We start from the raw sequence: 72,089 nt of genomic DNA, 5'->3' as shown, positions 1-72,089 counted from the left end.
ATTCCCACCAACAGTGCCTGAGGGCTCCCTTCCCTGAACAACCTCGCCAACACGGGTGAAAACAACACATATTTATTACCTTGTAGTTCTGTAGTTCCGAAGTCTGACATGGGTCTCATGGGCTACAATCAAGATGTCCAGTAGGGTTGTATTCCTTTCTGGGGGATCTACAAGACAATCCATTTCCTTGCTTTTTCCACCTGCTAGAGGCCACCCCCTTTCCATGGCTCCTATCTCCCTGTCTCCGTCTTCAAGGCCAGTGATGTGGCATCTGGGTGCCTTTCTTCCATAGCCACATCTCCTCGCACTCTCTTCTACTTTTAAAACCCCCTGTGATTACGTTCAATCCAGGAAAATCTCCCTATTTATTTAGTTATTTTAATTTTTTAAAATGTTTATTTATTTATTTTGAGACAGAGAGAGAGAAAGCGGGGGAGGGGCAGAGAGAGAGAAGGAGAGGGAGAGAATTCCAAGCAGGCTCTGCATCGCCAGAGCAGAGCCGGATGTGGGGCTCGATCTCACGGGCTGTGAGATCATGACCCGAGCCGAAATCAAGAGTCAGATGCTTAACTGACTGAACCACCGAGGCGCCCCCTCCCTAGTTTTTTAAATTGAAGTATGGTTAACACACAATGTTGCATCAGTCTCAGGTGCACACCACAGCGACTCAACAACTCTGTATGTTACACTGTGCTCACCGCGATAAGTGTAACTACCATCCGTCACCATGCGATGCTTCTTGACTGTTCCCCATGCTGTACCTTTCATTCCCATGATGTATTAATCTTCCTACTTCAAGGTCAGCTGATTAGCAATCTTAATTCCATCTGTGACCCTTTGCCACATAATCTGACACATTCACAGGCTCTGGGAATTAGAGTGTGGGCTTCTTTGGAGGACCTATCATGCTGCCTACTGCAAATCCTAAATTAGGATAAATGCAGTTCAGGATTAATATTTGATATTTTTGTTTTTTCTTCAAAAGCATCATCTTTCCTACCGGTTAGTATATGCATGAGGGGTGGGTGGAGGCACACAATCCAAATTACTCCTCTCTTCTCTCCAGTTTCTGATGACTCTTTTAGCCACTGCTTGGGAAAGGGGTGACCCAATCATAGATGAATTTTGATGACTGTGCATACCCATGTCATGCCCACCACGAGCAAGATATAGAACTTTTCCTTCACTCCATAACATTTTCCCCTGTGCTTCCTTTGTCATATCTCTCCACTCCCACGACATTCCCGATCTCCTTTACGTGACTGTATATTAGTTTTGACTTTCTAAGAATTTCCTACAAATCGAATTGCCCAGAGTTACTCCTGCTCCTGGCTTCTGTTGCTCTGCATGATGTTTTTGAGGTTGATTCATCTCATGGTGTGTGTCATATCTACCTCAAATGACTTTGGAAAGAATAATGGGATAGTGCTCTTAGTGAACATCCAGTCGTGCCTGACACGTGAAGGCTCGCATTTATTGAGTGCCTACTATGTTCCGGACTTTAAGACTCTAAGCCTTTCACGTGCATTATTTTTTAAAGCTTTTATTTATTTATTTTTGACGGGGAGGGGGGCGAGGGCAGAGGCGGATGGAGAAGGAGAATCCCAAGCAGGCTGCGTCATGGGGTTTGATCTCACAAACCATGAGATCGTGACCCGAGCCGAAATTGGGAGTCGGATACTTCACCGACTGAACCACCCAGGTGCCCCACATTTCTATTATTTTATCCACAGTACTGACCTATAGTAGTATAGGTGCTAATATTTGAGTTTTCACAGATGGCGAACCAAAGCACAGAGATACTCTGTCATTTTCACAAGGTCTGCCCCTGAGAAGGGGCAGAGAGGGAAGGGTAACTCACAAAACGGCCCCAGATCCCCACATGATGGTCTCTCTATGTCACATTGCATACCATGTATTGTATGTGAATGACATTAGCTACTGTTGGTGCTTTGTTGTTACCCACGAAGTAGATATCTTGATATTTTATGGTGCTTCATTATGGGGGGTGAGCGTAAGGCATGGGGAAATATTTTTTTTTAATGTTTATTTATTTTGAGAGAGAGACAGAGAGTGAGCAGGGGAGGGGCAGAGAGAGAGGGAGACACAGAATCGGAAGCAGGCTCCAGGCTCTGAGCCGTCAGCACAGAACCCGATGTGGGGCTCGAACTCATGAACCGTGAGATCATGACGTGAGCCAAAGTCAGACGCTTAACCGACTGAGCCACCCAGGCGCCCCGAAGGGGAAAATATTTTTTTTTGTCAAAATTCCGTAAGTTCTGCTTCAGGTCCTGAAAACATCAGAACAATATTATTTAAAACATCTTAATGCTACTTTGCTTTTTTTTTTTCTTTTAGAGGACAGCAGGCTGCAAAAGAGAGTACATAAACTGTTCTATTTATAAAGCTTGATTAACTCAGGAATTTGTGAGGTAGTTTTGAGGAAACAACATCCATTCAGCTGTCCACAAAATTTGCAGACTCTCTGCTCATGCAGTTGTGTTTTTAAAGTATATTTTTGATTTTTTTGTAATAGTCCTTTATTCAGAGAGAGCTGATGAGCATTTCTGAGTATCAGCATTAAGAGAATATAGTCCTTGAAGTGAATTCTAAAGATGTTTCATTGCTTAAGCAGAGATATATTTTCCAACTAACCTGAAACAATTCTCACTACTTAACTTATTTTATATTACATTATATAATGTTATGTGCTCTCACATCTTCCGAACAGTCATGGGCCTTCCCAACTGTGCACACAAATGATGAGATTTTCCTAGATATTTGAACCGAAAAGCCCTCTTGGGAAGGACTTTTGAAGCAACTTCTCATTTTATCCAAGCTTTACAGTCCGAAGGACACACGGACACCACTTTCTTTTGCGGACAATTCTGCATTTCCATCTGTCTTTGTGTTTCTGTCAACTTCTAGTCATTTTCTATCTTTCTTTGAAAGTTATTAAAGTGTGTGTGTGTGTGTGTGTGTGTGTGTGTGTGCAGTAGACAGACGCTCCTTTGTTTCGAAGTCCTTTTGCTGCTAAATTATTTTTGCTGTATCATCATCCAATTGACCTGAATTACGTACTGCTAAATTAAATTTCTTTCGAGGGAGTGATCTTTAAGATAGTATTATTTTCAACTAATCTTTGTACCTTTTTAAGCTTGTTGTTTAAAGGACTATGTTTCTCAGGCTGAAAGGGTTTGGTTTAGTGATTTTTACTTTCCCTGCTAATATAGGGATCATTTTGGCATGGAAGAATGAAGAGGAAAAATAATCAGCTAGTGGAATCCCAGCCGTGAATTAATTCACATTTTAAGATCAAGTTTACGAAGAAATTCCTTCTTCCGTGACTAATGACAATAGACCCTTCCGCACGGTAATAACGAGGTAAGGGTGAAGCTCAGTGGCACAAAGCAAGCCGTGTGCTAAAAGTCAAGTTTGCCTCTTGCCTGTCACTGACCAGCTAGGGGATATTGACAAAGCTCTGAGCTTCTCTGAGCCTCAGTTTCTCAGTCTGTGACTGGAAGGCATTTGACTAGCTGGTCTGTATGGTCGACTTCGGCTCTGAAACGCTCTCGATCTCTGATTACAGTAGACCTTTTGGACAAGTGAGCTTCGGTTCATCAGAATCTTAAATCAACTCTAGGTCACGGAAAAGACACTGAATTCTTTGTTCAGAAAAATGTGTGAAAACAGTATGAGTGAATACGAGGGTGGGCTCAACGTCTCATAACGATTTTCGTTGTTGTGGGGCCCTTCCATTGAGCCCTAAATTAATGTGATGCAGTATTTCCCAGTATGCAGCGTTGTGTTTTAACTCTCTAGCCTTTTTGTAAGGCGACTTCAAGCATTTCGAATACAGGTAAAGACTTCTACTCCGGTAGAAATAGAAATCGGTGAGTCACATTCCGGTGAAGAACGTGGAGATCCAGGAGAAGACTGAACTCTCGGTGTCTTTCAGTGTTCCTCTTTCGTCGTTTCAGGAGCTCGACTGTACAGCATGGACATTGGGAAAATGACACCGGGAAGGGAAAGGTTTTGTGTCTGCACCTCCTGGGAAGGCCGTGCGGCTTCTTAATCGACAACCCTTTTGTCCTTTGAGTCATGACAATTCAGAGGACACACGTTTTACGTGACACAGAAGGACGAGTGAGCAGAGCATTAAAGAGGGCCAGGGCTCGGCCTGTCCTTGGAGGGTCCGGACAGGAGGAGACAGTGAGCATCTCCCCAGACGGCGGCTGCGGCCAGGGTGGGCCTGGGGTGGCTGGGTGGGCCAGGCGCGGCCGGCCGGGCCCTCGCGCGTCCTCAGGGCACCTCGAGGCAGGAAGCACAGGCGACACCCCCACGGGAACAGGGTGACGGGAGGACGGGGCCTCATGAAACCGCCGTTTTTAAGTTGCCGGTAACGACGGGAGGGAATCAGGGGTCCTTTCCTCACGACACACGTGTTTAGGGTGTCGGTCATTGTTGGATTTTTAGGCTTGCGTCCCTGTGACGCGCCCGCACGCCGGTGGCCTCTGTGAGCCCCAGGCAGCGGTGGGTCCTGGGGTAGGGGCGGGGGGGGGGGGATGGGGACAGGGAGAGGCCGGGACGCGAGGCCCCTGGTGCCCCACAGCCTGTTCACACGGGACCCGCTGTGGTGGCTCACCGGCCGGAAGGCTGATGGAACGTGACCGTTGGTGATGCGCTAAAAGGCCAAGGTTGCGCTTTGAGAACCAGGCGATAGTTTATGAGCAGCATCATTTCCCTGTCCTCTCGGGCTGCCGCAGTCCTTTGTGTATGTGTGGGGGGGGGGGGGGTGGGAGGGAGAGAGAGAGAGGGAGAGACAGAATGAGAGAGAGAGAGAGACAGAGAGAGGGAGAGAGAAAGGGACAGAATGAGACAGAGAGAGAGGGACAGAGAGTGAGGGAGAAAGAGAGAGAGAATGAGGGAGAGAGAGAGAAGGAGAGAGAGAGGGAGAGAGGGAGAGAGAGAGTGAGACAGGGAGAGAGAGAGACAGAAAGAGAGAAAGAGGGAGAGAGAGAGAGTAAGGGAGACAGAGAGACAGAATGAGGGAGAGAGAGAGGGAGAGAGAGTGAGGGAGACAGAGAGCGAGAATGAGGGAGAGAGAGAGAGAGAGGGAGAGAGAAAGAACAAGCAGCGGAGGGGTACAGAGAGAGGGAGACACAGAATCCGAAGCTGAGCTGTCAGCACAGAGCCTGACGTGGGGCTCGAACCCACGAACCGTGAGATCACGACCTGAGCCAAAGTCGGACACTTAACCGACTGAGCCGCCCAGGCGTCCCAAGACTCATTTACTATTTGGGTCTGGGTCTCTGTGGATGGACCACAGTATAAGGTCTTTATTCCTGATGAGTTTTCTGTTGTCCTCTTATCTGCACGTGTCACTCTGTCTGCCTGTTGTCTTTCCAAATCAGAAAATGATCATGATCTCCGAGCCGACCCTTGGGAGTCTAACTTCACTCTAAGACTCACCGGTATTGTTGGTTTATTTTATTTTGTTTTGTTTTATTTTATTTTATTTTATTTTATTTTATTTTATTTTATATTTTATTTTTTCATTTTTTTATAATTTCCCGGCTTCTGGGATACCTAAGCTGACATTTATATTTGACTTCCCCCAGCTTCCGTCCTACTCAGGGTTTTTCATTCATTCATCAATTATTTATTAAAAACTCACTATGTCAGGTATTTGTTTTTTGTTTCTGTTTTTGTAGTGCCCCGCACTTAGCTCTTTGACTGCATCATGTTATATCTTTCCCACTGTATTAGGTTCTTGAAGGCAAGAACAGTGCTGGGTTTCGCACTCTTGTGGTACCTTGCAAACTCATGGGAGTACTAGGTATGATTTTCTTCATCTGAATTCAGTAGTAATGCTAAACAGTTTTAAAGCTTAAGTACATTATTTCGTAGAAGCATTTTAAGTCATGCAGAAAAGCACAGTAAATAGTCATGTATTTGGCAAATAATACCACATAATAGCGAGTAATAATCAAACACAATATCTTGATGGTAACTTCCAGCATGCTCTGTGAGGTCTAGAGCGTTTCACGACTTTTCCTACGGATTTTTACTATATTTTCCTATACGTTCTACCATTTTATTTAAAGGAAATATAGATTATAATATAGTTGAAGGCTCTGAATCTATTGTTGAGTATTCCCACATAGGAGTTTTAGGCTTCTGTTCCCTCGGAATGTGTTTTTGAGACCGTACCTAGTTTTGCGTTGCGTATTTGTGAACGTATAAAATGGTGCGATATTCTCTGTATACCTCTGCAGCTTGATTTTCTCCCTCAGTGTTACAGTTTTGAAATAGTTCCCGTTGATAGATGTTGCTCTAGCTAGCTCATCCATTTTAATTGCAGAATAACATTCCATTGTGTGAGCAAATCTACATTATATTCATCAATGCCTCTGGTGATGGGCATTTAGATCTTCTCCAACGTATTTCCTGTTGCAAACAATGTGGCAATTAACATTCTTGTACATGTCCCTGTTTGCAGCGTGTAAGTGCAATTGCTGGGTCAAAAGGGTACGTGCATCTTCGATTCCATTAGTTGTGGCAAAAGTGCTGTTTTATGAAAACCAAATCTCATACTTTTAGTCTTTTAACTGTTAAGCCTGTTTTGTTTTGTTTTGTTTTAAATATTCTTCAAGTATTTGATTACACCTCTGCCGTCGAATCCTGGTTTTTCTCCCCCGGCTCCCTTTTCCTGCTTCTGTCATTTAGCATTCCCCCTGCCTTCTCTCTATTAGTTGGAAGTTACAATATGCATTATATTTCTGTTCTTCTAGGGGCCACCCTTAAAACTTGAACAGGTATGCTTAAAATAAGGAAGTCTAATTTCTATCAATAGCTGTTAACCTTATTGTTTGGGAAAATCCTGAACAGTCAAGGATCCTACAATACATTACCTTCGATGCATCATTTCTGTCTTTCATGCTCTTTTTCTCCCAGTATTTGACCTTTCAGTTTGGTTTTTTTTTTTTTTTTTTTTTTTGGTTTTTTTTTTTTTTAGTTCACACCAAATAGTGATGCATTGCATTTAACTGTAAAGTTGAGAATCTCATTTCTTCTTGAATGCCAGCTTTTCCTTCTGGTTTCAGGGTTTTTCCTTTTTCCATGAATATGTTCTTAAGCAGGTCTTTCAATGAAGGTATGTTAGTAGTGAAATGGTTTAGGCTTTTGTTTATCTAAGATGGTCTTATTCAGTCTGCATTCTGGAAAAGTTGCTTGGCTGGGTATAGAATTCTAGGCTCTGGTTATGTCCGTCAGCACTTCGAAGACGTTTTTCTCCTGTTTTCTGTCTTACCTCCTGCTGTTGTAACGTTGGCCGTCACGATTTCCATTTTTTGAAGCTAGTCCATTTTTTCTTCGAATACTTTTAAGAACACTTTTTTGTCTTTGATGTCCTTCCGTGATTATGTCTAGTGGTAAATTTATGTATCCTGATTTGAATCTTCCATGATTTCTCAAATTGAGGATTTATGATTTTTCAGTTCTGTAAAAGTTTAGCCCTATCAGCTTTGAATATGTTTTCTTTGCAGTTCTCTTTCTTTTTTTTTTTTTTATATGAAATGTATTGTCAGATTGGTTTCCATACAACACCCAGGGCTCATCCCAACAGGTGCCCTCCTCAATGCCGATTCTCTATCTAATCTCTCCTTTGAGAAAGCTTATGAGGAAACACTGGACTTTGTAGCCTCAGAATCACCTTACCTCTCTTACGTGATGCTTTTATTAAATGTCAATAGATACAAAAATGTAGCTATTAGAAGTTGTGAAGAATAGATATGATACACATCCATGTACCTAGTACCCGGTTTAAGATACAAAGGTGACCGTTGTCTTTGAAAGTCCTCGTGAGCCTGTTCCTAACCCCTTCCCCACGCCAGGTGACTTGTGACTTTACCCTGCAAAGTGCGTATAGCATCCTCCTGCTTTTCCTTATGATATTATTACCACAAATATTTGCATCCTTGAACAGAATATTTGTTAGTTTTTCAAGGTTTTATTTTATTTTTTTAAATTTTTTTTTAACGTTTATTTATTTTTGAGAGAGAGAGAGAGAGAGCATGAACAGGGGAGGGTCAGAGAGAGAGGGAGACACAGAATCTGAAACGGGCTCCAGGCTCTGAGCCCGACACGGGGCTCGAACCCACAGACCGTGAGATCATGACCCGAGCCGAAGTCGGACACTCAACCGACTGAGCCACCCAGGTGCCCCAGTTTTTCAAGGTTTTAAACTTTGTATGCATGGCACCATTTGCCACTTATTCTTTGAGTTGATTTCTATGCTTAATATTGTTTCATTCATAATTTTCATATTTTTATTTCTGCCAAGCCTCTCTGGAGGTGGGGATCTAATTGACATACAATATTATATTGGTTTCAGTTGCATAACATAATGTTTTTGTATTTGTACACATTGTGAGATGAACAAAGCAGTAAGTCGAGTCGACTATACATTTTTGCATTTTTTCTTGCGACAAGGACTGTTAGGATCTACTCTGTCAGCAGCTTTCAAACATGCGATGAAGTCTGATGTACTATAATCCCCATGCTGTCCATTACACGTCGTGGTTTATTCACTTTACAGCTGAAGCTTGTACCTTTTGACCCCTTCCACCCGTTTTGCTCACCGTCGCCCCTTTTCTCTGGCAACCACCAATCAGTTCTCTGGATCTACGAGTTCACTCTTTATTATCTTTTAGATACCACACATACGTGATGTCATATGGTATTTGTATTTCTTACTTATTCCACTTAGCGTCTGGATCCATCAGTGTTACTGGAAACAGCAAGACTTCATTCTTTTTTATGACCGAATAACATTCCACTGTGTATACATATATACTATGTTTTCTTGACTCATTCATCCCCTGATGGACACCTAGTCGCTTCCCTGTCTTGGCCGCTGTAAATAATCTTGCAGTGAACACGGAGGTGTGGCCGTCTCTTCAAGTTAGTGTTTTTGTCTCCGGATAAATGCTCATAAATACTCAAAACGGAACTGCCAGATCACACAGTAGTTCCGTTTTTAATGTTTTGAGGAAACTCTGTATTATTTTCCGTAGTGGCTGCACCAATTTCTGCCGTTTACATGCCCACCGACAGTGCACAAGGGTTCCTTTTTCTGCACCTCCTTGCCAACATCTGTTATTTCTTACTCTTTGAAAACAGCCGTTACAACAAGTGTGAGGTGTGGTATTGTGGTTTTGATCTGCATTTCCCTGATGATTGCTGGTGTTGAGCACCTTTTCATGTACCTGTCGGTCTTCTGTATGCCTTTGGAAAATCTCTATTCAGAGCCTCTGCCCATATGAAAAAAAATTTTTTTTAACGTTTACTTATTACTGAGAGACAGAGTGTGAACAGGGGAGGGGCAGAGAGAGAGGGAGACACAGAATCCGAAGCAGGCTCCAGGCTCTGAGCATCAGCACAGAGTCCAGCATGGGGCTCGAACCCACAAACCATGAGATCATGACCCAAGCCGAAGTCAGTCGGTCACTTAACTGGCTGAGCCACCCAGGAGCCCCTCCTCTGCCCATATTTTAAGATTTTTTCTTTTTTTTTGCTCTTGAGTTGTAAAAGTTCTTTATATATTTTGGATATACTCCCTTATCATATGTGATTTGCAACAATCTTCTCCCATTCAGTACGTTGACTTTTTATTTTGCTTATTTGAAATGTGTGTTTTTTTATTTTATGCACTTTCGATGATTCTTCAGGAAAACAGGCTTGGGATATTAGGCTATAGTGCATAGGAATAATTCTGAATTTCATCTCAAGCCGTTAAATATTTTCTAGTTTGAAACCATATATTTCAGGTTCAGTCAAAACATATTCTCTGCTAGCTATTGTTCAGAGTGAGTTTGCCTATCGCAGAGATAAGACAGTTCTTGGGGAATAGGTTTTTCCGCCCCTATCACTATGGTATCCTTACCATCATGTCATTTGTTTTAGTACTTGGAAAAGTATAAAACAATGACTATGAACGTTTTTTGGGGGGGGGGGATGGGACTTGTGTAATGAATTTTGTCCAATCTCACTGACTCTTCAGGAGATTTCCTCAAAGTCCTGTTTTCTGACATTTAGGGTGAAGTTCTTGGTATTTTCAACGGCAGTGGGACCTTGATAAAGGCAATATGAGGAAGTGTCCGCGTTCGCTCGCGAGACTTTTAGAGATAACATGCTCTTTGGGCACAGAAGTGGTGAGAAGAAAGAGACAGAGAAAGAAAGAAGTGACTCCAGGTTTCTGGAAAGATGAGAAAGCATAGAATCAACGGTGTAGTGTGCTTTGAAATAGGTGTGTGTGTATTACATATGCCAGTGGCTTTGTTTCAAGGACTAGACTTATGTCATTATTGAATGATTGACTGCCAGATGAATAAAAGAATATCAGGATGTTTGTCCCACCCAAGGTAGGAGTCTGAGTAAAATGATTTAAATAGAGACTTTTCAGAGAAGCTGGACAGCAGTATGACATCTATAGACGATCAGGGTATGGACAGTGGGGTTGATGATGGAGGCCCTTGAACATCAGACAGAAGAATTTGAACTTTATCAGGGAGCCAAAGAGGATACTCTGAAACTGCCAAATGGAGGCAGTCGGGCTGAAATCAGGGGTCTATGTCCGTAAAGGAAAGATATAATAATTTTGAGAAAGCAGGATGATAGGGTAAGAAGCTGGGGGCAGTGATTCAAAATGATCTCAGTAAAAAAGGAGAAGAAATTGATATTTACATTTTGAAGCAGGAATTTAAAATATTGAATATATCACTTAGCATAACATTCTCCAGTTCCATCCACGTTGCTGCAAAAGGCCAGATTTCATTCTTTCTCATCGCCAAGTAGTATTCCATTGTGTATCTAAACCACAATTTCTTTATCCATTCATCAGTTGATGGACATTTAGGCTGTTTCCATAATTTGGCTATTGTTGAAAGTGCTTATATAAACATTGGGGTACAAGTGCCCCTATGCATCAGCACTGCTAAGTGAAATAAGTCATACAGAAAAAGACAGATACCATATGTTTTCACTCTTATGTGGATCCTGAGGAAGTTAACAGAAGACCTTGGGGGAGGGGAAGGAAAAAAATTTAGAGAGGGAGAGAGCCAAACCATAAGAGTCTCTTAAAAACTGAGAATAAACTGAGGGTTGATGGGGGGTGGGAGGGAGGGGAAAGTGGGTGATGGGCATTGAGGAGGGCACCTGTTGGGATGAGCACTGGGTGTTGTATGGAAACCAATTCGACAATACATTTCATATTAAAAAATATTGAATATAAGGGTCACCTGGGTAGCTCAGTCGGTTAAGTGTCTAACTCTGAATTTTGGCTCAGGTCGTGATCTTGTGGTTCATGAGATCGAGCCCCACCTTGAGCTCTGCACTGACAATGTGGAGCCTGCTTGGGATTCTCTCTCCCTCACCTCTGCCCCTCCTCACTCACGTGCGTGTACACATGAGCGTGCTCTCTCTCTCTCTCTCTCAAAATACATAAATAAACATAAAAAAAGTTTCTTATGGTTTAAAGAAAAAAGAAAGAATGAGCAAAAATTACTCATGATTTAAGTTTGAATGTTTGGAGATTAATCTTTAAAAAAATTTTTTTCTGACGTTTATTTATTTTTGAGAGACAGAGAGGCTGTGAGCAGGGGAGGGGCAGAGACAGGGGGAGACGCAGAATCGGAGAGTAATGTTAAAGTAAAAAGCAAGGCAGACTTTCAAACTGCAAGAGCTAATATTTTCTCCTGTTGGAGGCATGAGGGTGCTCGGAAAGTGCCGTTGGAAAGAAGAAAACTGGTCCCTGTGTTGTGGAGCTTGGTCGAAAGCTAGGCAAGTGTCCTCTTGATTATTTTTTACAAAATTAGTTGGTTCAGGTTTGGCCTGGCGGTTTAAGAGGCAACCCTCCCATCAGTTTTTGTATGGCTTTCTCTACGTTTAAGCACAACATTTAGAAACATCTTATGGGAAGCTCTAAGTCCTGGCTGTGCAGTGGGGTGTTAGGGAGATGTGGTCCATAATGAGGGAAGGGCAGGCCCTCCCTGAGTGTCAGTAAGGCTTGTAGGAGGTAGTGATGGATGCAGTGATGGCTCCTTCAGGGATATTGGTAGCTGGGCGAGTCAATGGCCTTAGACTCAAGCAACAGAAACAAATTTTGCCTGGTTTAAGAAAATTATTTGAAATATATTGAATTCCTTTCTGGGCTTCCTATTCTGTTCCATTGGTCTATATGTCTGTCTTTATGCTGGCATTATACCATTTTAATTACTGAAGTTTTGCTTGCTATCTATATATATGCTATATATAGGCATATATATAGGACATATATATATATATATAAAAAACTAAGTATACATATATATGATATATATATCATATATATGTATACTTAGATATATGTATACTTAGTTTTTTGAGAGAGAGAGAGCACGTGCAGGGGAGGGGCAGAGAGACAGGGAGAGAGAAAATCAGTCTCACCAACAGTGAGACCATGATCTGCACTGAAACCAAGAGCCACATGCTTAACTGACTCAGCCACCCAGGCACCCCTTAAATGTATTTTTAAATCAGCAAGTATGATGTTTTGTTCTTCTTTCTCAAGAATGATTTGGTTTTACCAAAAGAAAGAAAGAAAGAAAGAAAGAAAGAAAGAAAGAAAGCAAGCAGAGGAAAGAAGGAAGGAAAGAAAGAAAGAAAGAAGGAAAGAAAGAGAGAAAGAAAGAAAGCAGATGAAAGAAAGAAGGAAAGAAAGAAAGAAAGAAAGAAAGAAAGACAAAAGGTAATTATGTGACTTGATGGATGTGTTAAATAACCTTACTGTGATTATAATTATGCAGTATATATGTATGTATATCCAATCATCACATCACATTGTACACTTTATCTTTTTAAAGGTTTATTTATTTATTTTGAGAGAGAGAGGGTGCAAGCAGGGGGAGAGGCAGAGAGAGAGAGAGGAAAGAGAGAATCCTCAGCAGACTCTGTGCTGTCAGCAGGGAGTTCAGTCCCATGAACTGTGACATCGTGACCTGAGCTGAAATCAAGAGCCAGACGCTTAACCGACTGAGCCACACAGACACCCCTATATTGTACACTTTAAACATCCATAGTGTTAGGGGCACCTGGGTGGCTCAGTCGGTTAAGCGTCCGACTCAGGTCATGATCTCATGGTTCGTGGCTTCGACCCCCACGTTGGGCTCTGTGCTGACAGCTCGGAGCCTGGAGCCTGCTTCGGATTCCCTGTCTCCCTCTCTCTCTGCCACTCCCCCTCCCCACCCTCCCTCTCTGTCTCTCAAAAATAAATCAACTTTGAAAAAACACTTTAAACATCCACCGCATTATAAGTCAATGATATCTCAATACCGTGGGAAGGAAAAGGATTGACTTGGCTCTCAGGCAAACAAAAGGCGGTAAACGTTGGCGAGCATGTGGGGAAATTGGAACCCTTGCGTGCTGTTGGAGGGAGGTAAATTAGTGCAGTCGCTCTAGGAGACAGATTGGAGGCTCCCCCCAAACTTAAAAGTAGAACCTGCCTGTGACCCGGCAATCCTGCTTCTGGGTACCTCCAAAGGCAATGAGGGGAGTATCTTGAAGAGTGACCTGAACTCAGGTTCACTGCAGTGTCACTCACAACGGCCACGTGTGGAAACAGCCCTGCCTGTGCTCTGGTGGAGGAACGGAGAGAGAAAAGCTGGCGTATCCATGCCGTGGAATATCACTCGGCCTTAAAAAGCAAAGAAACCCTGCGGGACAAAAGGTGGCCGTTAGCTGAGTGAGTTAAGCCGGTCCCAGGGGGGTGGCTCCTGGGAGATTCGACTTGGGAGAGACGTCCAAACTTGTCAAATTCATAGAGTCAGACGGTTGGATGGTGGTGAGCGGGGGCCCAAGCGAAGGGAAGATGGGGGACTGTTCATCACCGCGCGTAAAGCTTCCGTTTTGCACGACGGGACAGTTCTGGAGACCCTGGAACAGTGTCGTGCCTGGAGTGAGCAGTACTGTATGGCAGCTTCCAGGCCGGTCGAGAAGGTAGATGTCCTGTTGTGTTCTTTCCGCACGCACCCTGCGCAGGCCTCCGGCCGGCCATTCGGACACCTGCGGCCTTGGACCTGGAGGCCCGCGGGACCACGGCCCAGGGGCCTCGCTCGGCTGCCGCTCGGTTCCCTGGTTCCAGCTGGAGGCAGGGGAGGGGAGGGCTCTGCTCGTGGGTCTCGGGAAGCTGCCCGTGGGATCAGTAAGCCCGGGAAGCATTTTGACTTCTGCCCTGGGGGGCAGGGGCTGCCGGAGGTGGAGGACTCCCTGAGACAGAGGGAGGGGGTGCGGAGAAGATGAACGATGGGGGCCCAGTGCTGCCCGGAGGCCGAGCCGTGCCGGGGAGGCCGGGACTTGAGGGGGAAGAGCCTGGCAGGGTCTGGGACACCCGGTGACAACGGGGGAGGGGCAGGGGCTGGGGGTGAGGAGCTGGCAAAGGTTCGTGTCATAATAGTTGTGCCACAGAAAAGGACCGTGGCCCGGTCGTGCAACCAGCTTGGGAGCAAAGACCTGGGTTTCATGTCGGTGTGAGTCTTTTACGGCTTATGGAAACAGAAAGACAAAAGAGCCTGTGCCTTCCTCTCTCCCCGACGTTCCCTGTTGCTGGGTCTCCCAAACGCTCCTCCCTCGCAGCCTCCCCGACCCCCTAACCGCCCGTTGGCACCCCCAGACGCCCCCCCCCCCAGCCTTTCCTGGGTCCTGCGCCTTCTCAGTCTCAAGTGCGCGCCTCTGTGTGCCCCTCCCACCCTCGGTACCTTCTCTGAGCAAATTCTCTGTGTCACCTTCCTCCTCTGACCCCAGAAGTGGGGGGGGGGGGTGCTGCCAAAGGTCTGCCTTAACCGGTCCCCGGACTTTCTTCTTCAGGGTTTCGGTTGTCCCCACGGCTGCAAGCGTGGTGCCCGTGAGGGTGAATCTCAACTCTGGGTCTGGCGTGCGCGTATTCGTGACCTCCCCGCAAAGTTCCAGCGCCAACTCAATACATGTAGCAATCGCTCCGATATTGCAGCCTCAAGCTGTTTCAAATCCATACTCTTCATACTTGTTCCCCAATGAACGCTGTGTATTAGTCAAGGTTCAGAATTCTCCAGAGAAGCAGAACTAAGAGAATCTATATCTCTATCATCTATTTATCAATCATCTATCTATCTATCAATCTATCATCTATCAATCTATCATCTATCTAATCTATCATCTATCTAATCTGTCACCTATCTATCATCTATCTATCTATCTATCATCTATCTCCTATCTATCTATCTATCTATCTATCAATCTATCATCTATCATCTATCTATCAATCATCTATCTATCCTATCTATCTATCTATCTATCTATCATCTATCTCACCTATCATCTATCTTCTATCTATCACCAATCTATCATCTATCTAATCTATCATCTATCTAATGTATCTATCATCTATCTAATCTATCTATTATCGATCTATTATCTATCATCTATCTATCTAATCTATGTATCAATCATCTATCTACCTATCATCTATCTATCATCATCATCATCATCTATCATCTCTCTATCATTGAGAGAGAGAGAGAGAGAGAGAGAGAGAGAGAGAGAAAGGTTGAGTTTTGAGGAATTGGCTCACATAATTAGGGGGGCTGGCATCCTGAAATCCTCAGGGCAGGCCAGCAGGCTGGAAGCTCAGGCAAGGTTTCTCTTTTCCAGTCTTTATGCAGCATTCCCTCCTCAGGAAACCTTAGTCAATGCTCTTTGAGGCCTTCAAGTGATTGGATGAGGCCCACCAACTTTATGGAGAGTAATCTGCTTTACTCAAAGTCTACTGGTTGTAAACGTTAATTAGGTTTAAAAAATACCTTTCCAACAATATATGGAAGGGGTTTGACCAAATAACTAGGCACTATAGCCAGGTCAAGTTGGCACAGAAAATCAACCACCATTACGAGCATAATAGTATCACTAATCGCAAAACCTGGAGATTCTTTTGAGTTCTTATAATTCCTGTTTTGGGAGGCAGACAAGCCTGGGATCGAGTCTCAGTTCTGCCGTCATTATGTGTGTGATCTTGGGGGCTGCATTCAATGTTTCAGGATTTATCTGTGAGTTTTCTCACAGCTAAAGTGGGGAGAGTCATGGTATCTGTGCATCTCGTAGTATTGAAACGGGAGAAGACATACAGATCCCTGACGTGCGACGTGTTCCCCCTCGGGCGGTGGTGGCAGGGCCACCTCGCTGAGTCACTGCGGCTATGACCCAGTATGTTTGGAAGGTCAGGAACTGAGAGGCGAGGTACTTCCCCCGAGTCATGGAGGCAGCAAATGTCAGGGTCAAAATCCAAGATAAGATCTTTCTGACACTTTTCACCACACCAAATAGTAGGTGTTCCAAGGTGTCGAAGAGGATGAGTGGGGAGCCTCTGAGGGACAGATGAACCCATGTGTGGTGTCCACGCCCCATCCCTGCAGGAGTCTGGAGCACACATGGTACATGTCACCGGGCAGGGGACCCGCTTACAACCAGGCTTTGCCGAACCTCTCAGTTCACTGAATTGTCCCTTTCCCCTCATGCTTAGGGACACCAAAACCCACAAAAATGTATTGGATAAAATAAGTCTCTCTTATTAACATCCGGGGAGGAGAGTCTTCTCAAGAATCTGCCTTTCTATTGCTACAAAATATGATTTTATTGACGTTATATGCATATTGGTCATCTCATGAAGACATGTTTGCATTATATTCGTTGTACTTTCGGGAGAGATAACTCAGGAGAGCAATTCAGTGCATATTTAAATTTTTAAATTTTTTTTAAAGTTTATTTATTTCCTTTGAGAGAGAGAGAGAGAGATTGAGAGAGGCAGGGAGTGGCAGAGAGAAAGAGGGAGAGAGAGAGAATCCTAAGAGGGCTCTGCCCCATCAGCATAGAGCCTGAAACAGGGCTCGAACTCACAAAGTGTGAGATCATGACCCGAACTGAAACCAAGGGTTGGACACTCAACTGACTGAACAGCCCAGGGGCCCCCATATTTAAAAAAATTTTAATCCGAAAAAGATGGGAGCAAAAACGTCTTTCTCTTAAGAGACTTCTTTACCTATGAGAGTATCTCCAGACCCAAAGAGTAGTGCTTCTGAATTGTCTCTGTGTCATTTTATTCCTGCACACTTACGTGGCTTTGTGATCTCTTTAAGTGTCTATTTTCTGACATGTGACCTTCTTACAGGTATGGCCAGGGCCTCAATCACCTTCGTTACTGCCTTACTTAGGCATGTGTTATACACTCAAAAAATAGTAAAAGAATATAAGAAGGAAAAGGCAAGAAGAGAAAAAGAAGGTACAATGAAAGAAGGAAGGAAAGAACAGAAAGCAGAAAAAGAAAATGAACCAAACTATTTACCCAGTTCCGGGCATTCATGCTACCTGAGCTTTACTACATTTTCTTAAGCCTGCTGTGCCCATCAGCGACACTCAGTCAGTAAGTCAAATGCTTTCTGAAGGGCCACTTCTGTTTCCGGTAAGATACGAACAGAACATGTTAAGTAGAGAGAGTATTCTGCCTTTGTTATTAATTATAGCTTCCCTCCCGCTCATGAAGCTGCTTGGTAGCCTATAGAACAGGAGGAAATGGAGGTTGAAAGTTTGCCAGCAGACAACTTAGCTCTGTAAATAAGAGCTGAGGCCCCAAGGGCACGGAAGCCCCGTGAGTCTCTCTGTTCGTAGTGTGGAAAAGGGACGCTCTGCAGTGTTGCCATATGTACAGCATGACAACAAGCGAGGAAGTGTCACCAGCTGCCGCTTAGCAGTGAAAATACTTGGGGGCTTCGAAGAGCCAACTGCTGCTTTGTCTAAGCCACGCCTTGTTTTATCCAAGCACACCCTCCAGCGTGCTTACCTTGTTACGGCTTGTTACGATCACCTATGGATCCAATTTGGGAGCAGTGGCTGTAACGGTACGTATCATCAGTGGGATGGGTGACTGCTTTCTTTCATTCGATGCTCAGCACAGTCGTATGAGCAAAGTGACGATTTTAGCGGGGAGGAACCAGAGACCCAGAGCACTCTAATAGCTTGTCCGAGGGACATCAAGGAAAGATCTAGAACTGGGATCCTTGGTAGCCTTGTCCCAAGGAGCGTGCTTTTAACCACCTAGCTGCCTCCTTCTCTTTCGGAAGGAGGAAGTATGTGAGACAAGATCACTTGGATTTTCCTAGACGCGGGGAAAAAAATGACCACAAGTGTCTTCTTTATGTGTTTAGAGTGCTAGGGGTTAAATTTGAGATTTTTTTTTTTCTTATCACTCCTGTCTATGTCTCTTTCTCTCTCCTTTTTTTTTTTTTTATTGGTTTTTATTAGCTTATAGAAGCTGAGCCTGCCTCTGGTCAACTCCCTGAGGTGCATGTAAATCAGGGCCTACTTAGGACAAGGATATGGATCCAAGATGGTGATGTCTGAACTGTGGCTACTACTGATGCTTCCGGTAAGAGCCCCTTCTGGACTCTCTGGGATAGGTTCTTCTCATAGGCCATCACTTGGGATAACTATTCCCAGAGGTTGCCAGGATTCTATCACTTGCTGAACCGGGCTTAAACACCTGCGTCCACCTCTGCTACAAGCTTCTACTGCACACCTTGGAATCACGCGAACTAAGAGAGTGTATATCCAGTCCTTTGTCCCCCCCTTCACCCTGACATTCAAGAAAGAAATAAAAAATTCGAGTAATTTTACCCTTGGAAATCCTCAAACATTTTGCAGTCCGTATGTCTAATTCGGTTCAGCCTGCATCTGCGGCCGTGTTTATTCTAACAATAATCACGGTGCTTCCATTTCTGTTCAGGTGTGCTGATTTTAATTAATTACTACATTCATTCATTTTCTCTTTTTAGTTTAGAGAGAAAGAGCACGCGAGTGGGGGGAGAGGGCAAGAAGCGGGGGGAGAGAATCTTCAGCAGGCTCTGCACTCAGTACGGAGCCCAAAGTGGGATTCGATCCCACCACCCTGGGATCATGACTTGATCTGAAATCCAGACTCGGAGACGCTCAACCAACTGAGCCACCCGGGCGCCCCCCAAGTTGTGCTGATTCTAAAACACTTTCACAAACAGTAGAGGCAAAGCCGTGTTGGGAGCGTGTGGGGCTCTGCTGGGTACTGGGAAATCAATGATGCGGAGGACTCAGCCCCTAGTTCACGTAAGGGCTGTCCCAAGAAAGGGACGGCTGCCTCCCTAGGCTTGGAGGGAGGAACCCTTCAGCAGGGATGTCCTGATAGCCTTTGGCTGTCGCACTCGCTGGCCCTGTAAACCCGGGGAAAATAACAGTCCCTCTTTCATCTGGCTGCTGTGACGGTTATTGGTTACTGGGTTCATGTAAAGGGCTAGAACAGTCTCTGGTGCTTAATAAGTCTACTCAGGCAAGACTCCCTCCAGGAGGCGGGAGAAGTTAGACCCACGGGTTTCTGTCAAATGATGGCGTATAACAAGCAACTCAGAATCTCACGGCTTGCAACAACAAATATTTGTTATTCGTGGTTGGGCCCGGGGGCCGGTTAGGACTCAGCTGGCCCAGGTGGCCCCGCAGACTCCACCTGCTGGTCCGGGAACGCTCTGCGTGTGTCTCTTCTCACCACCTAGTCTGAGGCATCGGCCTCTGGAGGGGGCGAGCTCTTCTCACAGTGCTCAGCAGTGCCATACGGTTAGCAGTGATAGGTGACGGTTCTTAAGGCCTGTCACTCGAATGGTAAGTGATGGTTCTTGGTGTGGAGCTGGGTTTGGTTGGGTGCCCCTGCCTCCCCTTTTCCACTGGCCAAAGGAGGCCATATGGCCAAGCCCACCCGCTCGATCGTGTCTGCCCACGGTGAACCTGCAAGGGCAGGAAAGAAGGAAAAGTTGTGAGGAAACAGCGCAGTCTACCACAGATGGCTTTCAAACATGAACATTGACCATTCGGGGTTTGATGAGATTGTAGACGCCTTGAAGGAAGGAATCACTTTGTCCTGAAGGAAGGAATCGCTTACTCTGCACCTGATAGACGTGCCATAGACGTAGATGATTTTCACGTGATGCCCTCAGTCACAATCAGAATCACAGCGAATTCGTTAGCTACGGCAAAATGCCCAACTGTTTAAACACCTGTTTTTTTAGCAACAGGTCACCTGCTTTACCTGGAGATGGGATAAGGTGCTGGAGAGAACAGTCCCTCCTCATCAAGGTATGGGCGCTCTTGTGAGGGAGACGCATGGCAAGGGCTGTAATTGGGTCAGAACCGAGGTCTCTACCTTGTATCATTTGGTTGTTGGAAGGAGACTGTTATCAGATGTGGCCCTAAAGGCCTGTGGTAAACTGAGCAATCAGGCGCACTCTGTGATTTCCAAAGGCCAGACTGATCGCTGTGGTTGACTTCATGATAAGACCCCTAGGAGAGGTGAGGGGTTTCAAAGAAGGCATTGCAGAAAATAGATATTCTCAACTGGACTTGCTTCCAGAACTCTGGTCCCTGGAGAACATTCTTCTCATACCCATACCTCTGAAAGGAAGGATGCTGGGAATTCACATTCTGGTCTTCCAATTTATGGTAGACGATATCTCTCCAGGCAACAGGCCGCCCCGGAACTTGAGCCGTGCTCAGGAGAATCATCTCACTGGCTCTGCCTCCAATCTGGGGAGAAGGAGGACGGGGTCCTTTGGGGAGGTGGAGTGAAGCGTATGATCAAAATCTCAGCCAGTGTTTAATTATTAGCCACACACTCTGTTTGTGTCTCTGTATTTTCATGGTGTTGTGCACGCATCCAGTCCTTCACTCTTACAAATGCCCTATGGGTTGGGTGTTATTTTTCTTCCCTTTTAAGAGTTTTGGAGAAGCCAAATGTCTTGGTCAGTGTACCCGCAGAGGGTGAACTCCTAACTACCACTTTCACTTTCCTTTATTTAAATCAATGGTTCTTAATTTCAGAGTGATCCTGGACTTTTTTTGAAAATCTGACATGACCTCACACCCTTGCTCCTCAACAATATGGAAACACACAAGCAGGCTTAATTTTCAGAAAATGTCACTGATCCTTTAAAAACCATTCATGGAAGGTAGGTTAAATATCTGTAATAAAAATGGTCCAGGGGCGCCTGGGTGGCTCAGGGGGTTAAGTGTCCGACTGTTGATTTCAGCTCAGGTCATGATCTCACGGTTTGTGGGTTCGAGCCCTGAGTCAGGCTCTGGGCTGACAGTGTGGAGCCGGCTTGGGATTCTCCCACCCACCCCTCCCTCTCTGCTCCTCCCACACTAGTGCACTCTTTCTTTTTCTCTCTCAAAATAAGTAAATAAACTTAAAAAAAAAAAAACCGTGCAGACTTACCTAGATAGAGAAAAACTATGTTCAGATTAAGAGCTGATGGGTAGATTTAATTTAGAAACTTCTCTGCCCCTCCCCCTTTCATGCTCTGTCTCTCTCTGTCCCAAAAATAAATAAAAAACATTGAAAAAAAAAATTTAAAAAAAAAAAAAAAAAAAAAAGGGGCGCCTGGGTGGCGCAGTCGGTTAAGCCTCCGACTTCAGCCAGGTCACGATCTCGCGGTCCGTGAGTTCGAGCCCCGCGTCAGGCTCTGGGCTGATGGCTCAGAGCCTGGAGCCTGTTTCCGATTCTGTGTCTCCCTCTCTCTCTGCCCCTCCCCCTTTCATGCTCTGTCTCTCTCTGTCCCAAAAATAAATAAAAAACATTGAAAAAAAAAATTAAAAAAAAAAAAAAGAAACTATAGCTTTTTGGAAGGAAAGGTGAGGTCCTGGGGCAGCAAAACTGCCGTGTCCTTTAAAACTGAATGTGTGAACAGTGTCATTCACACATGCACACACACTTGCACTGCACACACTCCCAAAGCCACATTTCTTGAACTGGCTGCTGTTTCGAGTGAGTTTAGAGGGCTCCCACTCACCTTTGGATGTGGTGATACTCAACCTGACACAATATTCTCATTTTACTTGAGATGGCGGACCAAAAAGTAAGGGTGGTAGAAATCGTGCTGAGGACATCTTATTTGAGAAGATGTCAGTTCTTCCCCATTGCAGCTGAGTCATATGTGTCAAGAAAATCCCCTCTGGAGGCATTTTGGCCAAATTCAAATAGGTCAGAGTCCCAGAAAGATTAATTAACTTCAGGAACTGCTTTTTGGCTGATGGGAGCACAGAACCTATTATTCCCTTAATAAGGCAGCTTCCTCAGTGAATCATGGGAGCTTGGACAGGCTCAGGGAAAGACAAAAGGACATTTTTAATTAAAGTGTCATATGATCTTCTTTCCTAATATCTGTATTGCCCTAGAAATTATATCTCCATCGCGAGAGGGACTGGCTTAAAGCCTTCTGCACCCCTTACGTAGAATAAACATTGTTTGACTTCAATCTTGACGAACTAGCTGTACAAGAGGTATTTTGTTTCCTCTTATTGGGTCATGTGTAGTGTGGTTACCTATTATTAGAATTTTTCATGACAATGAACAAATGGTGATGATAAAGATGGGCAATCCTCCCACCCGGTAAAAATTCAATAAATGACAAGTGAAACGAATCAGACATTCTCGTGGAATCCCCTGGGTTCTGGGAAGAGACTTTTCACATTTGTGTCTTTGGTTGTTCGTGTCAAAGAAGGAAACTGAAGCATAATGAAAGAGATGACCCAGGATATCCGTCAACAGTTTTGCCTTGTACTTAGAAGTAAGATATGGGAATCAATGGATGAAAGGATCAATTCATCAAAGAGTATTCTCATATTTACAGACCACCTGTTATGTGCCAGTCACTGTCCTGGGTCCTAGGGATGCGGAGGTAGATATTTCATAGTAAATGCACAGGGATGAATCTTGTCTTGCTTTACTGAAATTGGTCCGCAGGGTGCTATTGAACATAACCCAAGTTTGGGTGAATGCATATTGCTTCCTCAAGAAATGCCTCCCTGAGGATGAAATTTATATTCTAATATCTGGAGGAGGAGTTGAAATTGTTCAGGCAAAAGCAGGGAGGAAGAAAAAAAGAGAGAAAGAGAGAAAGAATTTCCAGGCACAATCCCCAGCATTTACAAAGGTCTTGAGACTGAAAGAAAAAGGCAGAAGTGCAGAAAAGTCCAATGAGGTTGGATTACTGTGAATTAAGGGGGTGAGTGGGTGGTGATGGGACTGGAGATGGAGATCCATAGTCCTGATAAGGCTTTTGAACCTGTGTCTGACACAGAAGGGTTTTAAGCAGGGGAATGATCTGAGAAGATGATTGCATTGCAAAGATCACGTAGGTGTCCGTGTAGACGGGATGAGAGTGTTTGACAGAAGACAATCTACAGCCCACAATGCCCATGTTTCGGTGAGAGATGACATTGCCTTAGGTGACCATGGTGACATTGGCCACGGAAGTGGACACAATCAAGGAACATTTAAGATGCAGAATTGGCAAAATTTGGTAATTGAATGTAAGGATGAGAGCTGGTTGGATCACAGAATTATGTGTGTTTAAGGGGAAAAAGAGGAGATGAAAAGCCAACCTGGTACCACAGGCACAGAGGGATCTTAGGATTTCTCATGTTCTCAGTATGGCGTTTAGTGGTTTATGTGCCATAATATGTTTAATTCTTGCAACTATCCTATGGTCAAGGTCTTCTTAGAAAACTCTTTCTTAATCTAAATAAGTGTCACCATGTCCATTCTCCTCCTCTGGAGGAAGAGGAAGAAAACAGGTGCCATGCTTTGTTCAAGTCTGACTATTAAGTGCATATGGCAACCTGAGCTGCTCTCACAAAAGCCAACTCAGGAACGAGCATCACCATTGCTTTTAAGAATTGCATCTGTTAGTAGGAAAGATAGAACCCATAGGTATGAAAACAGTGGAGGGCACTTCAAATACAGCCCAATGCAAGTGAGAAGAGGCTACGCAGGCTGAATGCTGCCTCGGAAGCTAAGAGAGGGCAGGGGATTGACTGGAGACGTGTAACTCTCTGAGCGGGAGCTTTCCGGAGGAGATGAGATGTAAGCCAGGTTTCTTTTTAAAATAAACTTTTAATTTTAGGACAGTTGTACAGAAAATTTGCACAGATAGTGCAGAGAGCTCCCGTCGGACCCAGGGACTCCCTTATTGCTCACGTCTTACGTTACTAGGGCACATTTGTCACAACTAACAAACCCAGACATTACTGTTACTGAAGTCCATACCTTGTATGGACTTTATTAGTTTTTCCCCAGTGGCCTTTTTCTATTCCATGATCCTGCATTACATCTGGTTGTCATTTCTCCTGAGGCCCCTCCTGGCTGGGACTTCTCAGTTTTGGGACTGGGTTTTGATGACCTTGGTGGTTTTGACAAGCATCTGTCTGACTGACCTCTTTCCATTTTTGTTTTGCTCGAACGTCACCACTGTGGGAAGACTTGTTTGCCGAGGGACGACCCTTCATACAGATTCCTACGGCTCTCCGTGCTCCCTTTGGGGTCCATTCTCCCAATTTTTTTCCATTAATGTGTGCATTACTTTTGTCTTTTTTTTCTTGTCAGTAATTCGATGACATTTATTCATCACTTAATTATGTACTAGGTGCGTGTTCGAGGTGCTGGAGAGAGAGCAGTGAACACGTTAAGTGTATCTAGGGCTCATAAATACCATAAAAAATACGCATGAAAAAATAAAGCAGAGGCCAACGGGGTGTGCCCGGAGTAGGGGGAGTTTTAAGTTGAAATGGAATGATCAGAGGAAGCCTTATTGAAAAGGTGACACGTAGGCAAAGATATGAAAGGGGTGAAGGAAAAGCCCACGCTACCTGGGGGAAGAGGGCCCAGAAGTGAACAGACTTACCCAGTCACAAAGCACACGAGCACCGGAGGTGGGATTTGAACCCAGACCATCTGGCCGCAGACTTTTTGACCTTTATCACAACGTCATGCTCCCCCAAATGCTGCATGTGTGTGAGCCCAGGACCAAGAATGACCCAGTGGGTTAAGCGATGTGAATTTGCTTGGGGATCTTGCAAGAGCAGCTTCGAGTGAGCTGGGGAGGAGATAGAATGATGGAGGGGATCGATGGGAACAGAAGAGAGACAGCAGAGACGGAACAAACGATGCTTGGGAATACCTTGGCCCTCAAGGGGGGTGAGAAACATTAGGATGGCCATAGGGAGGTGTGGGGTCAAAGAGGAATTTATTTCTCTTAGCAGGAGAAATTAGGGTGCACAGTAGGCTGGAGGGATGAACGGGGAGACAAGGGAAAAAAAAGGATGTTGTCAGAGAGAGGGGAGGATTTTAATTCTACGTTTGTGACCGGATGATTGTTTATGTAGTTGCTTAATTTCTGTGTTCCCGGCTGAAGCATGAAGTGCCAGGTGAGGGAGTCTTATTTTTCTGGAGCCCACTGCCCGCGCCTCATTGCCCGGTGATGAACGAATGATGCCGTTCACAAGGTGTAAGTGGAGCCCCCGGTGCCCCCACGCTGCCCATCTTCCCGGAGCCGCTGTGACTGGACCCCAGGAAGGTCTCAGCTCCGTGGCCTCCCGCCTGCAGACCCGACCCTCTGCCCGCTGCTTCCACTCGAGGTCCAACTCCAAAACCCCCAGACATCACTGAAGGGTTAATGGAGAGAGAAGCAAGGTGGCATTTGACCCCGGCACGCTTCGCCCAAAGCCTTTGAAAATCTCTCCCTAGGGCACCTGCTTTCCACCCCTTTCCTCTGCCTCCCGAACCTCTGTCTTTCCAACTGCAGGGCTCTGACCCCCTGCTCCACTGTCCACTCAGACCCTCAGTCTCTTCTCCCGGCCCTGTGCTTCCAGACCTCCGGGAGAGCGAGAATGGGCCTCGTCCATCCCCCTGCGCTGTAGGAAGCCTGGAAAGTGCCCGGGGCGCTGAAAAATCTCACAGGCAGAAGGCAGGGATGGGGCTTCAGTTGCGATGCTTTTCCCAGCGAGGGCCTTGTTTCCTGGGACTGAATCCCAGGCTCTGGGAAATGCAGCACCGTTTCCCACAAGCCCAGGGTGGGGGTGGGGGGTTCCCGGAACTCCAAGGTGAGGCCGGAGAGATGAATCACGCGCCTGCAAGGCTGGGGCTCCTTTGCTAGGCAACCGCAATTGTTGTCAAGGCCTCTGTTGAAACGTGGGATAATGCTCTTCCTCCCCCCCCATTAGGTTTGGAGGGCAAAAAGAAAAAGCTTCACATATTTTTCGAGGTACCACACATCCACCCACTCATAAAAATCCACCCACCCACGGGGACACGCTTTTCTCTCTTCTTCCTCTTAGACATGCACACATACGCGCACACACACACACACACACACGCACACACTTTCACCACACTCCCCCCCCCGCCCCCAAACCAGTCTGCGCCCCCAGATGCACAGGGTGCTACGGGCCCATCTGGGCCTGACCTGCCTACACTGTTTGCCCAAAATACTTGTGAGTATATATACAGCGTGGTACGGAACCAATTTGTGAAGCAAGTGTGGGGGCTCCAGGGCACTCCGCCATTTCCTCTTGTCCCCAAGGCTGTTAAACTAAATTATAGGGGCCGGGAGAAGGGACGGGCCAGCTGTGCTTCAGCTGCAGGCCCCAGTTGTTGTGACAAAGTACAAAGTGTGGGCACCAACAGATCCTTAACTGTGGAGCCAGAAATAGGCTGATGATTGGACCGCATGCGCTGAGCGGAGGAGAGAGGGGGACCCCCCATGGCCTGTGAGCGCTGGGCTCAGCCCAGGAGGGGACCAGCGCTTTCCAGTGGCAGGTGCGCCCCACCCACGGCCTCATGGTCTCTGCGTTTTATTACGTTGGGGCAGGTTTTATTTTTTCTAAATCTTTCTTAAAATTGACAAGGGTTTTGGTCTCTGTTTTGGTTTTGTTTTTAAAACTTCCCCACGGTTTCCTGTTGTGCTGCCTCTTTGGCTGAGTTCAGCGTTACTGTTGCCTATAATTACTGTGAGGCTTGTGACAAGGGCTGAGAAATCTAAGTTGACATTCAAGGTGCATTACACTTGAATAAACCCAGAGACAGAGTAACGCACATGGGTTTGGAGTTGCCCCTGTGTTTTGTCTAGATTAACAAATTTAGACGGCTTTTGGTTTGCATAACATTAATAACCACTGGGGCAATCTCTGGAACTTGTAAACACTGCTCGTAAATAGTCACTAAAGTGTGAGGTTGAATAAACATTACCTCAATGGTTCGAGAAGAATCGGCCAGCGTGGAACCAAACTGTGCTTTGAAATAAGACCTTCCTCATTTGTGAGAAGTGGAGAGAGGACAGGATGGGGACACTAACCAGTGGTTACTTTAATTCCTGGACTGTCCAGCAACCGCAAGTGACCACAAACAGTTGACATCGTCTCATGGTGCCTCAGTTTCTCTCTCATTCCCTCTAGAATAGCCACAATGGTCTACTGTCATTTCATGTACTCACTTTATTCATTCTCTGTTGGAAGAAGAACTCAGAATCTTTTTCTTAAGTTCTGTAGTCACATCATGTGGATGTAGGTATTTTGACTTTGAAAGACCCATCGACACCTTCCAAGTCAGCATCGTTTACAAATGGTGAACTTCGGGCCCAGGGAGCTGTGTGTGTTTGATTAGGGCCTTCACGAGAGACACAGCCGAGGCGTAATGTCTTGAGCCTTCTGTAACCTGAGTCTGTCAGCCTTGCTGTCATGATCCCCTTTGGCCTGTTGAGACCAGGCACATTTTCGTGGCAGATACAGACTGACCCAGAAATGGCAGAGCCTCATTGAGGAGACGTTTGCCCGTGAAGATATATGAGAATTTGAAGTCTTGACGGTGACTTAAAAATCATAAAGGAACAAATGTTCTCATCATAGAACCTTATTTTTTCCTCAGAATATTCTTCTCACCACACACTCTAACATGTCTAAATTAAGGAAAGCCGAGAGTCTCAGAATATGTAGGAAAGTAGCTTCCAGTGATTGGGTGCAGGAACCTCACTAACCATTTGTGGTATTAATGTTATTTGCTCTGTGCTTACAGTGGGCCAGGATTTTACGTGGCATCTCCTTAGCCCTCATGACACGTCTTTGAGGTAGGTACTGTTATTAGCCGTGTTTCATATTTGAGAAAACTAAGGTGTAAGCATGTTAACTCATTTGCCCAAGGTCATACAGTTGGTGACGTCACCAGCATTTCATTAATTAATTAATTAATTAATTTATGAGAGAGAAGGAGAGAGAGAGGGAGAGAGGGAGAGAATCTCAAGCAGGTGCCATGCTCAGAATGGAGCCCAACGTTGGGCTCAATCCCATGACCTTGGGATTATGCCCCGAGCTGATATCAAGAGCTGGGCACTCAACCGACCGAGCCACCCGAGCGCCTCACCAGCGTTTTAATTTTAACCCGGAGATTCTGACAACCCACGTTGTTTGCCCTCGTCTTTGATTCAGTCATTAAGAGGCCTTAACTTCCAAGGTTTCGTGGCAATGCTCAGACTGCAGCGTACCAAAAGATCAGCTGGAAACTTTTGTGTACTTCTTGCTTCAGTGAAGTAAGCATTTACCGAAGACGCAGGAAGGGGCTGTGGGATTTGTTGGAGGGCATTTGTTCGTCGTGTGTCATTCCAGGTGTCATTTGGCCAGTCAACAGGCCTCGAGGTAGGAGTGCCGTGCCTTGATGCAGCGCTGTGCCTCGGAATGGTCTGTTTGCTAAAGCCGGAAGGCCCGGGGTGGAAACAAATGCTTTGATGAAATAGCTTATTCCACGTGTGATCTTTTAATTAATGACCAACATCTGGGCTTACTTTTTCTTAAAAAAATGTTTTTAATGTTTCCTTATTTTTCAAAGAGGAAGAGAGAAAGGGAGCGTGAGTGGAGGAGGGGCAGAGAGAGAGGGAGACCCAGAATCTGAAGCAGGCTCCAGGCTCTGAGCTGTCGGCGCAGAACCCTGCGTGGGGCTCGAACCCACGAACCGCGAGATCATGACCTGAGCCGAAGTCGGTCGCTCAACCGACTGAGCCACCCGGCGCCCCTGGGTTAGTTTTGGCGGAATTCTAACTTTCAGATGTAATCATGGCAGATTGTCAACGATACGACTGAAGTCCAACACAAATACCACCTGCTTCTCTGAGGACGCCTCACCAGTTCTCTCGTGGTGGAAGGTTGTGCCTCCATAGAGCTAGCACAGTGGCTCCTGCTTGTCGTGCTCTCACAGACCTCGTCGTGCCCTGTTGGTGTCATAGCCATTGCCCTGCGGCGACTTGCTCAGAAGGAACGCAGGCTTCACATGCAGGCCGACTGGCTTCAACACTCGCGAGCTGTGTGGCCTTGAGGGGCTGATTTAGCTCATGTAACTAACTTGCTCTCATTACTTCCCTTTCACAGATAATGGAAGTAAAATACTGCTTGGAGAGTTGGAATGAAGAATGGATATGAAACCTGTTACGTACTGCCATGATGTCTGACAGAAGAGACGGTCCATAATTACTAGTGGGTATATTTAAACATATTAAGTAAATGTACCTATGGGTTACATGTGTCTAGAGAACAGAGGCCATTTATCTTACATTGTGATACTTTCATACACATTAAAGATATTTGATAACTGTTCCTAAAATTAGAAATACTAATATATATGTGTGTATGCACACATTGTACACACACACATACACACACATATATACATACATATACACACACATACACGCACACATATATCCACGCACATATATCCACATAAATATATACACACACACATATATTCACACACATACACACACATACACACACACACACATATACACACATATATACACACACACATATATACGTACATATACACACGCATATACACATACACACACATATATACACGCACATATATCCACGTAAATATATACACACACATATATTCACACACATACACACACATATACACACATACACAGACATATACACACATATATACACACACACATATATACATACATATACACACGCATATACACATACACACACATATACACGCACATATATCCACATAAATATATACACACACATATATTCACACACATACACACATATACACACACATATACATACATATACACACGCATATACACACACATATATACACGCACATATATCCACATAAATATACACATACACATATATTCACACACATACACACACATGCACACACATATACACATACACACACATATACACACATACACACATATACACACATATACACACATATATACACACACATATATACATACATATACACACGCATATACACATACACACACGTATATACACGCACATATATCCACATAAATATATATTCACACACATGCACACATATATACACACATCACACACACATATATATACAAACACACATACATATACACATATCACACACGTATACACACACACGTATATAATATGTACTAGCATTAAAACCAGGTACATATATTACGTGTATATTTCATATATTGCTCAACCATGGAATTCAGATATGTGGAACCCCAAAGTAGAATATCTACCACGTGGAATTCCCATTTCGCCTGTATTTTTTATCAGGCGCTTGTCCCCAGCCACTTGATAATTCGAGGACCAACGTTGCCATGGTTTTGTGGTTCCGTGGCGGGAAAGGGGGACTCAGATCTTCACGTAAATTGAGAGAGAAAACCAGGGCTCCCAGTGCCGGGTCGGGGCTCCTTCCTGTGGGCCCCTGGCACCGCGAGCTGAGTGCAGGCATGTCTGCAGTCACACCAATGTACCCCGACAGAGATTATTTATTGCTCACTCTCCGACCGCTCATTTGTTCCCGTGTCACAAAATCTGCCTGTCAAAGGAGGCTCAGAACCTGATCTCCCACGCTGGCTGTGAGCAGAAGGAACAATCCTCATTTGTTCGTTGAGAAACGAGGCGGGTGATTGCCCCGACCACGGGCCCCTGTGGGAAATGAGCGGTGTGAGCCGGGGTGGGGCGGTGGGGGCTGAAGGCCTGAACCAGGAAATGTCTCACACCTTTCCACTTCAGAACACTTTGGCACGCACCTAATTTTTCCGTCGTGCCTTTTGTTCTGGCGAGGCTTTAGCTGCAAGGAAGATTACATACACAGCTCTAGCACCACACATGTATTTAAAGGGAAACAGTACCAGCTGCCGTTTCCATGTCAGTGAGATGGATTCTTCGGGGACCTTTCCCCTCCCGAGTCTGACAAGGCAGACAAAGATAACAGCCTTCCAGGACTGCGTTCGCTGTGGAGGCGTCACTACTAAGTCCCAGGAATGTGCTCCTAACTCCTCCTCTCTCTGCTGCTTGCCGTTGGTTTTTCAGACGAGCAGGATCTTGGGTGGGCGGGGGATGTTACTGGGGGATCTCTTAGCATTCCCTTCCCCAAAGCCCTGGGATATTTTACGCCTTATCCTTGGTGCCCAGCACTTAAGGCACATGAGAAATAAAGCTTTCAGACTGCAGTTGAAAAAGAATGCCAGAAATGGCATTGGGAAGCAATGAAATATGGCACTTGACAGATGAGACAGGCAACACGGCGGTGCTCGCCGTAGATCTCACGAGCAAATTTCAGGGTTGCACGGGCCATTAAGAGCAAAACAAAAACCATAATTGCCCTTAATCTCCATTCATTCTGCATGTGCAAATCTTGTTCAAAGGGAGATTTTGAGGGGGAAGATCAAGAGAAAAATAGGCATGCATCTTTGGACAGTGCCAGATTTGATCTTCTTTCTTTGAAGATCTGTGAAGAATAGAGATGGAACCCGAGGTGCGAGCTCTCCTTCAGGAGCTGATGCTGGGTGACAGGGCTTTAAAAGACTTGACTTCGGTGCATTGTCTCTGCCAGTCCCATCTGCGTCCACAATCCCCTTTTGTGTAGGTGAAATATTTCTGCCGGGTTTTTGGCTCAGAAGCTGAGCGAGATGGTCATGCCTACACGTGCGCTTCCACTTAACTTTCCATAAAAACAAAAACAAAACAACAACCAGCTCTGCTGAAATCACGGCAAAATTACGGCTTGTGCGCCTGAGGGGTGACAGGTTGGGAGTGGAAGCTGGAGGGAAGAGAAGGACCAATTTAATCTGGTTGTAGACCCAGGAAAAGTGTTCCCCTCGTGATTTAGGGCTCGCTTCCTCAGTGCCCCTAAGAACAGAGATTCTCACCAATCCTCAGTGGCCTTACTCAGGGTCATATTCTAGAACTGTGAGACGATTTTATGCAACGCTCCAGATTTTTAGTGAAACGAATGTATTATTTCTGAGACAATACAAAGCGAATGATACGAGTCTACATAGACTAGACGGTGAAGCATTCATTCTCCGATATACCTAGATTTCATGATCCTACTTAGGAATGTTTTGGATAGTTGGACTTTTCTTTAGCATAATAGACGCCTTGCATGGGGTCTGATATATTTTAATTTGCTCCGGCATCCTCTTAGGCAAACGTTTTGCAATAGAGTGACCCATAACGCATCAAAGTTTTGTTCTTTCCACATTTCCAGAAAATTGGATTGAGTTTGTTCATTTGTTTGTTTGTTCTTGGGGAGAGAGGGGGAGAGAGAGAGACAAAGAGAGAGAGGGAGAATCTTAGACAGGCTTCACACTCAGAACGGAGCCTGACATGGGGCTCAGTCCCACGACCCTGGGATCATGACCAGAGCCAAACTCACGAGTCGGCCACCCAACTGACTGAGCCACCCAGGCGTCCCTGGCATGAGATTCTTGTGCCGATGGGGAGAGCAAGGCGCTCTAGGAATTTTCCTGCCTCTCCGCTTCTTTCTCATCTGCCTCCTTGTGCCCTACACTTTTTCCCAAGTGAAGCTCATTTATTCTCATAATCACATTTCTCTTAACCATCACTCCACCTTTAGATTTTAAGCTCTTCTGATTCTAATTATTATAGCCATATTCCCTTTCTCTGATCAACAGGTTGTCTGGTTTTTTTTTTCTCCATTTTTCTAAAAACCAGATTGGACCCTAAGGTTGGCTCTCAATTGTAAGTGAAAAGCTTGAATGGATATTATTTTCATGAGTCTTTTTCTCCTTGGAATCAGAAATTATGAACAAGGAGGAGGAAGACTACTTTGTAACCATTTCTGATGTGATTGGTGTTGGAGGGATAATAGTTTTCTGATAATTTGATTTCGATTACTTAGGCACGGGCTCATTTCCATGGGCTCTTGCATTCAGTTTGAAGCCTCGGCTGGCATCCCTCTCTTTCTGATGGGCCAGCACTGGGCACACAGCCTCACTTTTGGGTTCTCCACTGACTTGCAGGTCTGAAATCTTTGCCTCTTGCTCCTCAGTAATGGATAGGCCGGTGAGGAATTCTGACTTCTGTGCATTATGCCACTTTGATCAGTTAAACTTTAAAGGATGGGTTCTTCAAAAGATGTTGAAAGCTGCTTTAAGTTGAGTGACCTCATAGCAAATACTAAGCTGCTACTTTTCATCAAATTTCCTCTTCAAGGAGCATATGTAACTCTTCAAAACTTTCCTTTATTCAAATTGTCACACCAAACCAGATGATCATCCCATTAGAAAAACAGAGCCCATCGCAATTACCATCTCCCTTATAAAGTTAAAAATTGTACTCAGATTATTGTGCCGTGAGAAATTACAATTGAGGCAGACTGTGACTTGAGCCATTACATTGTTTTTGGTTGGTTTGTTTGTTTGTTTTTAATGAACTCAGGGTAGAAAGGAATTAGGAACTCCTTAAAACCCCATTGAGGGTAGCTTGACGTGTCCACAATGATTTCTTAGCTGGGAAATGACCTAGGTTTTTCCTGGTAGGTTTTTGAGAAATAATGGGAATATTTGCAAAGTATGCTGTGACGAAGAAAAAAGCTTAGCTTTGTTCCAAATAACTATTTAATTTAAAGAAGTATGAGCTTAGATAGAGCTAATGTAAAATAAAATAAACAATAAGAAAACAGGCAGATATTTATCTAATTTCTCTATGGAAAAAACCCTCTAAAATAATAAGCCATGAAAGGAATTATAGACGGAAAGACTGGTAGATTTCTTGAATAAGACCTTTGTGCATTGAAAACTCCATCGATAACATTTTTTAAAAAATGTTTTAATGTTTACTGTTGAGCGGGGGGAGGGGCAGAGAGAGAAAGAGGGAACCGAATAGGAAGCAGGTTCCAGGCTCTGAGCTGTCAGCACAGAGCCTGATGTGGGGCTTGAAAACACAGACGGTGAGATCCTGACCTGAGTCACCCAGGTGTTGCCACTGATAACATTTTTACCAATCAAAAAAAAAAAAAAAAAGATATTTGCCACAAATCTGATGCTGAAGGGCTATTCTTCTTAATATATAAAGAGCTCATATAAATCAATAGTTGGCATAGTCAATAAAACTATACAAACAAAGAAGAGGAAATTGAAATGCCTGATAAAGCAGAAATAATATTCAATCATGTCAGTTATCAAAAGAAATGCAAAAATTTTTAAAACTAAACTTGTGTCCAAAAAGTAAAAGAAACACGAAATACTGGCAATTAGGCATTTTCCAGGAAAATATATCACTGGTAGAATTGTAAACTGATATGGCCTATTTGGAAGACATTTCAGCACCATGCATTTGGAACATTCCAAATAGTTTTATTCATTTAATTTCATTGTGATATTTGTATGCTAGCAGAAAATCAGAAATAATTACATGATCAAGTAAATGTGTGTGAGTTATGGAATATATAACCAGCCAGTCATTGGCAGTTTTAGTCATAAAGGAAAACACGTGTGTTAATTGTAAAAAAAAGGAAGAATACAAAGTTATATGTTCAGTATGCCCACATTATAAAATTGTGGTCATATTACAAAATTGCATCAAGGAGCTCCAAAATATGAAGGGGATTATTTCTGGATTTTATTCTCTGTACTTTCCTGTATTTCCACTATTTAAAGCGATTTTTAATTTTTTTTAATGTTTATTCATTTTTGACAGACAGAGAGACAGACTGTGAGCAGGGGAGGGGCAGAGAGAGAGGGAGACACAGAATCCAAAGCAGGCTCCAGGCTCTGAGCCGTCAGCACAGAGCCTGACGTGGGGCTTAAACTCACGAACTGTGAGATCATGACCTGAGCTGAAGTCGGATGCTTAACCGACTGAGCCACCCAGGTGCCCTGTAAATTTTTAATGTTTTTTTATTTTTGAGAGAGAGCACGAGCAGGGGAGGGGCAGAGAGAGAGGGAGACACAGAATCTGAAGCAGGCTCCAGGCTCCGAGCCATCAGTACAGAGCCCAATGCGGGGCTTGAGCTCACGAGCCGCGAAATCATGACCTGAGCCGAAGTCGGACGCTTAACCAACTGAGCCACCCTGGCGCCCCGTAAAATTTTTTAAGTGGTATTTCTAGTGGTCAGTTAGAGTTCCCAAGCTACTTTTACATGTCCCTGCAAAGCTGGGGAGCTGTCCCATTTTCACCTTGGAAATTGTTAGTGTATATGTGAATAAAATTACTGTATGTATCATCAGCATCTGCAGCATTTATGCTATGTAGTAATAAATGCATACTATAAAATATAAACATGTTAGTATATTAGTGTTAATCTAGTACTTGTTAATTTGCATATTATTATATTAATACAGCAATAGGTTGATGTTGTTATGTTATATAACATACACATGTATAACTATGTATGTATTTTAGTTCACATAAAATGACAGCCGATCCCACATTCTCCTTCCCTGTATATATAGACAGGGGCCACATTACAGCTTCCTTACCCTCATGTCAACTCCAAGGATTTCTGAGACCCTTTGAGGGCTCCTTATACCCTAAGCAGCTTCTCTGCCACAACAAATGCCCAGCGCAACGGGGTTTTTTGGACGGTGCCCTGGCATCCTTCGTAATAGAGTATGACTTCTGTAAGGTGTTAAGGGTTGCCATGAGAATGGACATTGTCACCCATAGCTTTAGTACTCAGATTAGCTAAATATGTTGCTTTTGAAAAAAGATTTAAGCTGATCTCCAAGAAAGGACAGACACAGGGGAGAATCAAAGGACTCTTTCAGATTTGTAAGCCTAATATCAAAGAATTTAGAAGTCTAACCCAGGCTTACAGGTGTCCTTTGCTTTGATCATTAATTAAAATGTGACTTCTATCCTCAGTGTCACCGTGGGACGACTTGACAAAACAAAGTACGTCAGGTACCTGACAATTTCTTATAATGCCCTGCAAGACAGGTGTTCATTCCTGCAAAGGCTTTGAAGCTAAAAATAAAATAAAACAAAATTTAAATTAAAGGATATTCCCAAGCACATAGTAATCATCTTAAGACATACACTTCAGGGCCTTTTTCCTCCCAGATGATGGTGGTGTGGTGGGTAGGAGGGGGGGTGGTTGGTGTTAAAGACGGGCAAACCCTGGCTGGAAAGGAATGCAGAAAATAGGGTAAAGTAAAGCCTCGTAAGTCATTTGAGATCAATCGTCAGAGAATGTGTCTCAACGGTGTCATTATCAGATTAATATTTGAGTTCCAATTTAAGCTGGAATTATTTGGATAACAAAAATCAAAAGAAAAGTTTTTACAAACAATTTTGCCTTGCAGCAAAAGAAACATATCAGGGATGGGATTTTGTATGTGTGTGATTTTTTTTTTTTTTTTTACCACACCTCTCAAATTCCTATAAGCTTGGGTTACTCCATAAAGAATCATGGACATCCCTACCTTCAGAGTCCTGGTTTGTTTATCTTGAGTTAAAATCAGATAAAAACAAATTTCTGCTAATATGATAGGCGTTTCAGGGGGACTGTGGACCTCTCAGCAAAATAATCTGCAGAGTACTTCTCATCACGGCAAAAGCATGATTTATTTCATGGGTCGCTCTAAACTGAAAATAAAAAGAAATGCATCTGTGGCAATAAAAGGCAACTTTTGGTTAGCTGATTGCTTCTTTTTATTTCCTCAGTAGCATTTACTGGAGCCAGAGAGCTCTACCGTGAGTTTGTTAATAAAATCCTCTGGGGGCACGTGTGCGGCTCAGTCGGTTAAGCGGCTGACTTGGGCTCAGGTCACGATCTTGCAGTTCGAGAGTTCGAGCCCCACATCAGGCTCTGTGTTGACAGCTCAGGGCCTGCAGCCTGCTTCAGGTCCTGTGTCTCCCTCTCTCTCTCTGCCCCTCCCTGCTCAGACTCTGTCTCTCTCTTTCTCAAAGATAAATAAACAGTAAAAAAATAATTTAAAACAAATAAAATGGCCTGAATTTCTAAGGAGCTCACAAAGAATAGTTGGCAGTGATCGGCAGATAAACACAGTCGGCGAAATACTTAGACTGGAAAACTGTGTGTAGAGGGGCTCAAAGAAAAATCAGGATGCATTCATTATACTTGCTGAGTCTTTTAGTTAAGAGAGAATTCCCTAGAAGGTGGGATTCCAGGGGTCCTCAGGGAGGGAAGAGTTCAATGCAGGCGAGTGGTGGGAACGTTGCAGGTAGGGGAGGCTGCCCGTGGCGACGTGTGTTCTTACCGAGGGGACCCACGGAGGACAAGCGATGGGGTCAAGAAAGCGTGCAGCATCCCAAGGGCACTGGGGATAGCCGACAAGACTCAGTAGACAGTAAAGGGCTTCACAGAGGGAAGCTCTCACAGGATTAATGTGCTCCGTGATTTTGGTGAGAGAAATTACTTTGGTCACAGCACAGATCACTCCGTGAAAGAACTTCTGTGAAAATCAGCAGGCCAGAGATGAGACAGTGGGTTTTGTTCAGACCTCAGCCTGTTCAGACCTCAGCCAGGCCATTAAAATCATGTTGCAGCTGGATATTGACAAGGAAAGATGTTCACAATAGATTCATATAATATTCCCAGTTTTATAAAAAGTGAATACATTTGTAAAGAAAAGAGAGGCTCTAACAGACAGATGCTGACAAGGACAGGTGGTCACAATATGGGGGCAGGATATCCCCATTTTAATGAAAAGAATCCTTGCTTTGGAAAAGGAAAGAAAAACCAAGCTGGGGATTGCAACCAGTGGACGCTATGCTTTTTATTCTCTGAACACAGCAGTTCACCTTGCACTAGCTTTTGTCTTACGTTTACTTATGGAGGTTGGCCTTTTCGAATAGGTTATTTTAGAGTGAAAGCAATTCGATTTCCCATCTATGTGGACATCTTAGGAAGAAGTTTTGTCTCCCCCCTCTACCTCCTCACACAGCGTCAACCCGTACCCTTTGGTTCTGCTTTCCTCAGTGTCTTGGTTATAGGAGGGGAAGTGGGTTTGTTGGAAGCTTTAGGACACACACAACCCGACCTCAGCGCCCCCTCCCCCCCCCCAAGTCCCCTTACTCTGGCTTGCGCCGCCATGTTGCCATTTTCTGGAACTTGAGAATCCGCAGAGGTAACAGCCTCGTAGAGCTTTCAATGAAATGTTTCTGTCTGGCAGCTATAGGTCTTGTCTACATTATTCTAGCTGGTCCCTGACTGTGTGGTGAGGTCATTCCTGGGGATGGTGGCTAGAGAGGAAAGGTATGCGGTTGCTTACCTAACTCTCAGCGTGGAGACTTTCAGTGAGCTTTCCTAACATCTTTTTCTCTGGAAAATACTGAACGTGGTCAACCGAGAAACCAGCAACTGACTTCTTCAGAGAATGCATCAGACTATTTTCGTTGGTAGGTCAAGCTTTGACTTCATGCACGGCCATGGCTCCATTCTTTGTGAGAAACCAAATACCATGGATTGTGCTCTGCTGTTGTTCTTTTTAAATGAAACCGACCGTTGCATATATCAGTATTGATTGTGGTGATGATAATATACTCCTTGATATTACTTACTGCATACTGTCTACACCTCAGTCACTGGACACTGGATTGTATACTATTTGCCTCACTTCAGTCTCTACACAATTCTAGGAAATAGCTATTTTATGCTCATTCATCAATAGGAAAATGAAGTGTCAGAATTTAAGTTCACACAAGTAGAAAGTAGCAAACATACGATCACATGTCTCTGTTTTCCACCTGGTTTATAGGAGGGCACGCAATTTAGAGAATGCAGGTTTTTGGTCTCTCGATATTTCTAGTAAATACGAATGTCTTGAAATATAGCAAGCCTTCAATAATATTTTTTGAGTGGATAAGTGAAGTTGCAGGAATTTCTACCATAATTTTACAGCAAAGCCCAAAGACCTGTCTTGGCCATCCTAGGGGAAATTGGGATGTTTTCTGTAATTGGGTGTGAAAACTGTCCCTCTGAGATTGAGATCCATGGAAATGAGGTATGGAGGATGGCAAGGCGTTCACTTTCTTTCTTAAATATATTTTGACTTTTTGTCCTAAGTATTGACCCGATTTCACTAAGTGGACATATTTGATCACTATATTGGCCAATATCCTGGGATGATAAAGACAATACTGCAATTGAGACTGGGTTATTCCTCAAACCGCCAAGAAGAAATTTTTCAGATTCACTTTTTCTCCCTCCTATCCCTGCTACAGTTGCAATATGACCATCGGAATGATACCAAAGTGAAGTTCGAAGGTGTTCAGTAAAGTGTTGTAAAAGTAGTGGAATAAGACCACTGACAAAACGTGGAGACTGAGTCCACTGATGGGTTCAACCAAAACCAAAACCAAAACCAAAACAAAAAAAAACAACCCAAGGTTGATGACTTTAGGATTCCAGCTTCTGACAACAAAGCTGTGTCTCAAAAGTTTAGAATTATGACGTCTTGGTGAAATATCATGAATTCGAAGATCAACTCAAACTTCTTATTACATAAGTGGAGGTGGGAACACCTGAGCAAACTCGTAGGATCACATTAGCTGTGCTGTAACGTGCACAGTATTTTTTTCTTTTTCCCTTTTCATTCCCCTCCCCCCACCTTCTTGTTTTGTTTCTTGCAGAAAAGGCAACTCAGCGTGACAGGAACGTTCACTTGGCAGGTTCTGTCTCCCTGCCCACCTGAGGTGCTCCCCAGAACAGCCTGGGATCCCCGAGTAGTAGCAGGATGCATTGCTGTTCCCACAAACATACTGAGAATTTGGTATTTTTATTGGCTAGAGAGCACACAATGAATTTTTAAAATGTTTGAATGGTCCTTTTTTATTCTAGCTGATGAACTCTAGGCAGGTATGTAGTTTAAGCACATGGAAGGATTTGACATCATTGCTGCCAGAGCTTTTGTTGGACACAGGAAAATACAATTAGAATTCTTAGTTGTGTCACTGTTTTCTCCAGGTATTATAAAATTTCCACCTATAAGCAGAAGTGATTGTCTTACTGGACTTCCTTATAGATGGGCCATGGTATGTATTTAACACGTTAAAACCTGGTGGAGTTTCTAACCAGGGAAAATATGTACATTTATCCAACGTGAACTCAGGTTGCCATTAATTTGCTGATTTACAGGGTGATTAAATGCAAAAAAATGAACAGGAACAATTGCAAACAGTTTGGGGAAATGTTCTTTATCCTTCCCAGAATACTCTGATTTCTAGTATCATTAACATCTAAACATTTCAGTATAGATCATATGTTTTAACAAACGGCTTAAATACATTTTTTTTTTTAAACTCTCACTCCTAAGTACTGGCTAAGTAAATTTTACTCATGGTGGTAACAGTGAGAGAGCAACCTGGTTATGATCAAGTTGTCAGCATTTCATTCATTTAAAAACACAGAGTGGCAGAGACTTTCCTCCCCTCCCCACCCCCACTGCCCAATCTCACCCCTGATTCGTTGCTCTCATTCTAGAGTAAGAAATCGAAGGTCTAACGGCTGCTTTCAGATTTAGTCCATGTGGACTCTTTTTTCTTTACATCCAGATTTCCTTGCTTTAATGGTTTGTACTATTCAAATGCTTCTGGATTGATCATCAGAACCCAATCCTCCGATGTAGTTCATTTTAGGGAAAAATACAATGGCACATTTATTTTTTGAAGGCCTTCCACATTCAAATTAGATTTTTAAAAGTTGGGATTCAGTGAAAAACGAAACAAAACAAAAACTCTTCAGATCTGATCATCAAAAATATTGCAAACCAAACAACTGGCTGATTAAAACTTTCCATGTTACAACTGTTTTGTTTGGGGTAGGTGGTCTTAAAGAAAAGAAGGAGGGAACTGGACAACGAATTTGCTCTTCAATGAATGTTTTTTTGTTGTGGGCATTTCGTTTAAAAGCACAAGATTTTTTAAGGCACAAGACCTAGTTCATTACTTGATTTATCTGTCTCCATATCACGAAATCAATTAGAAGTATATGCCCAAAGCGAGTATTTGTGAGACACTTACTGCCTGCTGGAGGCCGTGTGGTGTTTGGGAAATGCAAACAGGATGGGACATAGTCCCTGCTCTGGACTAAAAGAGGTGAATGGACTCTGGGGTCATCAGTTACTACGTACTGGGCACCCAACACGTGTGCTGTCTCTGCCGTGAGAAAGCCAGGCAAGCCTCTGCTCTACCAAAGCTCAGAGCCCAGCAGCCATCATTAAACCCATGTTCAGGATGCCGGGCACCAGGTAGGATGAGGACACAGCCTCGAGAGGCTCGATTGTAGGGAAACTTGACTTGTCTGGGGGTTTGTCAAGGGAGAATTGTTTAACCTGATTTTTGAAGTGAGAGTTCCAGAGGGAGAGAGTGTTCCCGGCAGAGGAAACAGCTGGGGCCAGGCCAAGGAGGTGAGGTGGGAGAGAAGGTCAACCCAGGCAACACGAGGAGCCTGGCGTGGCCGTTGAGGGTGGGGGGACGGAAGGGTTGGCTGACGGCGGGGCCGATGGAAAGGCCTCCAGATGCCACGGTGCTGCGTGCCTGCTCCCAGGGCAGTGAGTGTGCAAATCAGCCTCACCATCAGTTGTTGGGGCAAGTAGTCCCGAGGCACACAAACCAACAGGCCCACGCTAAGTCTCCGGTGTGTGTCCGCCTGAACTCATCACCGCCAGGGACCTTTTCATTAGCTTTACAACCATGTACCGAAGTCACATCGATGGCAGGAAAGTGCCAACCTCCCATTCCTGGCTTGAGGTTACGGTGTTTCCAGACTTTTTACGGTAGTTTAAATTTTAGTCATATTTTGGCCCCTCTTCGGTTCTTTTCGCAAACCAGGCGTTTTGAGATTGCTCAAGCTCTCGTAGGTGGGATGGGCAAGGGTCCAGGAAAGGGGCACGTCTTCTTTCAGGAGGGGGAAAAGATGATAAAGGAAAGTGGACATCAGTGTGTAGGCATGAACTTGTGAAAAACATGTAAAAACAACTCAGATCAGCAGGGTCATTTTGGATGTCTTTTCCGTGGTTGAGCAAAAGGACTGCTGTCAGAGCTGAGGGTAGTCATTGTTTGCGTTGGGCCAGTTGTTTGAAACGAAGGTTTGGGTTTATTTACAGAGGAAGATAACAATTTGGGGAAGAGTCAGTGTGACTTAAGATCTTGTAGATGAAAACAGCACACCCAGATCTTAGCATCATGTACAGATATCATCTTATTCTACTCTCCTCCCATCCCTAAAGAAAAAATAAATAAAGCACATTCTCGGGATCTTTTGGATTACATGCTAGGTGTAATTAATATGTCTGTTGAATTTCCTGTGTGGGTGGCACTGTAGAACAGTTCAGAAAATAATGCTTCTTTCAACACTTTGAACATCATCAGTCATTTGATTCCACTCCTTTGCACACCATCAGCCTTGGGTCCCTGGGCTTGAGTTTTCAGTCTTAAAGCGTTGCTGATGAATATGTATCTGGGATGACATTGCCCACAGGTGTCTTTCTTAATTCTTTGGATCCACACATACTAGTGAGATTTGTAGTGTTTAAATGTTTATCTCATTTAACGCTCTGTCCCCCAAAACGGGAACTCCCTGAGTAGATACTGTGGTCCACATTCCCTTTTCAAGTTTGTGTTTTCTTTGATTGAAACCAGAGTACCTTTCACACCTTGGTTGAGATTTGAACCGTGAGATCGTGACCTGAGCCGAAATCAAGTCGACGCTTAACCGACTGAGCAAGCCAGGAGCACCTGTTATATTTTATAGTAATAATAATAAACATCGCATATACCCAAATATCTTCCTCATCAGAGCTATCGCCTCCAGAAAGTGGATTAATACAAGAATGGAAGCGACGTATTGCCCAAGGACTTCAAGCTAAGCAAAAATAGAAGATGGGGAGCTACTGAAATGAAAGGAAGCAAAATCTGGGACCAGTAGATGAAACATATAGGAAGATACATTTCAGCTGGACTTATGGATGGTTTTTCCATTGAACAGATGCGTTGTAGGGTGAGTGAGATGGACTCATGAGGCCCTAGGCTGCTGGTCTGAATGTGTCCAAGCAGCCGAATGGTCACGGATCAGCTCTGATGCTACGATTTTCTCTGGGTAGGAATATGGATGGATAATCATAAAATGGTTTTTCTGACTCTAAGATTCTATGACTTATCCGTATGTGGTAGTGTGGATTGGAAGGGTGGGAAGACCTCTGAGTCCAATGTCAGAAAAGATTTCTTACATTTTTTTCTCTTCCCCAATACTCTGTTCTGGTGAATGTGGAAGAAAGAAAGTAGTAGCTGAGATCCATTTATTTTCAGTTTAGATTCACACGTTCTGTAAGTTGGTAAAGTCCACAAAAGTTATCATTTCCGACCTTCCATCCACTTCCAGAATTTCTTAGCACCACTGTGAAAAGTGGTTACCGAGGCCATTTGGTCCTTCTAGGGTCAGGGAACTCACTTCTTACTTAACAAGGTTGGTCATGATGCTGTTGTACAACTCTAACTTCCTGCTAACTCTTTAATAGGTTGAGTGAAAAGACCTGAGCTTTCTTATCCCTGGGGGATAAATCAGGTTTCTGGGCCAACGATCCAACCTGAGACCTTGGCAAACTCACCAAGTTAATGGCCTCTTGGGAGGCTGTTTGCTGGTGTACCTTAGGGGACACAACAACGGGCCATATTACACAGTGAGATTAATGCTTCTTTGTATAACTGCCCCAATTACCACACTCCTCGGCATGACCTTTACGTAACCACACAGTACTGTGTTTTTGGTAAAGCAGGGTTTGTATGAAGATATTTTACACAAGAACACATTATTACCTTGTATATGAAGGGTTTTTCTTTTTAATCTTTACATTTTCTTTAAATGTGACTAGGCTAAATGTAATCTTCCTTTCAGATCCATCATACTATTTATTATGAATTCTGACTCTGTCTTCTAGTCCAGGGGTTACCAAAATACAACCTGTGGACCGCCTTTTTTTGCAAATAGGAAAATTTTTTTTGGAACAGACCAACACCCACTTTGTTTACACATTATCTATGACTGGTTTTCACTGCAAGGGTGGAGTTGATTAATCAGGACAGAGACCGTGTGGCCCCCAGAGCCTAAAATATTTACACTATGGTCTCTTGTAGGACAAGTTTTCTAGCCATTGATGTCACTTCCAGGCATGGTGCACAAAAACCTCTCACGTTCAATCCCGCCTATCTCTTCTTGTCTACTGACTTAATGGAGAAGACTCTGGAGACCTACAGGAGGCACAGCTATAAGATGGAGGGAGCCTTGATCCAGAAATTATGGCATCAGTCAAAGTGTGTCTGCTAACCCACATTGGATGTGGTGTGAGGGAGAGATAAACATGCATTATATCCAGCAATTTGAAGGTTGTTAGGCATGTAGACTATCCTAATACCATAATCAAACCAGTTTTTTTATCTGTCTTGTGTACAAGAATATCATATGAAACTTGTCAGATTATCTTTTTCTTTTTTAAATGTTTACTTATTTTGAGAGAGGGAGAGAGAGAGAGATAAGAGAGAGAGAAAATGAGCAGGGGAGGGACAGACAGAGAGGGAGAGAGAGAATCCTCAGCAGGCTCTGCCCTGTCAGAGCAGAGCCTGACGCGGGGCTCAATCTCATGAATCATAAGGTCATGACCTGAGCCGAAATCCAGAGTTAGATGCTTAAGTGACTGAGCCACCCAGGCGCCCCTCAGTTATCTTTCTCAAACTTAGATAAATGTGTTCACAATATTTCCTTAACCTAAGATGAACATTTATAAAAGTCAATACCATTTATTTTATCATAAATTATTCAATTTATTTAAAATTTAAAAAAAAAAAGCCAAAACCAGTTCATCCATTTTTTCCCACCTTTAAACTCCCACTGGTAAAATGCCATCTATACCTCCTCCTTGGTCAACTATTACATCCTCCTTATAAGCCCTTTTTCCCCCTAGGTTTTCACCAATTACCTGTTCACTCATCAACTCCTTATTTTGTTTCAGTGATCAAGAGGATTGATAACATCACTCCCTTGTTTGAAATATTGGATACCTGTAGGTTGTCTGAAATCTTTCGGGTCCATTTGTGTGTCACCTGCCTTTTACTTCACTCATGTCTCTTGAATCTTTTGGGAGATGGTTGGCCTTCTCTGGAGACTTGACTAAACCCATGAAGCAGCCCCCTACTATTTCTTCACACGGTCCTTAACCGTTTTCTCTCCTCTAACGGATTTTAGTGCAGCGACCCAGCTTACTCACATGGACACCAACAAGCTCATGCAACCCCAAGCATGTGTCCATCTTCGGCCTGCTTGGCTTTCTGTTAAGGACCTTCAAAGAGGGAAATGGAAATTTCTCTACGTCTCCTGGACTGTCTGTCCTTCCTCTAACTTTCAATAGCTGTTTTCCATTCTATGAAATGACAGGGTTTTGACCGGTGAATGAATAAATAAGTATTGTTTCAATGATTCCTGCCATTTTTATTCCTCCAGAGAAGTTACAAAGGGAAATAAAAAACCAAAACCAAAAACCTCGATAAACCCGTGTAAAATGGCTTTGAGGTTATTTCTCAAGAGCTGATGAATGCTTTCCTAGAGCTGGATTAGCTAAGAAATAGGGTGTGAATTCAAACAGGGGAAAGGACAACACTTCCCTGATTAAAAAAAAAAAGTGCTTTGAGCTGTTACATGATAGCATCACTTCAGAGAAACCTCACTGAGGACGTCTGATCAGACGCAGTGGCTTTAGTCTACCTGTGACCGTCGGATCGGCCGAGTGAGAGCTGCTGTGAGGAGGTTCTTGTGTGCCAAAGCTGTCTCCTCAAAGGGAAGACCTTGGAATTTCTTCTGTTTGCCACGGGCACATAAACTAGAGTGGATGAGATGCCAGCTTTGATCTTCAAAAGTGTAGAGCTTATGGAAAAAATTAAGTTACTTTGAGTTCACATGTTTCACAAGATTGAGCCATCGAACGCACAGAGCAGTGAGGGAGATGAGAAGGGCCGGGCGCGGGGGTAAGAAATGTCAGATTCGAAACTACTTTACTTCTAAAGGTATACACCCTGATTAAATATGACTTGGTGACAAATTGAGTGACTTTGAACATCCAGGAGAGGCAGCCTGATGCGGGGGAAGAAACACAGGACGCAGGGTCCCCCTCCATGGCACCACCCAGGCTGGGTCTGTTTCCTAATCGATACCTGGTGACTCAGAATCTTCACCGCCTTTTGGGGATGTTATGAGGATCAAATGAGATAATGACTCTAGACTCGCTTTGAGATCTCTGAATTTTAAACAACTGAAATCACTTTTCCCCTCTCCTTTAGGGAGGGAAATAAATAAATACATACATAAATACATACATAAATAAAGGTTTTCATATTCCTAGAACCATTCAAAATATGTTTTGAGATTTCACCTCTTTCTTCCATCTGGTCCCACACTCCAACTGATCCGTTACATAATCGCCCCTCACATTTGCCATGTCAGCCAATCATGTCCCTGGTTTAATGTCAGTCAAGCTTTGTAATTCAAACTCCCAATCGGTTCCAAAGGGCCAATGTAAGAAACTTTCCTAATATCTAAAAATCTCAAATTTGCAAGTCCCTGCAAATGCTCAAAGGATCATCTTCTGTCTGCTGGTACATCTGGTCATGACTATGCATTTTGAGGGGGCTTGTCCATCAGAGCAGACATCTCAGTGAGGCTAAGACCTCAGTGAGGTTCAGTTGTCACATACGATAGTTGATTTCCTCTATGCCATGATCAGGGTCTATACCCCGAACAACAATCATGCTACCTGTCTAGTGTATACGTGAAACGCCTCTGCAAAAGATCAGTCCACGAGAAAGAGGAACATGTGAATTTGGTCATTCCTTTAGCAAATACGCGTGAACCACAATAGAGTGCTGTGTACTCTTCTAGACCCTTCCCTTCTTTGGCTTACAGACTGGAGGCAGAGACAGGCATTCCTGAAGTAGATAGTGCTGTGATGAGGTCATGTTATAAACGCAAAACGCATGGCCTAGGACAGAACCGTCACGGTATTTGAAAAAAATAAGACATCACAGGGCGCCTGGGTGGCTCAGTTGGTTGGGCGTCCGACTTCGGCTCAGGTCACGATCTCATGGTTTGTGAGTTCAAGCCCCACGTCGGGCTCTGTGCTGACAGCTCAGAGCCTGGAACCTGCTTCGGGTTCTGTGTCTCCTTCTCTCTCTGCCCCTCCCCAACTTGTGCTCTGTCTCTCTCTATCAAAAATAAAATAAATAAACGTAAAAAAAAAAAAGAAAAAAATAAGACATCAATATCTATGTCGTTTTCGTATGTAAGGCTCCATAGAGTATAATAATTATTTTTATGATTCGTAAGACATGGCTTTGTTTCTATATTCACATAGCACTGAGAGCCTTACTGTAAAGAGCAAGAATTTTGTGCCGTTCAGGGAAAGAGTAATCAGACACCACTCAGCTCATTGTAATTGTTGCTTATCATTCCTCCGCTTGGAAAAAAAAAATCTTCCATAGCTGGGTGCTATTTGATTTAAGTCCTCTTCAGCCATGGTTGACTGTGTTGAAACAATGCCAGACTGAACATCGATACCAGGTGCCTGTCCTAGCAGAATCCAATATCACACCTGCAGATAGAGTGTAAGATTACATCATGTGTCGTCCTGAGCACCACACATGACTCTATACTTCCTCTCGAATAACATTATAATTTACACTTGGAGACTTCAGACTATGTGGCCTTGGCCAAATGAAAGTTTTTGCAGCCAAACACATCAAACTCAATATATTTTACTGCGCCAACGGGATCGGTGGGTTTTTTTTTTTTTTTTTTTGAGAAAGTTGAACATAATTAAATCTATCAATGGCATTTCAAATAAAAAGTACCTGTCCTGCAAAGGTGGGCTTATGAACATTTGGCTGTCAATGAAGAAGAAACCAGAGACGCATGAAAGAAGGCCAGTGTGCTATGGGAATGAAACGAGAGTTCACAGAGGAAAAGTGGAACAATGAGATCTTTTGTTTTATGGAAATGTCATAGCTAGGAAGGCATACATTTAAAGTCAGAGAATCACTTCAGGCAAAAATGAACACGCTCCCAATTCAAACACGTTTCCGGCTCCGGGATGTAGCCTATGGTAATCTTCTCTCTGAGCTTTGGGAGACATTGTGTGGCTATTTCAACACCCGCTCGCTCTGCGCGCTCGAATTTTCACCTCTGCACTTGGGTGCCTGACAGGGGTTCCCTTAGCAGTCACCGTCACCTGCTCACGCTTTGAGCTGCTGGCTGGAAAGCAACAGCTCTTCTTTGTTTAGAAAGCCACCGCAAATGTTTATATGAACAGAGGAAGGGAAGACCGTCTTCATTCCCTTTCTTTCTTCACTGACCTCTTCAAAGGATTGGAGGAGCTTTCCACCTGGCTATTGGGTTTCTATGACTTCGGGATCCATTCTACGGTTTTCTTATTTTCTCTGGAATTGCCCCAGAATTTTGAGTCTTTTAGACATGTTTAAACTGGTAGCCAGTGATCTCTGTGGTCTGGGTATGATTGCGGGGTGCCAGAGAGATCTTTACCATCCCGCCTCCCCCAATAACTCTCTCTTAACTCTGTCTTAATTTTCAGTGTTTTCTTGGTATTTTAGACACTATTTTAGAACTCTATGCATTCGTCACATGAATCCCAAGGATGTAGAACATAGGAAGTCAGGATGTTGCTTGAAGTCTATGTAACTTTGCAATGAGGATCCCAAGATACCCGAAGCATCCTGGAGTCTCTGGGGGAGGAATGTACTAGAAGGAAGTTTGAAAACAACTAGAGAAGTAAAGAGGTACTAATGAGAAACTTGATTTATGTCACTGTGCTGTGTTCTATGACCACAAGCTACCGGGGGAAGTGTTTTATCATACAGCTGTGTATAAATCAGAGACATGTAAGAGTAGAGAGTATCTTTTCCACCTATAAGTGAGGAATGTATATTACCTTGTACAAGAACCAGACACATTTTCTTATCAGGTCTTCATGGTCAGTTTTACTTGAACAATGGTTTTCTGTGAAATTATTTTTATTGACTCTGCCTCAGGAAAGGATATATATTAGGCAGTCTTGCTGTGGTAACAAATAGTTCACAGGTCGCCACCGTCTTCAATAATGTTTATTTCTTCTTTTCATTTCATACGGGTGACTGCAGTTGGCCGTGGCTGCCATAGCTCTGCTTGGATCTTCTTGGCTTTGTATCAAGTACCTTTTTATTTTATTCTTGGACCTAGGCTGAAGGATTGGCATCCATTTGGGACAACTCATTCTCATTGATGAAGAAAAAGACAGGAAAGCTAGGGGAAATCTGCAATACTTCTGCACACAACCACATCTGCTCCCACTTCATTTGTTCAATAAAGCCACCTGGCCAAGCCACACACAGTGGCACGGGGAGATGTGTGCTGCTTACATACAGGCACTGAACCACAGAACAACAGGCAGGAGGCACGTCATCTTACAGTCTTATAATCGGGAACAATAATACAGTGTTGCTCATCTGTTGTCCTGTGGCCTCTTACTCACTTTTATGCAAATTGTAAGCGGATTCAGCTTCAGAGATTCAGAAGGGTTGGTGCATATGAGTCCCGATGGCGTCTTCAAGTTCTTGAATTTTTAGGCATAACAATTTCGAGTCTGCGCACTGCGAGATAATCAATAGTTTCCAGTGCGTCCTTCGTCATTCATACTTTGGTTTTCAACTCCGAGTTGGGGTTCAACTCAGAGCTAAGTTGGACTGAAGGAAATGATTTTTACTGTACGTAAGTGTTTTTCTCTTGAGCTTAAATTTTACTCCATTATTAAATATATGATGATAAAAATATCCATATTTTACTCAGCGTGGACTCCATACAGTTAAGGAATTAAATAACAACATTTTCCACAAGTAGTGACAGTAATTTACATGTGGCTCATATCCCAAAGGATGTTCTATTGCTGTTCAGTCTCCCCTAGTAATCAGTTCTCTGACACCCCGAGGGATTATGTCATTAAAGAGTTCCTGGCACGTTACCTAAAGGCTTTGAGGTGTTAATCCTGGTTTCCTGGTCAGATTCCAAGTAGGGTAATGACTTGCTGACTTCTTAAATTACTCTTGTAATTTTGGCCAATCAGGATGTTCTCCTTGCTTTCTGTCCTATGTGTTTTCACTAAGTGGTTTTCTTGTTAGAGACATGTGCCATCTTCCTTTGTAAATGAGGTGAGGATAATTTCAAAGCACTTCTAGAACCTTCTGAGCTATAATGGTGTGCTTTGTTATGACTCTGTCATGAATCTCGATGTGGTCTCTCTCCTAACGAAGACTTCAAATATAACCAAACGTAGGTGTCGACTTTTCTCCCTGTAACTTGCGTGGATGGTTTGTCCCTGGGTGAGCTCACCCCACAGAGAATACCCAGTGAGAAGACCCTCTCTGGGTCCTGCCTCCGAATGAGGAGAGAAGAGGTTCTGAGGAAACTTTTTGGCGACTTGTCTCCTGGATGGCCAGACAGGTGTCACACAATCTCTCTTGGAAGGATTGGTTGAACTGGAGATTATGGAGAAGCAACTTTATTAACCAAGAGGTACTCATAAATATTTCTTATCTTTTCAATGTCTAAGGACATATGTTATTACTTATATGTTAAAATATATTTCACTAATATAGTCTATTTAGAAAAATGTATATTTATGTGCACATATTTTAACAGTACAAGTAACTTGAATGCTAATTTTCTTATGAATAGAATATGAAGTGATTTGTACAAAAATTTAAACAAGGGCACCTGGGTGGCTCAGTCAGTTGAGCGTCCGACTCTTGATTTAGGCTCAGATCATGATCTCATGGTTTGCGGGATCGAGCCCCGCATCAGGCTCTCTATTGATGGCATGGAGACTGTTTGGGATTTTTTCTCCCTCTCTCTGCCCCTCCTTCTCTCTTTCTCTCTTTTTCTTTCAAAATAAATAAGTACACATTAAAAAAATTAAACCAATAATTGCTAAATGGATGTTTAATGACTATGTATGTATTTGATTTCCTAGGAATCACACTACCTTCCGATAGTTTTGCCAATAAAATCCACTTTAATTAGAGTTGTCCTATTGATGCCTAATTAGAAAGATTTTTGCTTCCTGAATAGAATGAATTAAGTAATAATAATTTTACTTCCTTAATTTCTATTTTTAGCAGAGACACATACAGTGAATAATCAGGGTTATTGACTATCCGGAGCTCACTATTAGACTGTAACCTCTTTGAGGGCAGAGATAATAATGTCTTTTCTTACTTTTGTTCTTAGTGCTGAGCATAGTGGCTGATACACTATAGAATGCCACTAAACATTATGGAGGGAGGGAAGGGAAGGAGGGAGGGAAGAAGGGGAGGAAGAAAGGGATGACAAAGAAGGAAGGAAGAAAGGAAGGAAAGAGTGAGGAAAAAGGAAGAGTGAATGGGTTACTAGCCTGAGTGGATATGATTCTAGTCCCAAACAGAGCTTAGGTGTTTACTTATCCTTTTTTTTTTTTTAAATTAGTGTTTATTTATTTTTGAGAGAGAGACAGAGTGCGAGTGGAGAAGGGGAAGAGAGAGAGAGAGAGAGAAACACAGAATCTGAAGCAGGCTCCAGGCTCTGAACTGTCATCCTAGAGCCCAGCACGGGGCTCGAACCCAGAAACTGCTGAGATCATGACCTGAGCCAAAGTTGGACGCTTAACCAACTGGTGCCCCTAGGTGTTCACTTATCCTTAAAGATGTGTGTGTGTGTGTGTGTGTGTGTGTGTGTGTGTGTGTTTAACTTGTAGATTGGCAGTGCACTTACTTATGCTTGTTAATTGTAATTACTGGTTTTATTCCTTTATTGCTACAGTCTGACGGAATATTGCCTTTGCTATTTGTTTCTATGAGAATGTCAGTAGATGGGTTTGTATGTCTCTAGAAAGCAGGTGAAAGTTCATTCTGATGAATAACAGCAGATACTGTTACTTTTATTAATTAATTATTATTATCTTTAAATTTAAGTAATTTTAAATTCAATTATTATTAAATTCAATTATTATTAAATTATTAATTAATAACTCCCAAGAAAGGCTATAGATCAACCATTGAACACGTCATCATTTTCGTCAGGATCCTTCAACATTCAACTAACTTAGGATCAATGTTCCATAAAATAAGTTAACTAAGTTTCTTTGGCAATCAGTTTCTTCATTATCATTTCATTCATTATCTGTTTATTTTGAAGTAGATAATAAAGTTAAATGTGCTATAGCTACTGAGGTTTTGCTTTTTCTGGTTTTTAAAAGCTGAAGAGAACACCTTATGGGTTTTGGACTAAAATGATCGTGGCCATGTTCTAGGAAGGAGAACTTGAGTGGGTGAGAGGGGGAAGCTTGATTGCTCTTTTGTCTATACTTTGGAAGGGGCTCGACCTAGATCTTCAGGAGACTCGAGGCCCGGGTGCTGTTGGGCCACCTCCATTCTGGAAGAAGCTGCCTTTCGTTCAGGTGCATTTTCTTACCAGGTTTCTTGATGACAAGAAAACCAACAAATTACAGCCAGAGAGGAAGACACGCACATGAAATATCACCTTCACTAGAGAGCAGTTTCATACCAGTATGACCAGCAACACAGGATCCATAGGTCCATTTGCTGGTCAGGGGGCAAAACTCCAAATGCTCTGATCTGGAGTACATACTTGGAGCTTGTTTGAGAAAAATGGCTAACATGGATGAGAGCACGAGATAGCTTTTGGTCTAGATTCTCTAAACCCTTCTTCCCCAAACCGGATTATGAAGCTTTGGCAATAAAATGTAGCCCGCCATTTTCCAAATGTTTCATCAAGAAAGTCTGCGGGGAGGAAGTTTGGAAGAACCGCATCGTTTTGGTCCCTGTGGAATTGATTTTTGGGAATTCTGCTTCGGGGTTGTGTTCTAGGCACACACTAATGGAAGCTTATGAGAGAGACTGATGAACCTTATTGGTGTTTGTGGTACAAACGTTAGAAATGTAGTTCATTTTTTCTTACCTAGTGCCTTTTTTTAGGAGGACATGGGAAGGTGCATAGGAGGATTTTCTCCTTCTTTAGTGCCAGAAATAGTTACATTTTTTCTCAGACGCTGTTTGTTTTCATCTTCTGGCCTCTCATAACTACGTAACTGATTGTCTCCCCATGCGAAGTGGCCGATTAAAGTTTATAGTCAGAAAGATTCCTTCTGCTAGAAAAGTGTGTGTTCAGGCGAAGCCGAGGTGGTCAATGAATTTGAAAAGGTCAAGAAAACACAAGGCTGGAGGCTAATTTGGATTGTCCGATGGAGTTAAGTTCCACGGAAAGGAATGTGGAGAGGGAGACTAGGAAGCAGGTGAAGACTTTAATGGATAAATGGGGGGATTGAACAGTGATGGTGATATGGAAGGCTAAAAGGTGGTGCAGTTGAATGAAATGAGTTCCAAATAAACGGTTTTTATCTGAGGGTCCAGGGATAACGTTCTGAATCAGGTAACGGTGATTAGAGGTGGTACTTCACTTCCCTATGAACACTGCAGATGGGAACCCCCTGCTGCCATAAACCAATGAATGTACTCTGATTCATCTTTCATATTCAACTAGTTAATCACCATGTGTTCACTACCTTCAGCTACAGAGCTCTGATTCATCTGGTGATGAATCCTGCCTCCCTGCCTTTGTCTGTCACCCATTCTAAGGGATCCACATTGAAAGTATCTCCAATCCCCTTCTTCTCTGGCATTAGCACCTCTGCCTCGATCCGTCCTTCAGTGGATAAATAAATAAAATCAATCCTCCGGTGGATTTATTGCAACAGCTGCAAGAGCCTCCAAACTAATCTCCCTCCTTTTGTTTTCCCATAATTTCACCAACTGCACATTCATCCCAGCGATCCTCCTAAAGCATGCTTTGCTTCACCGGTACCCCACACACTCCCTCTGCTGCACCGAAGAAAAGGGGTCAACTTCTGAGTGGGCCACAGAAGGCCTTTGCCATCTGGTCCAGGCCAACTTCCCCGGTACCTCACTCTGCTCTCCCGTCGCTCCCTCACAAAGCTCCACCCTCGTCCCACTGAATCTCCTCCATCCTGGGCCCTCCCGAACAGGTCCTGCCTTCTCATCCATTAACGGGAAGGCAGAGTCTGTCTTCTCTTGTGAGGCTTTTCCAACCCCCCACTCTCACCTCAGCCCAGATGAGTCATCTCCACCATGGTACTGTCTCATCATTCCATTCATGCTGTGACTTTAGCTCTTGCTGCCTCGTTCCCATGACTATCCTTTTCACTGATGTAAACCCTCTAAGGATAGGGAGTGAATGTGATTCATCTGTTTCTTTCCAGGCCTGTTATCTTGGATATAGTTGTTTTTGGCCAAAACACACACAAATGCTTGGGAAGGAAGCATGTCCTTAGCTGATCAAGGTGCATACATTTGGAGAAAGAACCAATGATGTAGGTAGAACCTCTAGGATTTGTTCTTTAACTCGCCCTAAGAACTCAGCTGCTCGTATGGTGGACACCACTTGTATACATTGCCCCCCAAGATCACACAGAGGCTTTTTACAGGACAATGAAAGACATTTTACTGTTTACCTTCAGTAAACACAACTACCCGAGCCCCAGTATCTGGCCTCCTCTTTGACTGTCGTATTAGGCCTTCCAGCTGGGTAGGTGGCTTCCCAGCTAACAAATGCATTTTTCTAGTCTCCCTTACGTCTTGGTCTGCCCACTGGCTCTAGATTCCAGCCGATGGGAACAGACACAATGTGGGCAAATTCCAAATAAAAGGAGCACGTTTTCTCTTCCTCAGTTTCCTCTTTTCATGGGCCGCAAAGGTGGGTGGTGGAGCAGCCACCTTTGGTCACTTTGCTGAAGCCAAACGTAGTGGGAACACACAGAGCACTGGGGGTCTGGGTTTCTATACTACCTATTGCAATAATCCAAAGAAGAGGTGGCCGATAAAGACTTGAATGACGGTAGGAGTGATGATGCTAAGGATCCAGATTCTTTCTGTCTTCTTACTAACAGCTGTGGTGCTGTTAGCTGTGGACAGCTCACTTGTGGGTTTTCACCACCTAGCTGAAGTCATTCTGATTCGGCTGACTTTGTTATAGCAACCTCACTAGTGTGTACTTAATTGCTACCGGTGAGCTCATGTATTATTAAGCTTCATCAGTAGGCATTTTCAACAAGTGTATGTTTTTTTGTGTGTGTGAGAAAATGTCCACTAACCTTAGTGGTATGAAGAAAAAGACTTTATATAGTCTAAAACAATCAACCCTTTTCTCCCATGGTTTACTTTCCCTTCAAGATGTTGGTGCCACTCTTCTGGTCTATCTTTTATCACGTTGGTCCAAGCATGTGGACAGTCCTTCCCTCTTCATTTCCTGCTATGGAAATCAGATCAGCAAGATTTTGCTAAACTTCCAGGATAATAGAAAGGAATAACTTATACAACGAATAATGTATAACTTGCTGCTAGATGGGGTTCTTCTCAAACTCTCAGGCATCAACCTACCTCATAGGGTCCCCTGCATTCAGTCTCATGGTAGAGCTCCAAGTCTACCATTTGTGGCAGAGGCCCACTCACCCCTCCCACCTTCCCACCCGGGACCACCTGAGAACACATCTAGACTATGAGGCTCCAGAGAGAGGCTGAGATTATCTTCCGGTCTAAGATAAAGATGAAGACTCACTTCTGGTCTCAGCATCTTCTCTTTCCAAGAGGTTCAGCACAGAGATGGCCAACTCTGGAGATGGTTAACTCGAGAGAGTTAACTCTAGTTATTCGTAGAGAAACAACTCTATTCCCAGGCCCAGGGACAAAAACCATGCCATGGTACAGTAATAGAGAACGGAATCATGCCTTCACGGCTATTGGATTTAATCTTTCCAATTTAACAGATGAGTAAATGAGGATCAGAGAATTTAAACCACATATCCTAAATCACATGGCTTTTAAGTTTCAGAACCGGGATTTGAACCTAGTGCTTATTTGAGGGTTTTCCATATGCCGACCCAATGACCTGAAGCAAACTGTCTGTACAGATGGTTCAGGGAGCTTGTTAAAATAGAGAGAAGTTGGGGCTCCTGGGTGGCTCAGTCAGTTGGGCATCCGACTTTGACTTAGGTCATGGTCTCATGGTTTGTGGGTTCGAGCCCCGCGTCGGGCTCTGTGCTGACAGCTCAGAGCCTGGAGCCTGCTTCAGATCCTGTGTCTCTTTCTCTCTCTACCCCTCCCCTGCTCATGTTCTGTCTCTCTCAGTCTCTCAAAAATAAATAAACGTTAAAAAACATTAAGAAGAAAATTAAAAAAAAAAATACCTAATCCCACATTGGGAGGTATCTTTTAAGTAATTTTGGGGTGAGTCTTAAGTCTTTGAATCGTATTTTTAATAAACTACCCAAGCGATTCCAATATACTGCAATATTTGGGAACTATTATTTTATGCCACACAGGCATATTGGTCTCAGACTTTTTTCTAGCATTTTCTCACTTACTCTCTTACCCACCCCCCCACAAAATGAATGATTCAAAATGAGAGCAATATGTCTCAAAACAAAATGAAACTCAATACCCTTTGAGGCAATGCTTTGGAAATTAATTATACGAATGCATCACCACTTTAGCTAGACTCTCCACCAAAGTTTGAAGGTTGTCTTTCTATCCATCCATTACTGCTTATTGCATGATGCTTTGTGACTAGGTTGTTATGCCCAGAATTCGTGATCCCCAAAGACCACCAGGGAGCTGAGTCCAATGCAAAAGCAAAGAGCCTTTTTTCAAGCTAGCTCGAGCTCAATCCCCTACCTGCCCCGAAGCAGCAGTGAGATACCAGAGAGAGAGAGAGAGAGAGAGAGAGCGAGAGCGGGTTTCAAAAGCACAAAGGTTTTATAGGGATTGTGGCCTTAGCCGATTGGCTGGGGAAGGGTCATGGCCTCAGCCGATTGGCTGGGGAAGGGTCGTGGCCTCAACCGATTGGCTTGCTAGCTGATTGGCTGAGGAAAGAGTCCGTCACGCAGGTTGCCGGGCCTGGTTTGAAAGGTTTAAAGTAGAGCGATTACAAAGAGGAAAGCCCATCCCTCTCCTGTCCTTGAGCTCCTGCTCTCAGAGTGTCAGTGGTCTTGGGCCTGCTCCCCCAAATCAGAAGAGTCTGGCCCTCAGGTCACCCAGCCTCTTTCTCAGGGGTGCAGAGGGAGTAACTGCTGGATTGTAGGGTTCTCTTGCCATCTTTCCACCTTCATCTGAGCTCTCCTTTCCCCAGTGACTCATCCCAGCCCACCCCCAGGTGAAACAAGGAAACTCAAGGCTTTCCTCCACCTGTTCTGCATCCTCAGGATGGCTCCCTGACCACAGATCTATGCCTAGGCCCCAACTCATGTTGAACAGGTGAGCGGGAAGTTACTCAAGGGGAGGAGGCGTGGTCTGAGGTTTGAGCGGGAACTTCTTTCTGCGGCCATGTCGGGGACATAGTCACTCAAGATGGAGGCTACAGAACAAGATGGAGTCAGCCGGCCGAGGTCTGCTCTTTCAAGGTCTTCTAGGGAATAGAAGAATAATCCTACACTCAGATTGCTTGAGGTATCTATGAGGGAGACCAAATTAGTGCATTAAACAATTTGAGAGTGGTAAAAAGTAAGTAGATAATAAATTCTGAGTTATAGCAACAGGTATGAGGTAGAATAGAAACAGTCAGAAGTGAAAAATTCCAGGAAACAGAGGTAGGGGAGGTTTCATAATAGAGATAATGGTAGAACTAAGTCTTGAGGAACGAGTTAGGTTTGGAAAGTCAGTTGTAGAACGGAAAATCCACGTAGTGGGAATAGAGTAAGTCAAGGCACACCCTGTCATAAAGCAGCCTGAGGTGCTAAAGATGCTGTTATATGTAATAGATACTCATTTCCTGAGCCATTACAAATATCAATTGGAATATAAACAGAAACTCTTAGAATCGCACATTATCAGTCTAAAAGTGTGTACGTGAGGGAGGCCTGAATTGGAGGCTCAGGCCAGGTTTGCCTAGGAATGCGGTGAGAAGCGTTGTCACAGGATGACAGGAAGGAAGGGTGGCTCATACTTTAAGACTCGGGGGGAAGAGGGTGTCAGTTGCCAGAACCCATGTCTGCAGAGAGAGGGTGAGATGGGCCGGTCGAGGGAAGGTCTCTGTTAGGTCACCATGGTGCACGGAGGACATGACCCAGGAGGGCTCTGACGACTTTCCTAAACTCTGGGCCCAGTGCTATGTTCTCTACCCCGTAGGTCAGGTTAGTTTTGGAAGTGAAACATTTATTTTATTCTCCCTTGAAAACAAACTTTACATCATTGATCTGCCGCTAAAAAATGTTTGTGCTAAATTCCTGCTTCTAAGCCAGTGCCTGTGACTCAGATGGTGTGCATTTCAAAATTCTCTCAACATAATTTCACATAAAAAAGAAACATCTTACATTGGGCCAACTCTGGTAAAACCAACTGCCTTGTATCACTAGTCCGTAGCTGGATTGATTCATGGTGTGCATCTTCAAAGACCTGGATAATCATCTTTGTTTGCAAATTCCTTATTAACGTGGAGATAAATGTTATCATAAATTGAACTTTTATATTAGGAGCTGAATTTTTTGGTCTTTAGACTCCATTTCCAGAATATTCGATAGCATGACTGTAAGGGCTGTATGGCACTTTCCCAATTGGACACAGTTCGAGATTTTTTTTTTTTTTTGTCTCCTTTTCCTTTAAGCAAGATGATAAACACTTAATAAGAAGATGGAACTTATGGAAGGTAGCCAGAAGAGAATAGCATTCTACCAATGGAATGCCACTTCAGATGCTGTGCTGGAAAGAAATCCTCCTCTCGAGCTCCCTTTGCCTTTTGATGATGGCTTTAAAAACTGTGAAAACAGAGAAAGCCAAGTGTGTGGTCTTTGGCAATTTCGTAATAGTCTGTGCAGGAGACAGAGGGGGTGGTTTGCTGGAAAAAATGATTAGCTTTTTCTTTACGATGACAGAAAACAGTTGCAATTCAAAAATGCCAAAGGTTCTGCAGCCCGCCCTTTTGGCAAATTGTTAGGTAATCACTCCTTCCAGGTGGTGCTTTCAATAAAGACCTTGGAAAGTCACGCCCCCAGAGATGTCCTCGGGGCAAAGCCATTGTCAACTGGGGGAGACTTGTGGAGTCTGTAAGAGTGGGGTGGGAGGAAACACCGGGATTGGAATTTTCGTCAGGGGCATTTGCTCCTGATTTCCCAGCCTTTGGATGCCTTTTTGACTAATGGGCACAGAGCCTGGCCCTGAGTTTCTCAAGTGCAGCCAGAGAAACCGTCTCCACATTCCATTATTATTATTGTTGTTGTTTACTTTAAGTTTTCCCAGGAAGCACAAGGCTCTCTCTAATTGAGATATATTTCCATACACATGCGATCTACTGTAACAAAACAGGTTTGAATCAACCGATTACCTTGCTGATAGTTTACCCACCGATCCTTTCTACCTAAAAATAAGTTTCGCCAAGACTGGTTCTTAAGTCATTTTGGTAGTTATTTAATTAAGCCAACCTGGAACTGGAGCCCCGACTTAGCTCTGTCCCTCACGGACACGCATGATCTCAGGCTCTTCCTGTGCTTCCGTTTCTGTCTTTGTAACACAGAGTGGAAATGCAGCAGACACCTCGTAAGGTGTGGCACTTGTGCCTGTTTTGATGGAAAAGCTGTATCTGTTGAGTCATTTCAAGGTTCCTTTTCGAGCACAGTGCTAGCTAGGCCTAGGACACACAAAGGGATAAAAGGCCATCCACATCCTTGACAGCTCAGGGTCCGGTGAAGGGTGGACGTTGGAATATGATGTTAGTAGGACGGCAAACGTTAAGCCAGAGCTATGTACATGGTGCTCTGGGTAGTTGTGGCATTCGGAGTGATAGGTTTTGTCTACATTAGACCATTCCGATGGTCAACCGACAGGTGTTGAACCCTGCTTACGTGCGTGGTCATGTAGGTACCGAACAATATGCGGGTAGATGAAGCAGCCGTGATTACTCTGCCCCGTGTGCTCACGACGTGGGCACCACCTGGCTCAATCTTCTCGGCCTCGTGGTGGACAAGACCTTTCTCTGTTGCAGAATTCACAACAGCTCTGTTTCCGTTGTTCCCCGAAAGTAGAACATTGGACATTCCCAAAATGGACAAATTTTGCCAAAAATTGGACATCCCATCCCTATCCGGAGACTCCTCAGGTTTGAAAGGGCTCCTGAAAGCGAACTTTGTTGAAGCTTACTTTTGGGTGCCTATTCCTCAAAATACTCATTTTCTGCCCCTTCAAGATTCTGATCAGATTATTTGGGCAAAGTCCTCAGTAGCCCTAGACAATGTGCAACAAGTTAAAGCCGTTTGTTCTTCAGCCTCTCTAGGACTTACCATTCCACGAGTTGCAGTGTCGGGTTCTCTGGCAATGACAAATTCTCTTGCTATGAATGATAAGAAGGAAGAACTGACCAGAAAAACCATATCCACGTAGCTTGCTTAGACAAAGAGAGGGCAGCTAATTCAGAGAAGGTAGTCCTTGCGACAGTCCTCACCGTTACCCAGGGCCATTGAGAACTTCGTGTCGGAGTACAAGCGAGGTCCTATGTTAGGGCGAGCCTTCAGAAAAATGGGTGTGACGGGAATACGAAGTTGGGACCCGGTCCGTGAAAAAACTAGTGGATGTGTCCCTTGCCTCTCTCACGTGGAAAGTTGAATGAGGGAGTGGGATGTGACCGCCCAGCAGTGGCGGTGTAGGGAGGGTGGTGCTGGTGGGCATGTGGACTATGGCATCGTTAGACAGCAAGGTGCCACACGACATGAAACTCTGGAAGAAAGGCTCACCGTCTTCGAGAACTATGATTTCACTTTGCCAGAAGATTCTCCTTTCAGTTAGAGTGCTTATAGACTTCTTCCTCACCAAAGCCCTTTTTGATCCCAGCCACAGGATGGTATTTTTTGGTCTTTGGCGCTTTGAGTTTTTCTTTCCATGCCTGCCTTTCTCTATCTAGTGGCAGGGTGATGGACAGATGGCAGGAAGGACAGTGTCAGCTTCCTTCACAGGTCTCCTGTGGTCCCCCGATAAAGTACTTATGAGAGGTGAGCCATAAATGCTTGTTGAGTTGAGCCATTGCCCGTCCCTGGGTGTTCAGGATCCAGGCCAGACAGAGGGATTCAAAGACTGGGAGACATCACAGCACCTTCCCCTTCCACAATCTTTTCATCAAATAAAAGCCCGTTGAAAATGAACAGTAAAGGCAACTGTTGAAGTGAAAAGTAATAACAAGGGGCTAAAATGTGCTCTACAGGGCATGTTTGGAACAAAGAAGGGGGTGTCCCCTCTTCATGCTCCAGTGAAAGTGCTGGTTTTAGGTTGACCGTTACGTGCATGCATAGTGTTGACCGCTATGCGCAGGCACAGTGGGACTTTCTTTTTTTTTATTTTTAAATCATCAGCTTCTTTTAAACAACCCTCTTCACTGTTTTTCCCTCTTGGCATCACTGCACCTGCACCAACACCATAACGCTCTGGAGACCACTCTTGTGAGGCCACCGAGAGCCAAACACCCAACACAAACAGGAGGCACTCTTCCTGGTGAAGAGACAGAGCGAAGAGCAGGGACATCGGTGGCTGTCACCAGCACGCGAAGCACAAACAGAGCCTGACCTTCCAGAGGTTCGCTGCACACACCGCATCCCTGATTCCATCTGCTGGGGTTGGACGTGATTCTGGCTCCACATTTGTCTTCACGTCTCTTCTTGACTCTTACACCTGTCTTGTCCCTGGGCTGTTTTTGTAACCAAATGACTATGTGGATACGATGAATCCTTTCAATAAATTTACTCAATTCATTTAGTATGCCACCAGCAGTCTTTCAAAAGACACCTGCTTGTGTGGCCAGTGGCGGAGCTTTCTGGCAATGGTATCTGAGATTAGAGTCAAGTTTATGCAAAATCCTGACGCATCGACCGTGTGCTTTTCTCTTCCTCGCGGCGGCTCACACTCACGTTCTGGAAGAGCCTGATGGGCTTCCCTGCCTCCCACCAATTTTTGCTTTCAGAAAAATCTCAGTCAGGTGCTTTTGAAATGACACGTTGCTTTCTTTTGAAATTACATGAAATTACGTATTTGCTAAAACCATTAACAAAACATTCAGTTGATGGGAAAACAAATCTAAAATGGTGTCTTTGACCGTTACGTTGGCAGGGCAGAGGTGATTTAAGGCAGAGTAGAGGTGGGGGTAAGAAATATTTCTGCCCCCTCCAATTCATTTTCTGAAATCCGTTGAACAATTGATTCCTTACTCCGCATTTGTGCAAGCGTTGACCTATCCAGGACTCTCAAATGTTACGGTTTCTTCCATGAGCAAATGTTTAGTGTGTCAGGGGATTGAAGAAAGAGCTGATGATATAAACCCTGACACAGAATGTAGTATTTTGGATGTAGTATACTAGAGTTTGTAGCCAAATTAGTGCATTCTCCGAAGCCGTGCTTGTTGCCCATGGAACCACCGACCACCTTACTGCTCTTGATAAAAGGTTTTATTCTTGTGGTAATTTTTACCGTCACTCTACCCAGGATGGACAATTCCATCCAGTGGCGTTGTTTTATAAAATCATTCTATAAAACAGTTCTGCATACATTATTATGCCCAGTACTTTCTTTCCGATTTCTAAGACTTAGATTGTTATTGACTCCTTTCGATTTGATGTTGAATTACATTCTATTCTCCTGTTTTAATGGGGGGAGAAGGGTAAAGTCATGATCATTAAAAATAAAAAAAAATGGGGCACCTGGGTGGCTCAGTCGGTTAAGCGCCCGACTTCGGCTCAGGTCATGATCTCACGGCTTGTGAGTTCGAGCCCCGCATTGGGCTCTGTGCTCACAGCTCAGAGCCTGGAACCTCTTCAGATTCTGTGTCTTTCTTTCTCTCTCTCTCTCTCTCTCTCTCTCTGCCCCTCCCCCACTCACACTCTGTCTCTCAAAAATAAATATACATTAAAAAAATTTTAAAAAAATTGAGCGACCAGCCCTCTATAAAGTGCAGTCTAACCTGCAATGAAAATAATTTTAAACGAATGCAAACGGACGGAATTTAATTTGACCTTTTCTAACCCCAGGTGGTACAATGGCCTCTGGATCTCAGTTTTAGGGGACCTCCTGCTTGACCTTGCTGTCTGCACCCATGAGTTGGGGTGGTGGCCTCTGGTTCTGCAGTGACCCATTTCAGCACACCGCTGGAAGGTGCTAGAAATGGAAACGCATTTAATCTAAGTTCCTGGGGTAAACTCAGATCATGGATCCCTTTTCCTCCATGGGTCAGCTGAACTTTGTGGTTTTCAGGGCACCTTTAATTGTAGTGCAATTCTTTCTTTCACCCGGGCAGTAGAAACTCCAGACGCCCATATACAGCTTCTTATATCAAATCCTTAGTTTTGAATTCTAGAGACATCTCCTTACATCAAAGTATGGCACAGCGTGGGCCACAGACCCAGAGCACTCAGACCCTACAGGGATTTCGTAGGAAGAGTATATGAAGGAGTGTAACGCCTGGGGGGAGAGTGTTGGAAACATTCGTGAGAAGCACCCACATCAGCTGCCTCTTCCAGGTGGCTCCCTGCTCAGGCCCCGTCTCCTTCCCCGTTCTGGTAGCTCTTTGAGGCTGGGTCCCACCTAATCCCAACTGTCTCTGGACTCTGGCTTCTCCGTGGCCCTTTATGCTCCAAATGAATGCTAACTGCTGCTGTGGGCACAGGTGGCTTAGAAAGGACGTTCAGAAACTAGGAAGAGAGCAACCTGAATTCAGCCACTGGGTCCGTTTAAAATGCATCTGCAAATGCAAGAGGTATTTGTCCAATTTTGTTTATTTATTTGTTTGTTTATTTATTTGTTTATTTATTTTTGAAATATGGAACGCTTCACAACTTCGCGTGTCATCCTTGTGCAGGGGCCACGTTCATCTTCTCTATATTGTTCCCATTTTAGTGTATGTGCTGCCGAAGTGAGCACTTGCCCAATTTAGTTTCAAATGTAGCAAAAAAAAAAAAAATGCTTTTTAGGCTGTGAGTTTAAAGGACTACAACCACTTTTTCTTTCTGCGTGGACTAAGGGAATATGGGAAGGGAGCTCTGGAGGCGGTGTGGGACCATGCAAAGATTACAGACACTGGGGCTTAACATTGGTGGGTCAGGTGTGGTCTATACGTGTTAGTTTTCATGCTCATTCTCCTATCACAGAGGAGACCAGCTCTGTTTCCTCGGTTATAAAGTGATTATGCTTTTGGGGGAGTAACATTAAGCATCCCTCTTTTCCACATTGGAATTTTGAATGCAAATTACACCTTTGCAGTTCTGACAACTCTACCTCTAAATTTGGGCGTGTCCCCTAATACATCCGTGCTTTGTGAAGGAAACTCTAAAGCAGCAGTTTTCAAGGTGAGAACCAAAGAATGACATCTAATATCAGAACCCAACACCCATGCTTATGTGACGCAAAGTAAGACTTCTTGATTTGACTCAAAGACTGTACCTCACATCATAACCCAATGCCCATGTGTACGTGAAACTTACAAAGTATCGTTGTATTTTCGATTTCATTCTAATGCACTGAAGAAATGTCGCCTATGAGGCACTAATTTGATTTCACAGCCTACAAGAGATCATGATACATAAGTTGGACCCTTTCTTTTTCTGACTATATACTATGTATTGACAGTTTGGGTTGAAATTCTTGGTTGAACCAATTATCCCTAGAGACTGTGTGGGGGCATGAGTAGCAGAGACTAATGAACACAGCCTGTTCTGGCTATCCTTGCTTTGAGTTCAACCACAATTACGTACTTTGACATGTAGTAAGAGCCCTGCTGTGAAGTCAAGGCTCTGTAGCCCCCTTTTTACTCAAGGGGGTATCTCTGTGCAAACTCTGATGATGGACAGGAGGTGGTGGCTTTCCAGGGGAGCCCACGAGTGCCACGTGGCTCTATGAGACAGTTTTCTTGGCTGTGTTACTTCTCCAAATGAGAAATACTCTCTGTCTGCAGAAGTCAGTTGCGACCATTTGCATAGTCATGTTCATGGGCGTAGAGCCACTGCTGCCCCTGGGTCTGTCCATGCCCTGAGGTGAAGCGTCAGAAAGTCTCAGGTCTATGTGCTGCTCCTGCCTCCAGGTGAAAACCTGAATTTGGGGCCATTTGTTTGCAGTTTCCTTGCTATCTGCCCTTTCCTCTGCACTTTAGCCAGCTAGAATTGACCTCTGGAAAGAATGGACCCTTGGCCTTTGCTCTGATCACCAAAACTCGACCTCAGAGAACATCATACTGCTTTACGTGACCCTGTCATTGAACTCTTGGAAACATGCCAACATTAGTTTCTTAAGCCTTCTATTTATTTATTTTTTTCTCTTGCCTTGGGATAAAACATTTTACCCCGACGATAGCACGTCGCACTGCACGGGGACCACAGGCCAATCTCCTCTGCATTCTCCAAGAATTGTTGCCGTGAAGAATGTTCCTGCCAGCTTGGATGCAAACAGGCCCGTGGATGCTTTGGAGTTGGCAGGTGAGTTTCCTGGATCATCACTTGACCCGTCTTCACAACACGCAGCCCCTCTCACACCGTGACCGCCACTGGCCTGTGTGCATGCATTTCACTGTGTCAGCCAAGTATAGACGGTCGTTCAGGTCAACGCAGTGTTCTTCGAGTAAGTCTTCAGAAGCCTGCGTGAATTTCGAACTAACATGGCAGGATCTTTTCTGCTGAAAATGCTTGACGATCTCTCCCCTGAAGCCCCATTGGGCTTCATCGGGCTTGACGGCGACTAAGATGCCCTCACCGCTAGCCATGGTCTCTTCCCGCTCCAGCCGCTGTGGCTCCAACTCCAGCTGTTGTCGTCTACCCTAGAAATGTGCTTGGACCCCCCACGGTTCCCGGCACCCGCCGGCCAGCATTACTGGTCATCTCGGCTCACAGCTCCCAAAGGATGAGCAGTGACATGGGCACCAACACAGGGAGGTTGTACGGCTAATGCGTATTTATCCTGTCATCTCTGCTAGGAAAATAAGCACGAACAATCAGTGATACTGCCGTGAGCTTATCTTAGGACTTCTGTGCCAGCTCTTTTGCAAGATCCACTTAAAAAAGTGTTTTCTAACAATCAAGGGTATTTTTCTGTATTTCTGATGAAGTGTGAGGTTATCTGAGAGCTGTCAACAAAGTCAAAACAGCAGGCAAAACATGTTCTCAGGGACCAGGTTTTGATTCTTGTATACAATCATGCACAAAAACGTGTATAGTTTTGATCATAGGGGATAGGCAGGAGGCAGTGGAAAAATAAAAGGGGAAATTGTTGGGTTAACTCCCATGCTTATTAGAACATGGACCATCATCCAAAAACATACACGAATTAAAGAGAAAAAAGAACAAAGACCATCATCATCATCATCCAGTAACTTGTGTCGATCATCCCTCTATTATACAAATTTGGCCCAATCTAAGATGAAATAAATGATTTTGAAAGCCTCTGTTGCCAAAAGTTTACAATAAATGAAACTCCCAAGTCCCCTTTGGTTCATTGTAAGTTTTCAAGCCACCTGACATTATCACCAGTTTTCTTTTCTCTTTCTTTCTTTCTTTCTTTCTTTCTTTCTTTCTTTCTTTCTTCTTTCTTTCTTTCTTCCTTCCTTCCTTCCTTGATAAATGCCAAAACGAACACACAAAATTGTTTTTATTGTTTTATTTTCAATGCTTTATATGTTAGCTTTACATCAAACCTATGCTATCTTCTTCCCTGAGGTCTGCTTCCTAGTGCATCAGGACCCGTCTACATAAGCCCTGCTTTGTTAGGCTTATGCTCCCCTTGGGCAGTTTCTCCTTCTGAAAACTTTACCCCGACATCACCTGTGCCCGGATGTGTACCTGCTGACGCTGCCCGTGAACGTGAGCCACGGGAATGCGAGGACGGTAATTCAGGTCTAGGCCAGGTGTACAAGACAAAATGTAGGTCAGCATGGCATCCGTCTCCGACCTTTGATATAGATGCAGGTCGAAGGGCTGGGGCAAGTCTCCCAAGGCCCCCAGACTGGAACTTGGCCTTCCCAGAGGAGCAGCCGTGTGGGAAGGGTGACTGGGACGCTCTCGGGGCCAGGCTCGGGGGCTGCTTACTGATCCGCAGGGATCATGACTCCAGCATGTATTCCTGGTACGGCCTTCCCCCCGCCTACCGGCTGCGTGCGTCGGTCTGGACCAAGCCCGCTGCGGTCACGGCTTTGTTTCTGACATCAATACAGGCAAGGGCATTTTTCACGCCTAACTCTTCTAAATGCTAAACACCACTGCTGGGAGGTATGTCAGGCCAGTCCTGATTCCGGGATTAGAGTTTCGGTTTCCTCACGAATGACATAGACTGGTAGGGCCGTTGTTTCCCTGAGCTGTGTCCAGGCTTAAGTGGGAGGAACCGACAAGCAAAGAAAACATGAAAATCTTTGACCTGCCAAGCTGACGGTTGTCTCACTGATGCGCTATTGATTCTGGGTTCACAAGAAGATCCAAGTTTTCTGCTCCTCCTTTCCAGTCTCCGTTATCTCACTATTGAGACAAAGTCATGGTGGAGCTTACCAGAATCCTTTTGGGTGAACCGCAAACTTATTTTACCAAAATGCCTCATTCATTTTGAACGACACTTACTGAAAATGGAGGCAGTTCTTCCGAAAGGGTCCCGTGTATGAATCAGTACTCAGATCCGGCTCCTGAAGGGAATGGCCTGGTCACAGGATCGTGGGTCCTTCCCAGAGTCAGCCACCAGTGCAGCCCCAGGGCCGGGCGGTGGGGGTGGCGTGGGGGGGGGCAGGGGGTGGTGTGACGGGGAGCACAGCCCTGCTGGCTCTGCTAACTTTCTCTCATTAGCCTTGTTGCAGTTACAAGGCGAGCAGGGTTCTCCCGCAGCAGCAGCTGCGACTTTCTGGCTTGCCGTCTGTCTCCTGGCTGCTTGGCTTGGAAAGTGGCCACGGTCACTTCGTCGTTTACCTACAACATGCTCCCTGAGCTCCTGTAGCAGCACATCTGAAGGACATCCCCCCAGTAGAGCCAGACAGGGCAGTATAGCACCCACATCAGACCTCTGCTGCAAGAGGAAACGCTTGAGTCCAATGTGAGACCCGTTTAGAGACTATCTATGCCTTTTGCTTCCTAACACGGATTTCTGTTAGTGTTGCTTAATACTTCACTTTAAGCTTCTTTTGGGAAATTGTCAGGCATAACATAACGAGAAAGAATAGACTAATGGACTCCCGTGGACCCATCACCCAGCTTTTGTTGTCAATGAACAAGGGGCCAATCTTTTGTGTTTGTTTTTAAGTTTAATTATTTATTTAGAGAGAGAGGAAGAGAGAGCGCGGGGCAGGGGAGGGGCGTAGGGAGAGAGGGGGGGAGAGAGAGAGAATCGCAAGCGGGCTTCACGCCGTCAGCGCAGAGCCCCACTCAGGGGTCGAACTCACGAACCATGAGATCATGACCTGAGCCCAAATCAAGAATCCAGAGGCGACCCTTAACCTACTGAGACCCCCGGGGTGCCCCGGGGGCCAATCCCGTTTTGCGTATTCGCATATTTCTTACCAAGCCAAATACTCACGGTACTGATATTTTCCAAACAACTGACTCTATTTAGCGATGATTTAGTGCAGTGAAGCCATCACCATGAGAATCCACAAAGCATTCTCTGCCTTTCAGCGAGGCTGTCATGGGAGGGAGGCAGAGGATGTGTGTATCCGGGGACCAGAGAAAGAACGCATTAGGGGTAAGTCAAGATTTTAACTTCGGCATATCAAGAACTTCCAAACAATGTCGGTGGAACCAATAGCCTTGCTGGCCGGGAGGAGGACTCAGGACCTCCTGGAGACGCCAGGAGGTCGGTAGGGGAGTGCAGGCTACCAGGGAGTGTGGGGGCCGGGAGTGCCACTCAAGGAGGCGATGTCTGAGCCATGTCCCAAAAAGTGTGGGCGACACAGTTCAGGGAGAAGGAGGACACCGGCTCTAATGAGCCTTGCAACAAACCAAAACTGAGTGGTTCACAGAGTGGAGCACACAGTCCGGTCCCGAAGCACTGAAGGCAGCAGGCAGGAAGCAGGGCTGTGTTCAGGGACCTGGCGTCTCCCTGTCGGGGAACAAAGAAACCTTGGCTTGCTGCATTTGAATCCCAGACTTGTAGCCCCGGCAGGTCCTCTGTTCTTCTTCTTACGGATGGAAAAGGTCGGGGAGGCGGAGTGCCAAACCCAAGGCCCCACAGCTGGTTAGGAGACTTGAACTTGGTTTTCTACATGATAACTCCCACCTTCTTCTTGAGACCACGCTGCTGCCCTGGCTTTGTTTAGGTAAGGAAATGATATGTACCTGCGAAGCACCTACCCCCTGCAAGGTAGCTGACTGCTCCCTTTTGGACAAAGAAGGAAAGAATCCAGGCTGAGGGAAATACTGCTTCACTACCGTCATTCTACACAGTGACTAAGGTTGTTACTTTATATTCAACCTTCTTATAAGGTCAGGGAATGACAACACATTATTCACTCTTTGATGTTTGCTAAGCAAATACTAAGCTTGGATGTTGGCCTGTACCCAGTTTTCAGTTGGAGAACGTTCCAGTTGCAGTTTTTGGAGCTGTGGATGAGGCGAAGAGATAGACAGATGTGATAAGAAGGGGATATATCAGACATATGCCGGCCTAACCATTTTTTAATTGCATCGAAAAATGTTTTTGCCCTAATGTGTTTTGGCTAATACCTTCCATTGCGTTTGTACAGAGATCTACCCCGTGATGGGGCAGTCTTTAAAATAGGTGTCTATTCTTGGTTTCAAGAACTTCAGAAGGGTGCTTCTTTATTAAAGAAAGACTACATGTTTTTATGCTTTGAAGGAAAGGACTGTAGATTTACCGAATACAGGAAAATCAGAAGCCAGGCATTTGCACAGAGTTAAGATTGTTCAGGAGGGTAAGTGACTTACACGAACATGGAAAGAAGGGTCTCTTTTCGTCACACTATTTTCTATTTATTTCTGTAAGACCTTTTGAGTTGCCTTGCCTCGAAGGCTTAAGTCTGCTTATTGTCTTGTTAGCGTACATCCTTTCTTTCCTCTTCTTTTCTACTTCACGTTGGAATTTTGAACCGATCTAAATCTGAGAATTTATTAAAAATGAAGCTAAGGAGAAATGTTGCCTGGCACTACAATCCTTTAAGGGGCCAAGGAGATAGGAAGTGAGGAGAAAAGGCTTCTTTTCTTAGGTTTCTTAGGTCATGACTCAGCCGAGACAATGAGTGAATTACTCCGTTTCTCTTTGCTATAGTTTTCCCCTTTGTAAAACAATTTTAATAATCCCTGGGAGTGCTGCCTGCAGACTAATTCTACCCTCTCTGAAAAAAGGAGGTATCAAAATAGGGTATATGATTAGGTCATACCTAGCTTTTGATTTATACTAACATGACAAGTTTAGCCATATTTTTTTGGCCAGCTTTCTGAAAGAAATAGTTTGATTTGCATAATCACCTGGGCTTAGCAGCCCATGATGACCACAATGGCTCCGTGATTCAGTAGAATTACAAATTCTTCTCTTATTGTTCTGGGCAACCAACTATGCAGATGATTCAGCTCCCCCCCCCCCCCCCGCCTTTTTTTTTCTTTTTTGGTCTCGTCTCATCAGCTACACATTCCAAGAAATTACCTTAAGATTTGTTTCACCATTAAAGCGACATTCTCAGCTGTGCTCCAATCGACTGGATAAAAGCAGAGAACCCATCAGAAGTTGTTCCTGGTTGACTATCACCTTTCAAAGTATGTGGATGTGGGAAAAAGCCCTCATCCCTCCCCAACTATTGTTAAAAATAAGTAATGATGTATTATAAGATGCTTCTCATGCCAGAGGGTTCCAAAACTTTTTGCGACTGCACATATAAACAGGAATTACTTCACCAGCCATTGAAATGCGGCCACCTCTTGGACTAAATGTGGCAGCTGTTTAATAATGCATAGCAACATTCCAAAACAGTGGAGGCCTGGAAGTGAGGGGCAAGTCTGCATCCAACTAAAGTCACCTGGGAAGTTTCCTGGGCTGAATTGTGCTGTGTTGGGAAGGATCTTTTGTAACCGCAAGAGGCCAGGACATTAGTTTCATGTGTCCCTCGGAAATTCAGCCCCATTCTGTTTAGTGCTGGCTCATGGTCACCTGCTAACTCATCCAGATCCCAGACCACAAAATGATGGACGTTCCTCTGAAGTGTGGCCAGTTTTCCACACTGGCTGATGGAGGAGGCTGGGCAGTGTGGAGAGGTGGCCTTGGATGAGGATCATGGTGGCCTGACCCCTGCAACAATATTTGGAACGGCTAACGGTCCAGGGTGATAGAACAGAAAACTTTGTCCAGTTCTTCTTGGTCACTGTAAAATGTGTTCTCTGCCTTCTGAGACATTTACCGCAAACTCATCGTTGAGTCAACACTGCTTCATACTGACCTGCTCAAATGTGCCCTGGTATCTCAGAGAAGACCCAGAAGAGCTTCCATAGGCCACCATTTCATTAGCAAAGACAGCTTCTCCTTCAGGCAGAAGAAGAACTCAACTTACAGTTAGAATCCTCTTTTCTAGACAGGTTTAATTTAGGGAAAAGCCACACTCCTGACCACTTGTATTCCCTCGTGCCTTCTGTTCTCCCAGTTTACTGTGATTATGGCTATGGCTAAAAGAGGGAAATGAACCCAGCATACCAAAACCCATGAGAGGCAGTGAGGACAGTCTCCCGGGGAATTACAGTTGTGCACACATTCATTAAAAAAGAAGAAAGATCTCAAATTAATAAGCTAGTTAGTCGGTGATTAGTGGATTCTCTGAA

General features: G+C 44.3%; 1 long non-coding RNA gene and 1 other non-coding gene across 2 annotated transcripts; one reads left to right on the top strand and one right to left on the bottom strand.

Moving 5' to 3' along the window:
* The first annotated feature begins 17,542 nt into the window (after window positions 1–17,542).
* Window positions 17,543–66,766, top strand: LOC132682282 (uncharacterized). The gene is made up of 5 exons (XR_013554405.1): window positions 17,543–17,960; window positions 18,364–18,487; window positions 27,983–28,034; window positions 29,326–29,430; window positions 65,656–66,766. It is a non-coding gene; the product is annotated as an uncharacterized LOC132682282 (long non-coding RNA).
* Window positions 64,124–64,230, bottom strand: LOC132682522 (U6 spliceosomal RNA). The gene has a single exon (XR_009611708.2). It is a non-coding gene; the product is annotated as a U6 spliceosomal RNA (small nuclear RNA).
* Window positions 66,767–72,089: the final 5,323 nt, after the last annotated feature.

This window comes from Panthera onca, chromosome A1 (assembly GCF_046562875.1).
Source record: "Panthera onca isolate mPanOnc1 chromosome A1, mPanOnc1 haplotype 2, whole genome shotgun sequence".
Taxonomy (NCBI): Eukaryota; Metazoa; Chordata; class Mammalia; order Carnivora; family Felidae; genus Panthera; species Panthera onca.
The sequence above is the reverse complement of the archived record's forward strand: the minus strand, read 5'-3'. Positions and strand labels throughout refer to the sequence as shown.